Source organism: Helianthus annuus, chromosome 1 (genome assembly GCF_002127325.2).
Source record: "Helianthus annuus cultivar XRQ/B chromosome 1, HanXRQr2.0-SUNRISE, whole genome shotgun sequence".
NCBI classification, from domain to species: Eukaryota; Viridiplantae; Streptophyta; class Magnoliopsida; order Asterales; family Asteraceae; genus Helianthus; species Helianthus annuus.
Window position 1 is genome coordinate 59,279,530 of NC_035433.2, and position 72,089 is coordinate 59,351,618.

Below are 72,089 nucleotides of genomic sequence, written 5' to 3' on the forward strand. Positions count from 1 at the left end.
TCATCCAGGAATTGCCCCAAACAGAGATGTCTGAATACTAGAATGGTGACTGCTGTAGTAGAACTCAACCAAAGGTAAATATCCCTTAAATTTTACTAAAGTCAATCACGTACGTTCTTGCAGCATGTCTTCGTGAGTCAGGATGGTTCGTTACTCTGTCTGGTTATCCTACAAGGATAAGTAATGCTCATGTCTAGATATGAGCCAAGGGTGTTGTGTATTGCCTGTCGTAGATCAGGTATGGATCGAAATCAGAGGTAACAGGAGTTGGCACTTCGTGCTTAAAAGCCGTCTCTCTCAAAGGAATATTCACTAGCTGTGACGACTCGTCAGTTTCCTTGATTGAAAGAAAGTGTGCTAGTAACGTGAGACAATCAACGATCACCCAGGTGATATTGTTTCCGTTCCGAGTTGTAAGTAGACTAGCGACAGAATCCCTGGCAGTCTGTTCTCATTTTCATATGGGTGTTGCTAGTTGCTGACACAACCCAGAGGGTTTCTAACATTTCACCTTGACTTTCGCACAAGTCAAACTTCGTTCACGCACATTGCTATGTGGGCCTTCACGCCCGGTTGCCAGTACCAGATTTATAGATCCTAATATCTCTTATCAAAATCCAGACGACTAGAATAACGAGACTGGTGCGCTTTGCTCAACACAAGCTCCCTACAGTTGCCGTATGGTGGGATCCATATTCGCTCCATGAAGTAGCGAATATCGTCCAACTTGCCAAAAGTTGCTCCCCCATGCCTCGCATGGACCCAACGTGAAAGTTTTCCTCCTTCAGTTCTCTAGTTTGAACAGAGCGAGTCTGATCAGGTAAGTTAGAGTCGATAGCGAGTTGCAAAGCTTGTGCACGTTCAGGTTTTCATAGTCGTATTCCACTCAGAAGTTCCATCCAACGATGCCATTTACTGATTTAGCTCTTTCGAAACCAGAGTACACGGAAGGCCCTTGTGATCGGTCTAAGTAACGCATTTGGTACCGTCCAAGTAATGCCTCCAGCATACATCCAAAGACCACAGTTTCCATCGCAGATTGTGTGTCGTGCAATTCTCCTAGTAAGTCTATTACGTAAGCTATCGCCTTCTCGTGTTGCATCGGCATGTAACTGGGACTCTGATTCGAACCATCATGATATACCCCTAAATCACCCGCACCCTCGGGTAGAGACAATGCTTAGTGTATTGCAGAGTTGGGATTCGAAAGCTGAAACGAGGTCCTCCTGTTTTGTCTCCCACGAACACAGCACCCTGCGGTGATAAAGAGATTTAAGCTGCGCGATCTTCGAAAATCCTGTGATGAATCTACGATAGCATCTAGTGAGACCAAGAAATTGTTGTATCCTCGAAGGGATCTTTGGTGTCAATCAGTTCCAAACCAACACGGGTCTTAGCGAGCTCCACGTGTATTCCCACTTCGTTGATTATATGACCAAAAAGGTATCCCTCGCATCCAGAAGTTACATTTATCAAGACTTCGTGTGGTGTGGCTCCTCCTTCAGGAGCCCTCAAATAAGATACAAAGCTGCCCATGTTGTTCCTTTCTCCTGGAAATGATTCAACATGTTGTCAATAAGCATGGTCGATTCATGTGATCCATACAGCTGCTGGTGTGATGATTAGCTCGAAGGTCTTGGAATACAACGTCGAAATGGCCGCATTGCGCTTGGTATGTCGTTGCAGGCACATTCTCCCCTTAGATTACCTTCTGACAATAGCTCGTTTGTTATTCAATCCTCGAATGGAAGCTCGACCCCCGTAACTGGTCGTCAGGTTGTCAATATATGGTCGTGGCAAATGGTTCTCAACTGTCGCCTTATTGAGTTCTTGAAAATCAGTACACATACGAAAAGGCTTATCTTCACGGATATAACTTGGGCTCCCCAACGCGAAAAGCTAGGTCTGACAAAACTCCGGTTCAACAATTCCTGAAGTTGATTAGGCAGTTCCTACAACCTTCCTGGTGTGACCGTAGACACTTCCGGGCCTACACAGCTGAAACGAAATGGTGCTAACCCTCGCATCACTCTGACGCTTTAGAATAGATAACGATTCTCCATTAGGGAGAAAGATACACGATTTTTTTTTTCACAGGGTATATCTTCGCGATCTCGAGATAACCAATCCACACTAACTACTGCATCAAAACCATCAAGAATAGTGGAAGGAAGGTCGATGTTGAACACTTGTCCCACAAGGTCGAGTTTGCATCCCAACGAACATAGAAGGTTTCCATTGACTTGCCATTAGTTGGCCCCACAACAGGTTTGGTTTCAAGAAGCATTAGCGTTAAACAGAACGTAACTGAGACGATTAGTTACCCAAAAGCATACAAGCTACCATGCCGTTATTATGCCTGGCGTCACCTACGCCAATCCTAAATGCCCTTCCGTCAGCATCAATTTCAATGTTGTTATTGTCGTCGTTCCCTTAGTTGTTGTCGTCTTGATTTAACAACGGCCAATCCATGTCGTAGGCACCTTCATTTCCATACTATAGGTTATGATTACGAGTGCCTTGATGTTGCCGTGACTATTGCCTCTATTGTTGTTGTTCAAAACGGATCCCTACGATCTCTCACCGACAGGGTCCATTATACCACATTCCGTGTCGCATCCTAAGGCACTGCTCATTGCGCTGGCAGTTATACATTCCTTTCTATAGTCAATTGTCGTCGTGTATGACCCGTTTGGTTCGTAAGAGTTGACTCCCATAAGTTGCAAACTAGGGGAAATGATTCGATTGAAGCCAATTCGCTGGTGTTCGTTGCCGGTAATCAAGGTCGTCCAAACACTGAGGTCGGTAAAGTACTACGCTCATTCCCCTGTCCATCGATGTTGCAAGTTGCTTGAGTACTACACGGTTTGTTTGCGAGAGTGTTGTAGAAGTGATCACGCTTCGAGATTTAAGACGTCAATACATGAGTTCCAGTAAACAGAGAGGAGTGAGGAAGGTATAGACCAATCATTGATGTTGCAACATCCACTCAGGGACGTTTGTACAAGCACCTAACATTCTACACAGTTCGCTAGGCGTTCAGATGGGTGTTCAGGTAATACTCGATAGCATCGAGATTCGAAAGGTTTCAGAGGGAAATGAAAAGATCACATTCAAGTAGGAGACAATCACTGCTATAACTCCTATAGACTGTTGTGCTTCACATCAAACAATAACGGAACGAAACCCCTTTTTCACTTGTTAAGCCTCACTGGGACTCACATGCACCCCACATTATTATTATGTGTGCACCCATAATAATATTGCGATTTGCATGCTCATCTCAGTTCCTCCTAACTCATGTCAAATGGTTCCTCAAACTCGAGTGCCAAACAGAGGTTATCAAAACAATAAGATCACAGAAATCCCAAGACTATGACAGACTACCAATGCATCATAATGTAAGCAAGCAATTCATATAACCATGCTATAGTGACAAGTGTGTGTCCGTAGGCTACATCTTAAACAAATGTGTACTAGCCATGTAATGTATGCTACAAGTGAGGGAAACGAACCTTGCAATCTGGAGCTGAGTGTCATGGTCGTATTCAAGTATTCAGAACTGTTCGGTTATAGTCTGGTTTTATAAGGAAAACGTTTTTTTTTTTTAAAACCAAGTTCACTATAACCAGTGGCTCTAATATTTGTCATTCCACAATCAGAGCCTTAACATCTAAAACACAACACAAAACCCACATACATGATGTTTTAGAAATCTTCATCATATTATTTGTGGGTTTTTGGTGTGTTTTATGGTTGATATTATGGTGTTTTATGACTTTTTACACTTTTTAGGAAATTTGGACTTTCTGGCCAACTCCTATCCTATATATATATATATATATATATATATATATATATATGTAATATTAAGGTTCTATACACTTTTTTAATATATATTGTCACACCCCCCAAATACCACATGCGGAAACCCCCGCGAGGCGTGTGACGTACCAGGATCCAAGCCACCAATCACATTGAACTCATAAATGTATTTAAATAAAACTTTCATTCATTAGCATAAAATGTTACAAATGTTACATGACATTCATTGTATACAGCGGAAGCAAAACTCATTTGTTAAGTATTTCATAAACCATGCGTACATAAACCATTAAGCTTGTATTGAGATCCCATGTATCTCGACCCATGACCACTCCAGCATCCCAGATAGCAAGTCCCAACGATATAAACCTACAAACCTGCAAGCATGCAGACAAGTGTGTCAGACGACGCTGGTGAGTTCAAAGTTTTGTTAACGCGTTTAGATACCAGTTACCAGATTAAAACGGTTCACAGATTCGATGATTTGATTTGATGTTGTTATTAACTCAATTACCGTATGTGGCGACTAGATGTGAATGCCCAACCCCAATGCCTCCATTTAGGCATTGGTCATGAGGTCAAGGTATCAAACAACCTTGAATAGATGTAAGGGGTCTTATATGTACACGATGAGAATGCCCAACCCCAATGCCTCTAACTAGGCATTGGTCATGAAGTCCAGGTAATTAGTTCACGTCCGTCCTTTCGGCCCGGTGTGAGGGTGCCAAACCTAATAGCGCTACCAACTAAATACCTCGTTGCTTCTTCAGCAACACGGTAGATGTATGGGGTCTTACATGATTTATACTGTGTTCAATAACCAACATCCCAAATAAACAGTTTACCCAGTGTTCCCTTTAGAAACGTTTACCAGATGTCCCAAACCACCAGGACGCATGCTTAGAAAAGTGCAGTGAACTCACCTTTGGTTTGCTCGGTACGATTAAAGTATGTATCCCCAGTTGGTCAATTAACCCCTATTGTGGTTACCAAAACAGTGAGTTTCGTGCAAACATAACACATGTGTTCTATGCATTCATTACACAGGTTGAAATCAAGCAAAACATATTTCATTACGCAAGTCACAGTAAGTATTCGTGTCCCACTTCCAATCATAACATAAGTACATATCACAACATGGCACACGTCAAGTGGTTCAGTTCCCGTTTAAGCATACATGCAAATTGTAGCCAACAATCACGCAGCACAAGTATTCGTATCATTAAACACGTATTCATAACATAGTGAGTGTTTGATCATAGGTAATTAACATTATCACATTGGCACCATTAATATTATCAAATCAGATTTCAATGTAGATAAGTCAACATGCTACCCCTAATAACAAGTAACAGTTCACATCTCATTTAAATGAATATGCACATAATCATAACTCATGACATCCCACATTTACTTTAGTTACCAAATCTTGTGTCGACATTTCATATGGTCTGCCATCACATGGCAGCCCTTTTCGAAGTTCCAACATGACCCAGCCCAACTAATGTTGGACCCAAAAATAAGGTGCGGCCCCAAATCAAGTTGTGAAGCCCAGTTGAGGTGTGATGTTGGGCCACCGGTGCGATCTTCATGCAATTGCAGTTCATTCTTTGCACAATTTCTTTTCAGTTATTCCTCCCCATGATTATTACATATTAGTTTTACCAATTACCATTTAATTCCCTATTTGATCGCAACCAATACAACCATCACACCCACCATATCATATAATACGGATCTAAAGAAAAGATGGCAATCTCTTAAGCACATATAACAGTTCATCGATTATCAAATATCAATTATCAACATGGTATATCCTAATCATTCTAACTGTATCGCAATCACAAGAACTATGCTTTTCTTTCTTTTCTCGTTTGATCGATCTATGAACATTAAGCATATAATCACTAAGAGTCGAGACGAATTCGCTTAGGGAGCATCATTATCATTAACGAAAACACTAACAGGAAGGAACCTCTCGTAACATTTCATTCTATAAAACCATCTTAACGATTTCATGGTGTGCATGACCAGGTTGTACCTGGTGCTTCGACAGTTGTACATTAAAGGAAAAACCGAGCATGATTCATCAATCCTTCTCTATTACATCATTATCTTGTTAACTCATTATTTAAACATGTTTTCGACTACCCAGAAGCATCACGTGAACAAGGTAAGCATCAACATGCATAGCAATTTATTTCAACATGGTTTAATCCATCAGTTACACATCCGTAGGTAACTTAACATTATATAGCCAATCTACATGTAACTTAGCATCATACTAATATACTATCGGTTAACAAGATTTACCCATGATTTGATCTTACTCGACACTCATGTAACTCAACACATAATCACGTAAATGAAGAAAAGAACGATGATACTAACCAGACGATTAAGACGTGAAGGTATAGGTGGTTAACACACAAGAAGTGGTAGTGACGATCTCCTACTGTTGCCGTTCACCATCAATTAGGGTTTGAAGTGTTTTATGTTGCCAAACAAGGTGAAAACCGCGTACATGCATATATGCGTTCAAGTATTCAGTTACAAGGGTTGGGCTTAGTTATTTAGGGCTTAGCTTAGTTAGTTTGGGCTTAGGGAAAGTGGGCTAAGAACAGGATTGAGGGGTGTGCGGTCAGACGGGTTTTACGGCTCCGAACACTAGTGGGTGGTTGAACATACATATACACTAAACATGTATCATTTAATATGTTAACAACTCACAATCATATAATCAAATAATCATAGCAGTTCAATGTAATTAAACAAGTTAACGGGCTTGCGCGGCGTAGACATAGTAACGACGTATAGTAAAACACGAGATTGGACAATGCTAATCTTGGGAGCACGAGTTGTCACATATATCTTAGGGGACAATTTTTTTGATCTTCCTGGATTTTCAGGGATTCTCAAGGACAAATCTGTTTAATGAGAAAGGAAAAGTGGTTTTTAATGGTGGACCCCATCCCTAGTTGGTGAGAGAAGGATACGTTTAGTAAGGGACAAAGGGTGGCTCACAAGAAAAAATAGGGATAAATTTGGTTTTAATTTATTATCTTTATATATATATATAAACGGGATCAGGAGAAAACGCTCTAAAGTGCGAGAACAGTGTGAACGCATCCTGATTGAACACCTGGCGCGGGATATAATCAGGGTGTGAGAGGCTTTTTTGTCTTTTCAATCTTCTTTTTTTCCCAATTTCGTGTGTCACATGCTGCTTCATTTTTTGGCGTCTAAGAGTATTTTGGCGTTAATTAAACTCATTAACTACTTGCCGTTTTATTGTTTTTTTATCTGTCTCGTTGAATTAATTGTTTTTGTGTAATATAGATAATTTTTTGGTGTTATGGCGTTTCCCAGGTCAATTTTTTGGCGTTCGTGGCGTTGTTAATAATTCATTACCATTCATTAATATTTCATAAGATTACAATAATACGAAATCAAAATAAACTAACAGTCTTCTGTGGATGGGATTACATCAGAGTTGTACCCATCACTTTGTTCCTCACTTTCTTCAGATTCATCATCATATTTTAGATTGGCGTATAACGCCATCATCTCGTCTCTTCGTTGCTGCAGCCTATACTTGAATATCATTGCAACCCTGGATCTTGAATCGTTCGAAGGTGCTAAATCACAGAGTTGTTCAAGGAGATATAGCCTCTCTGTCTTCAACATTTCCTCCATCGGCAATGAATATTTCACCCCGTATTGATAAGTTACTTCAACCGTTCCTGCTTCTTTATGCACCACCCAACTGCTAACTGTTGGTAGAGGAGTATCGTCAATATCATCATCATCATCTTCTTCTGCCTGAAATTTTCTCTCAAATCTTCTTATTACCGTTCGAGTTCTTTCACAATCATTGGCCATTGGAACCCCAAGGGCCAGAATATCCCTCTGAACCCCTTCAAACATACCAAGTATGGCTTTGATTGTCCTGACCTTCACCCTTCTCCTATCAGAGAACTTTAGGATGAAACGTCTCTCCGACCTTTCAAACCTCCATGCAATAACCTTAGCCATTTTTTAAGTTTTTGGCGTTTTGGACAATATGTGGTGTTTTAGACAATGTTTAGCGTGTTAAGTTGTGTTCTCATGTTCTACTTTTATAATGACTTTTTTTTCCCGCGCATGACAGGTAATTATGGTGTTTTGAAAAGATAAATAAATTCAATTCCCCATGTATTGGCTTTTAATATAATAAATGTTAGTAATTGTGTTTCTGTTGCTTCATTTTATTGTTTGCAGTTACTATGTTTTGTTTCAGTTTCATTTGTTTGTGGTTGTAACACGTCCCATCTTTACGGGTGTAATTATGATGTTTTGTATTTCCAGTGGTGTTTAGATAAAGATGGCACTTTGTTGTATTATCTTGCACATTGTTTTATACTTTTTTTAGATTTATTATAATAGTACTTCTCAAAAGTAATTTTATTATAGTTTCGTAGTTTGGGCATTCTATGGCATGATGGCGTTTCACAAGCATTTGCCCGTTTGGCGTTTTATTATATTTTTTAGAGAATTAATGTATATTTTGTTCTTAGCTGAAAATTACATAACAAACAAAAAAAAGAAAATTAAAAAAACAAATGGAAGCAATTTATGATCCAAATCTTCACTGCCATCAGTCTCTTTCTTCTTTTGAAACTATAAGAACTGCCACAAATAAATGGCGTTTTGGGTTTGCGTGGTTTTTTTTGTTGTTCGTGTGTTGAAGTGTCTTTGTGGATGTTGGAGACATAGATTGACGTCGTGTGGGTGGATGCTATCTGCTCATAATCTTCATTATCATCATGGAGTCCAAAATGGCATTTACACTGGGATCGGTCTCATCTCCTCATCCAAACCTTCTTCAAGAACAAAAAAGACAAAATGACATATCGGTGTCATCAGTCTCTTTTTCTTGAAATTTGTTGTAACACCTCGTAAAATCACGACCAATATATCGACACGTGTCATGGACTTTAAACATGTTATAAACCCGGATCATGTTAAAAAGGATATATGAAGAAATTAAAAGCGTCAACATGTTAATTATTACCTCTAAGTGACCTTTTAACGTTTTTCAACTTTTGTAAAATATAATTACATTCCTATAAAAATCTGATTAAGATTTCATGGGTATCCGGTTAAAACATGTAATGAATAATTCAATATTCAAATCCAAGAATTTGGAATCCCATGTACAAAATCGACAATTTCATTCAATAACCTCTTTTTACAAAACTCCAAGACAACCAATGCATGGCAATGCATTCTTAGCAATGCAGACCTGATCTTATGGGTCTTCCCTGCTGATGATGACCAGAGATTCGAGATATGATAGGTTGCATGGTCAAATGTTAAAAGTTCCCAAAATTTTGTCTCTGATTGAACGCTTACGGACTGCAAAGCTCTTGCCTTACGGTCCGTAAGACGGCTTAACTAGGCGATAAAAATTTGAATTACGGATACGGACCGTAAGGGCTTTAGCTTACGGTCCGTAAAGACTGTATCTGGGCAGAATAATGGACAGCTGCAGGTTAAGCCAGTTCTACGGCCTTTGTAAGCTAGTTTTTCGATTCTATGCAACTGGTTTTAACCGCCTAGGGACACTTGGGGACATATGGTAATAGCCTAGGGACACATGCTTTGATCTTAGGACTTGCAAAACACTATATAAAGGCCATGGCTTGAGTTCTTTATTTGCACACTTGAAATATTTTCACTTCAAACTCATCTCTGGAACTTCCTGGAGCTCAAGCAAGTGTTCTTAAGTTCCTAATTTCGTGCTAAGAGTCTTTGTAAGCATTCTTAGCTTCTCTAGTTCAAGTTTTATTAGCTTAATGACCAAAAGTCAAAGTCGTCGTAATTAAGCTTTAACTTGTGATTAATCACTAATGGTCCAGTCATTTTCAAATTAAAAGTGGCTATGAGTTGGAAATTAGGTGGGTAATAAGTCCTTAAAAGGGCACCCTCTGATTTCCACTCTAACTTGGTCAATTGTCGGGTCAAACTTAATATTAAAAAGTCAACAGAAAGCTATTTTTCAAATAAATTCATAATTAGCAATGTAGAAGCTATGTAACCTTTTTTAACACTAAAATAACTTGGTAAATGATGTAAGAACATGTCTAAGCATGTTCAACCCGGCAATTCTGAGTTTAGGCACGGTTCGGAACCGAAAGTCGCAAAAGTAGACTTTTGCTTTGACTTTCAGTTCTGACCCGATTTAGCTTAGTTTAGATATGCCTTAAGGTTCCTTTGGAACCATGTTATAAGTTAGTAAAACCCTCTAAGTTTATACTACATGGTTCCTTGTTTATCCGATTCATTTGCATGTTTCCGTTATATGCTTAAAAGTTGACTATTATGCCCTTTTGATATTAAAACGAGATTTTTGAAAATGTGAGAGGTCAGAAACCTTTGTTACTGATTTATAAACATGTCCTTAAATTTTCACATCAGTTCGTAGTCTAAATTGAGAGTTATGCTCAATATCGTAAAGTAAAGCCTTTTTATTAATTAAACGGCATTTTCGACATAAAACATATTTAAACCCAAATTTTGACACCAAACCTTTTACCCACTGATGTAATATAACCTGAAAATCGCTTAAAACCGACTTGTTTTTACGCGTTTTCAACGCATAGTATGGATTAAAACTATTTTGACATATAACACTTAATACCTACTGATGTTTTAAGTAAATTTTTATACTTTAACAGTAAGCAAAAGTTTTGAACTCAGATTTCCAAATTGACCTTTAAAGCCTATGTGAAATTACTAAAATGCCCCTACGGTGCATAGTTTGGTTATATAATGATAAATTTCAAATATATGCAATATCCTACTGATATGACTTGCAAGAATAAATATTTTTACTGATCATTTCAGACCAGAACCTCAGATTGATATTTAATCTCTTTTATAACCTTTAAAATGACCAAAATACCCCTACAAGGCTTAATTTGAGTTTAAATCCCTTTTGGGCATAATGGAAGGTATACTACTGATATCACAACATATTTAAGGCATATTAACTTAGGAAACCTGTTCATGACTCATTTGTTTACCCGTTATGCATTTTTCGCGTTCGGTGCGGTGTATGTAACTAGTTTGCATAAATTAACCAAAACGGGTCAAACCTTTTCATTTTTATCTCAAAATCCAGAATGTGTTTAGTTTACCCAAATTATACAAATCTTCAAACTTGTCGGGTCTAAATCACATTCTAATCTAGTCTTCGCTTAATCTTGCGTTTTGAACCATATACCTTTCTTTAAAACTAACCGGTCTAAGTTTAAACTTAAGTAAGACCCGCTGGGAATCTAATAGGTTATTAAAACCTTCGTTCCAGATTTAGGATCCCAGTAAAAGATATTTGCACTTGCCGATTTATATATATATTTTCTCAGGTAGATACTTTTAACTTATTTTCCCTTATATGGGCTTGGGGTATGGTATATAAATACCGCTTGGTCGGGTATTGAATTTTTAATCATATGAAGGTTAAATCATTGAAATAACCCGTTTAATCTATTTTGTTTGTTCTAAGCCTTTGGGGGTTAATGACCATGTCCTGGAGGCTGGATATCCTCGGCTCATTCATTGAAATGGCCACGACTTAAGGACGGGGTGTAGGCATACACCTGCCGGTGCGTATGTAAAATTAATGTACCCGTCTGTTCGAGAATAACTCGTCGTGGGATATATTATGTGGTGTGTCCATTAATCTTTAACCCGGTATTCAGCCTGGGCTACTGAACGTATAACAAACATTTAATTCTTTTACAAGTTTATTTTTAAATAAATATCCCAAGTTATAAAAGATTATTTGTGCCTTGTGCATTAAAAACCAATTTTCTTAAACTCTTTTCAAAATGAGTCGGTTAATTGTATTTACCAGTGTAAACTGACGTATTTTCCAAAAGGTTAAGTGCATGTACTAGGCGGAATAGGCTGGCTACTCCTAAGTGAATTAAATAAAGAGTTATGCAAGCTTTATCACTTAAAAATCTGTTGAACAATATTTCCTTGTTTTGATCCGCCTGTGGATCCTTTTACATTCCGTTTGTAATACTTATGATACTTTCATTCGGTTCGTAATATATTTTACTTTTAGACTTCCGCTGTGCATTGAACTGTGATTATTGACTGTGATGATATCAACTACGTCACGATACTCCCCACCGGGCCCACCGGTAATACGTGGAAATACCGGGGTGTGACATTTGTCCATCTCATTCAACAAAATCTTACTCCCCTCACCTAACAAACGAATTAGTGAAACTTCAGGCAGACCATTACTGAGTATCCAAGAAATGATGCTTGCCATCGTTGGTTTTTCTAACTTTTTGGCGTTTTAGAGTGAGTGGTATTTTGGAACCATTTTGTTGTTTGTGTGTTTTTGGTGTGATCAACAGAAGAAACGTCTTTATAGGATGTTGGGTAAATTACACTTTTCGTCCTTTATGTTTGTAGCGGGTTGCAATGGATGACCTTTAACTTCAATAATTACAGTCACAATCCTTTATTTGAAAAGCCCGTTGCATGTTTTGTCCTTTACCCCAAACCAGGTTAGCATTTTAAGTTAACTCTGATCATGTGCTTAGCACGTGAGGGAATTTATGTCCTTTACCCCTAATTGCTCCCACCTTATAAACCCCCCTATTTCACCCTCTTCCCAAACTAGGGTTCCAAACTTCAAACCTGGTATCCAAGCCCACAACCATCACCACCGTATCCCAGCAACCACAACCATCAAATCCGTCCACCAAGTCCCACCGACACTGTCCACCAAGCCAACCACCTACACCTACCACAACCGTCACCGTTGCAGTCCCTACATCAAAACCGTTCTCTCAAGATCCGCCTGCGATTTCCCCTCTTGATCCTTCCAAATTCGCAGATTTGTTTGTGCTTTCCCGTCAAATGATGGCATCCAACGGTGGCTCTCTCCCCCCGGACTAAAACCATGTACCAGATAACCTTATCCTTTTGTCACCACCATACACTGTCAACCACCATACACCATCAACCCCACCACCATAAACCACAGTCCCCATACACTGTTACCAAAACTCTTTCTACTGAAAAATTATACGTAAAACAACAAATATAATTATACAAATTTTGTTACCTTTCCATTCGAACAACAAAAATCTAAAACAAAACAAATAGATCGAATTGTACAACAAAACCTTTCTATTGAAAAAGCTTCACCAATCTCTCTCTTTGTATATCTCGCAATTTAGGGGTTTCTACTAACAAGATTTCACCAATCTCTCTCTATATATCTCTCTCTATAAGGTAATTTAGTTTTTTAGTTTTCTTTATTCCTTTTAAATCAATGTCTTTTTAACTAGATAGGTAAAATGTCTAAATTGCCCTCATGTGCAGTGCACATGATCAGACTAAACTGATAAATTTAACCTGGTTAGTGTTAAAGGACGTACAGTGTAATGGTTTTTACAAATAAAGGATTGTAACTGTTATTATTAAAGTTAATGGGCATCCATTGCAATCTGATACAAACATAAAGGACGAAAAATGTAATTTACCCTAGGATGTTTTTGGCACGTAGTTTAGGCGGGATATTATTATAACAATCAATGCAATTAACAGTATCCGGTTTTGCTCAGCTTTTCCCATCTTTCAGGCTTGGCGTTTATATTTTATGGTGTTTTATATTTTATGGCGTATTTGTAGGACAAAACCTTAACAAAAACACAGTAAAAACGAGTCAGTATTAAAATTGGCGTTTTGCATTTACATGGCGCTTTATATTTCAATGGCGTTTTACGTATGAAAGGATGTTTTTACCATTTTACCCTTAATGAAGCACGTTCTATTAATAAAACCGATGTATTTACGATAACGCCACAACATCAATCTAGCCCATAGATTGTTTTGATTTGACGATCCATAACCGTTCTCACACTTTTCACCATTTTCCCCTAAATCCTGTCCCTTTATATATATATATATATATATATATATATATATATATAAAGGGTTAGGATTTAGAGAAAACGGTGAAAAGTGTGAGAACGGTGAGAACGCTTATGAATCGTCCGATCAAAACAATCTATGGACTAGATTGGCGCAGTGGCTTTTTTGTAAATAACACGAATTCTATTGAGTGGACGCCCTTCATTAAGGGTAAAAAGGTCTTTATACTTCTATACCAAAACGCCAAAGTAATGAATAAAACGCCATTACTGGCCAAAACGCATCCCTATATAAACAAAACATTCTCATACATAAGAACACAGCTCCCCCAACCTGAAAACGCTATATTTTCTACTATATAACATTCATCTTACAACGCCAAAAATTCCAAAACTTCAAACACACCTACTCAAAAAACACCATATTTTACTATATAATCATCTTAGAAAACGCCAAATCTCTCAAATATCAAAAATTTCCAAAAATGGACGTTTCTTTCAGATACACTATTTCCTCAGTAAAACGCCAAAAATGCCAAAAATCGTTTCTTGTATATTCAATATTGTTCTACGCGAAGTTTCGGAGAATGCGTTCTTTCCTGAGATGCTGTGACTCAAATAACATTTTGCTGAATGAGATGGACAAAACTTCAAGAAAAAGATACTGGTGTCAGACTTATGTCAGTTTTTGTGTTTTGTTATTGGTGAATAATATAATGGCATAAATAGACGAATGACACTGATGAGTGGTTTGAAGATACATATTCAAACAAAAAAATCATGTCATATTGTCTTTCCAAACGGCCACAAAAACACAAGCATGACAAAGCCAAACCATCAGTGAACATGTTTCAAAGAAGAAAGAGACTGATGACAGTGAAGATTTGGAAGATGAATTGTTTCTATTTTCAGTTTTTTAATTTTCCCTTTCTGTTGTTTGTTATGTATTTTTCGACTAAGAATAAAAAAGTTTAATAAAAATCCAAAAAGTCATAAAGATTGGGAAACGACATAATGCAGTAAATGCCATAATGCAGTAAAATGCCAAAAACTCCCAACCTATAATAAAAGTAATTTGGAGAAGTATTATTAAAAGCTAAAAATGAAAAAAAAACGCCAAAAACTACTTAAAGTCATTAAAAAACGCCAAAGTTGGAAGATGGAATGTCTATGACCATAAAAGCTCATAAAAAGCTGAATAAAAACAGTAAAAAATACACATAGTAACTGAAAAGACGACTACTTTATTAATATCATTTATTATAAATAAAAATCCCGCCTAAACTACGCGCCAAAAACATTCTATAAGAGAGACGTCTCTACACAATCAATTGATCACACCACCAAAAATAAACGCCATCTTTCCAAGAAACCATTCACTTTAAAACGCCAACAAAGATACTTAAAAAAGCCACAGATGCGGAACCTCATTTCTTCTATATTGAGTATTGTTTTGAATGAAGTTTCACTGAATGGATTCTACTCTGAGGTGGGTATATCTATAAGCTTTTGCTGAATGAGATGGACAAATATTCATGAAAAAACAAAGTAAAAGACACTTTTACCCCTTAATGAAGGCAGACATTATGTAGGAAAATAAGGATCTACATAAGGTATTCAAAACAGGTTCAAAACGCCAAAAAGGTTAAAGTTGAAGAGGCTGATGACAGTGAAGATTTGGAAGAGAAATTAGATTATATTTTTTATTTTTTTTCAATTTCTATTGTTTGTTATCTAATTCTCTGATTTTATTATCTAATTCTCTACTTACAAAAAAAATTAATATAAAACGCCAAAAACACCAAAACGCCTGATAGTGTGAAAACTGAGAGAACGGATGCTAGCAAAGCACGATGTTGCTATAAAATGCCAAAAACGCCAAACAAGGTATTACTGAAAAATCAACACTAATTCACAGATGAAATTGAACGAAACAGTAATTGCTAAACAGTAAAATGAAAAGACGGTAACATTATTGCCAAACATTTATTATATTAAAAGCCACTACATGGAAAACTGAATTTATTTACCTTTTCAAAACGTCATAATTGTCTGTCACATTATAGACCTGTATCCTACTTGATATAATAAACATCAAGAAAATTACTGATGTTTTTTACATCATAGACATGCATCCTGATTTAAAAACAATAAAAACGCCAAAACTGTAGGATCGTTTGCTGACCCGATGAGTCGATCAGAAGAGCACTTAGACTAGTTCAGAGGCGGAATTCATTGAATTAGTCTTCGTAAAGCTTGATTTCACTATGTAACTGTCTCCTTTATTGATCCGCTAACAAGTTACAAGAATGTGGAGACAAACGGACAGAGCTTCGCCTTTTCACACACACATACGTAATCTGGAACTATATGGATCGCTCATTAGGACCACTTATATAGAAGTTATGGGCCGCTCATATGGACATGTCCATATGAGCGATCCACATGACTACCATATAAGCGGTTCACTATGATGACCACATAAGCTGTCCATCATCATGCACTAAAAGCGGTCCTAAACCTAAATGGACTAATGAGCGGTCTAATTACTTTAATTCTATACAAACTTTCTCACTCTCCTATTCCTATACAATTAGCTCTGCCGTAAGACTCGAACTAAGATGTAGTCGACAGACAACTGCACCAACAGACTCCCCCTTGAATGTTGACGGAATCTTCAGTGAGAGTCTTCAATCATTTCTAGCTCTTCACTCTTGTTCGGTCTTCTTCAGGAACTCTGCCTGGAATTAACTCTTTTCTTCAGGAATTTCCTCCTGGAATCATATGCCTGGATCATTCTCTGGCTCTAACTCTCATCAGACTCCCCCTATCATCATGCTGGGATCTCTGTCTGGAAATCGTTATCACCATTGAAATCAACTCCTGGCTTTCTCTGTTTAAGCTCTTCTCTGGTTCTGATGTATCTCCTGGCTATTCGTAGCAACAGGATCAGAAACCTGCAAAACTTAACCACACTATCACAAACTAATACAATTTGCAATTCAACTTAATGAATCAGCAAATCATATAAGAAAAATTATGAAGATCAAACTGTTGATTAACATTAACTATAGTCATCAAGTTAATGAACCACTTTTGCATTTCAAATCTTCACAATTTAACACTCTCTCCCAAACCACAATAAATGTGATTCAATTTAATGAACCAACTAAGCATTGATAATTTTTTCACTTAAACCCTGATTCACAAATTTGAAACATTTCAATTTCTGATTCAACCTAATGAATCATTTTAAACATTTCAAACGTATTAACCAACCTGTACGTTCATCAAGTTTAGCCTTTGAGATTTTGAAACTCAGCTCTTCACCATCAGTTGTCGAAAATATTTTTGGTTTTTTGAAAATATAAAACATAAATGCAAAAACAGAAATTTAAATGCAGAAAATGAAATATGTACAAACATATTTTTGTGAGTTTGTGCAAGAGGATCATATCAGATTTTGAGACATAACACAAGCACCGTTAAGCTTTTAATCGTTTTAAGTTCTAAACAATTCACGTTGATTGACGATATTGTTGTCCACTTAAGCTCAATCTAAAAACTTTCGAAATGCTTACCGATACGTTAAGGTATATTAATTATGCACTAAATTCTTATGGACCCCACGATCTCAGCATATCCCCTCATCATGCAATACACTAACTCAAGTAATGCCTTTAAACTTTCATCAACTGTGATTTGTGCGAAAACAAAGCAGAATGTTTAAACATTAACAATCAGGTCGATACTTCCGTATACGCAGAGAAAGTCCAATGTTTAAACAAAATAAGAAAAATAAAACAAGTTGAAGTTGTTTAGGCTTTAACCACCAGGTCGATACTTCCGTATACGCAGAGGAGGTCCAAAGCTTAAACGAAACACCAAAGAAAATAAAGCAGAACGTTTAGGCAACAACATCCAGGTCGATACTCCCGTATACGCAGAGGATGTCCGATGCTTAAACAAAATAAAGAAATCAAACAAGTTTAAATCTTTGCAAAAAGAAATGCACAATCACAGCGACTTTTCAGCAAAGTTGTGAAAGTTCACAAACTTAACCAGTTTTTATGCTTTTTGGCATTCAGCGATTACCGAGTAGGCACACAGTCAAGAAGGACAAAACTAAGTACTATGCTTTCAACCATGTTTCCCACTAGAACTAGGCTTTTACATTTAAGTTTGTATCGTTATCGCAAATCTACTAATCTAGCTGAGCCTATCATCACATCTTTAGTGAAATCGTTTATCATCTTTTGCATTACATTTCTTTAGCGTGCTGTGATAGTCCAACTGATTTACTATCATTTCCTCCTTTTTTGCAACAAAACTCATTTTTACAATTTTTCAATGTTTTTGACATTTTCAAATTTTCTAATTTTTTTAAAATTTTACTCCCCCTAAAATCAAAATATGTCTCAATTTTGATTTTCTGGGAAAATTTGAAACAAACTGTACAAAAATGACAACATGATGAGAATCACTTCAATTCTCTATCCACCTGGCATAAACAATCAGAACTCCCCCTCACAACAAACTATTTTCCCATAATGATTTCAAAACACTTAAGTTTGTTTTAATCAGAATGGTTTTTCTGGAAAAATTAGTTTGTGTAACAATCATTTGTAGATTCGGGGTTATCTCATCATCTTGTTTTTCTTTTGCCCATATATAGTAAATCAAGTACAACTTAATGTCCCTGATTTACCATTTGCAATCAAGCCATAAAAATAATCACTTGTAGGAATGTTACGTCTACATCACCATTTTACCAATCAGGATGCCGATTCCTGCTTCGCACTTACCAACCTGGAAGCTCCGGCGTTGACCTTCAACCTGTAAAATTTTTACAATATTAATCACTTTCAAATCATCCTAATTAATCATGAAAGATGCCGATTCCTGATCCACGATATAAACTTGGGATCTCCGGCAAGTCAGGTTTTTTCATTTAAACAGTTTCACCCAAGCCTGACTGTTCTTGGATGATTTTGAATTCTTGCTCAACAATGGTGGGAAATTTGCATCATCCATTGTTAAACCTGAATTCTCCTTTTTTACCTCAACCAATGGCTCCTCTGGTTTTACCATACCAGAATCATTGCCTGAATGTGGCTTGTCTGACTTTGACCTGTCAGATTCATCGCCGACACGTGGCTCCTTTGTTTCCGAAGAAACAGATTCATCGCCAGGAAGTAAAAACTTCACTTTCTTCTTTTTCTTCTCCTCTTTTGTCCCCAGATTTGTATCTAATGAATTCTTTTTGCTTGTCTTTGCAACTGAGGGAGTTGATTCATCAGAACTTTTATTCTTTCAGTCCGGTGAACCCGAGGACAAAATTCTCTCTAAATACTCTCTTGCCTTCTTTCTCTTCTTTCTTAGTCTGTCTTTTTGCCCCTGTGAAAGCTTTACTTTCATTTCTTGCTTTGACTTATCTTGAACTTTAGGTTTCAGAACCTTCTATTCCTGGGGCTTGACTTTGACTGGAATTGTTGCCAATTTCTGAGACTTAGCCCTCAATCTTTCACTTGATCTCCTCGGGCAATCTCTGGCAATGTGACCTTTGATGTTGCAGTTATAGCACCTTCTGGTCTCATAACTCCAATACTGGCAGTTAACAGCAATATGCCCTTGATAGCCGCAGCTGTAGCATACCCTGTTATCGTACCTATCACCATTGTTGTACCAAACATTTAAGTCGTAACATTGTTTGGCCTGGTGATATTCTCTCCTCCAATTTGCTGGATTTGGCTTTGACGCACTGTGGTCCGACCTGCACCACTTATTATCAACAATTTTAGAATTTTCATTTTTTACTTTTTCTAATTTTTTCTTTTGATTGGACGATCGACCCGATGAACTTTTATTATCTTTTTGTTTCTGTTCCACTTTCTTCTTCAAAGGTTTCTGTTTAGAACATTCACCTTTTTCAGTCGATTGTAGAACAGTTTTCTGAAATTTTTCTTTCAAATTTAAAAACAATTTTTGTTTTTCTTTTTTAACATTTTCATCATCAGGTGTCTCATCACAATCTTCAACTTTGACAGTGTCAAAGTTTGTGACATTGTCACTTATTGGAACTGAGTTGATTGGTTTTGGACAAGGAATATTTATCTTGTCAGGTGAAGTCACAAAACCGATCAACTTCTTTTCAAGTTCATCTATCTTGATCCTCGAATTCTTAGCTTCTTCCTCAAGCTTAGATATTCTCTCAAGATGAGACTTGATTGAATTTTCATTTTCATTTTTCAAAATTTCAAGAACAGACTTTTCATTCGTCAGAACTTTTATCTGTTCCTGAAGCTTTGATTCATTTGCTTTCAGATTTTTATTTTCCAATTTTATCCAGAAATCTTCATTTTCCGATGATTTCTGTTTGTTTTCAAAACTATTTATATTATCTTTCAAAACTTTGTTTTCTGAAGTCAAACTGCTCAAACCATCCAACAGTTTGTCATTATCAGCTTTCAACATCTCACTATTTTCCTTCAGAATACGAATCTGTTTATCATCAGTCTGTTTCTCATTTCTCAACTTCTCGATCTCCAGTGCCAAACTCTCCGCATCTTTGACAAGTTTGTCATTGTCGGTCTTCAAGTTGTCACATTTGAAACACACTGAGGCAGAACTTGAAGAGTCATTCTTCACAGATTCTTTTTCTGTTTTCTGTCCTTCAGCTTTCTTTAACTCAGCAATTCTTTTGTCTTTCTCATCACATTCTTTGCAAGATTCGAAGCATTTCTCGCAAGGCTTAGCAACTTCAATTACTTTTTCAACTATTTTTTCAACTTCCACTAGTTTCTCTATTTCAACAATTTTCTCCACTACTTTTTCTACATCTTCAGTTTTCACCTTTTCATCAGCCAGTGACTTAGCTGCATCAAGCTCTCTCTGTAAACGAGCAATCTTTTTCTGATTCAGCATCTCAACTTTATCTGCATAGAAAAAACTAAAACTGTCAGGATCAGTGCTTTTTCTGCATTTGTTAAGATACTCTTCTTCATCATCCGTATCAACATCACTTCCGAGATCTGGAAATATCGGAATTCTTTTCATGTTTCCAAATCAGCGAACTGAATGAGCAGACCGAAACTCAATCTACCGAAAGAACGATCCAGATTACTCAATCAAATAAGCGGTCCAGACAAGTTTGTCGAATAAGCGGTCCAAACAAACTGTCCAATAAGCGGTTCAAATCACTAATCCAAATAAGCGGCCCGGTTGTGTCCAAATAAGCGAATTCAACCGTTTGTATGAGCGATCCAGACTGTTTGAATTAGCGGTCCAAGCTGTTCGTTCGAGTGGTCTGAGCTTGTTCGTTAGAGCGGTTTGAGCTTGTTCGTTCGAGCGGTTCCAAGTTGTTCGGATGAGCAGTTTCAACTGTTCGTTCGAGCGGTTCCAACTGTTCAAATAAGCGGTCCAGAAGTGATTGTTCGTTCGAGCGGTTTAACTAATATCCTTTTGGAGCGGTCCAAGTCAAACAATCGGATAAGCGGTTCCTGATGTACAGATTAGCGATCCAAAGATGTCTGAATGGGCGGTCCAAGGTCATTCGAACGAACGGTCCACAATCAATTCCAATTTTAACCCACTTAAACTTCGAGTTTTGATTTGAAACTTTCCAGGGTTTGTCACAGTACTATTGCGCACAATCCCTGAGATTTTGAATGATTTTTGACCGTGAAATCTCTTCGAATCAGATAAGAAGGTGTAGAAGTGAGAATATCGAGTGAAAATCGAGCTAAACAGCAAGAACTCTTCCTCCTGAGTGAGCTCTGATACCACATGTAGGATCGTTTGCTGACCCGATGAGTCGATCAGAAGAGCACTTAGACTAGTTCAGAGGCGGAATTCATTGAATTAGTCTTCGTAAAGCTTGATTTCACTATTTAACTGTCTCCTTTATTGATCCGCTAACAAGTTACAAGAATGTGGAGACAAACGGACAGAGCTTCGCCTTTTCACACACACATACGTAATCTGGAACTATATGGATCGCTCATTAGGACCACTTATATAGAAGTTATGGGCCGCTCATATGGACATGTCCATATGAGCGATCCACATTACTACCATATAAGCGGTTCACTATGATGACCACATAAGCTGTCCATCATCATGCACTAAAAGCGGTCCTAAACCTAAATGGACTAATGAGCGGTCCAATTACTTTAATTCTATACAAACTTTCTCACTCTCCTATTCCTATACAATTAGCTCTGCCGTAAGACTCGAACTAAGATGTAGTCGACAGACAACTGCACCAACAAAAACATACTTAAAACGCCAAAAAATTTACTATGATCCTGATCTACAAACAATAAAACGCCGTGTATTTATTAAACGCCAAAAACATGGAGACGGGATGTGACACGCGTTTAAAAAAAGAAATATGAAAGGACAAAAAAGCCCCTCCGCCCTTCTCTATGCCGCGTGACACGTGTTGGGCCAGGATGCGTTCTTACTGTTCTCACACTTTTGAGCGTTTTCTCCTGATCCCGTTTCTATATATATATATATATATATATATATATATATATATATATATATATATATAGGGTAAGGTTATTGTAAAAAAAAGTTAAAAGTGTGAGAAGTGTCAGAAATATTGTGGAGATGACATGTGTCCTCAATCTAAATTAATTCAAAAGGGTAAAGAAGTAATTTTATCATTGATTCAATTAATTCAAAACCTTCCATAACCGCCACCTTATTTATAGAAACATGGTTTTTTAAAAAAGATCTCTATAAAAACACTACGAATAACACTGCAACCACCATTCAGCACGTATATAACACCATTCAATAATTATATAACACCATTCAATAAGTATATAACACCATTCAATAAGTATATAACACCATTTTAAAGATCTCTATAAAAACACTACGAATAACACTACAAAATCTTCATTCAGCACATATATAACACCATTCAATAATTATATAACACCATTAAATAAGTATATAACACAATTCAATGATTATATACACCATTCAATAAGTATATAACACCATTCAATAAGTATATAACACTATTAAAGACACTACCTCCATTTCCAAAATGTGTTCTTAGTATAATGTTCATAGTATGGTTATTCTACATGGTGTTTTAAACCTGCATGAATGGTGTTTTACATCTGCATGCTAGTAGATGTTCCAGATTCCATATGCTAAAACACCATGGTGTTTTAAAACCTACATTCCAGTAGATAAAAAAACACCACGCTTTCTAGTATGTGTTTAAAACACCACGCTTTGAATCACAATACAATTAAAACACCACTGTATGAACATAGACAAAACATCATGGACTAAACATGATTGAAACATCATGTATAAATTAATATATCTAATTTATTAATTTATACATAAATATAGATAAATACGTAGTACAAAAAAATATTTGTCTTATATTATTATTATTTTATTTAGTTATCTTTACTTTCATATGTGACATAAAGTTTTTAGTTTTTAATCATTGCGGATCAACCAAATTCGGTTATATACTTGTAGACCTAGATTGTCTAATCTAACATAACTATTTGTTTGCGAATAACTACACATCGGTATCTCTTAATTTAGCAATATTATTATTTTATTAATAATATATTAGATTAATAACAAATTTTTATTATTATTATTATATAACACATGTTGTCACAGCCCCGACCCTACCCTGGGAGCGGGAGCCGCGAGCCAGTCAGATGGTATCGGTGTTTATTAATTACGTAGCGGAAAAATTTTTATCAGGATCGTAGTTACGAAATGATTTCAGAGTTTGTAAAATACCGAACTTTTAATATTAAACAAATGGGCTAAAACCCATATTTCATTCAATTGTTTTTATAGGGATAAACCCAAGTAAATAAAATATAATTTTCTTCTTTTATTATAGCCACTTTATTTATGCCTTCAGTGCTCCATAGCTGGCTTCTACTATCCTTACATCAAGTTACCTGAAACGTGTTTTGAAAACATTTTATCAGTAATAAATACTGGCGAGTTCATTCCATTTTTATAAAAATACATTGTTATACTTTACAACATAAAAGGTTTTTATATTTGTTTATATTTACCCAACTCAATCAGTATTTGTCACATGGTGGCAGTTTCGATGTGACAGTGGTCATATCACTCATTGTCTCACTTTCGTCCAATAGTGAATTTATCAAGTAATAGATATAGTATATCTTACTATTATATTGGTCACTAGGAGATTCCTGTGACGGTGGTCAAATCACTGTTGATCATTCTTTCAACTAGTGACTCGGGTTATATTACTGTTGATCATTCTCTCAACTAGTAACTCTGGTCATATCACTGTTGATCATTCTTTCAACTAGTGACTCGGGTCATATTACTGTTGATCATTCTCTCAACTAGTAATTCTGGTCATAACACTGTTGATCATTCTCTCAACTAGTGCCTTTGGTTATGTCACTGTTGATCATTCTCTCAACTAGTGACTCTGGACTTAGTAGTGTCCCGTGATATTACTTTGTCAAATATATTTTCTATGGCATAAAACCACTTAACCCAGAAAATGATATATTTCATTTTCTGTCAAACTAATAGCTATAACTTTATCAAATATAATATATTAATTAAATAATTGTTTTATTATTCTTTAATATATTAACGTAACTAAGATTAAAATATAATCTTAGTATATTAAAAGTAGAATATATTATTTTTGACATATTTTATTATGATATATATCTATGTCAAATATAACATGTAATAATTTAGTATATTACATATTATATTATATTTGTAGAAAATATATGTTGTTCAATAGTCTAGTAAAATATATTTAATTCTTTTTCTTTTTCATTATATATATATATATATATATATATATATATATATAAATGAGATGTGATGTGGGCTAGGTGGCATTTGAATTTGGCCATTTTTGCTGATGTGGCAACTTATTGTCTTCAGTTTAGGAGGCAAATCATATTGGACACGGGATCCGAATAGAATTCGGTTCGACCACATGATCCAAATGGATCCTTTATATCCTAATTTCATTCCATCAGAACTCTTCATCTATTCTCTCTAAACCCTAGCCGACAACATCATCTCCTTCTTCATTCGTCTTATTGAATCCTCTTCTTCAATCGTCGTCTGTAAATCAAACCATCAGGTAATCTTTATTTTTGTTTAGTTGCTCTTCTCGATTGGAAGAGATTTTTTTTATTTTCTAGGCAACTTTATCTTCTGGTATCACCCAATATCCTTCATCATCATGTTCATTCCTTCAAGAATCTTTCATCAAAATCCAAAATATGCTTCTTTTGTTCCTTTGATTGATCTTGATAATCACAGGTATGTTGTTCAATCATTCAGTAAGACAAACCCTAATTACACAATCAATAGCACCCTTCAATCTTTCCTTTATCTCTCTTCTTTGCAAATCTATGTTCTAAATTTCATTCATCTATGATTTTTAGTGTTAATCTCTTCACTTTTCAATCAAGTATTTAAAGATTTTATAATCGAATCTTTGTTGATTTGGGGATTTTTGTTTGGTTTTGGATTCGTAGCAATGATTTACTATGAAGAATGCTCGATCGCGGAATCCTTTTGAATCTGTTCAACAATGGTAAGTTTGTTTGTTATGATTCTTATTTTTTTTTATTTTGGTATTTAGAATACTGTTGATTCATGTATGGATTTAAAAGGATTAGGGGAAATTATCCCATTAGAATTCAAGTTTTAGCTTCTTTTCCAACTTGTGAACTGTTTGTTTGAAGCTTTAGTGTGAATTAGAGCTTTCGCTATCCATTTAGATCATATGATTTACGTTTTGTTCATGATTTACCATGTTATGAATCTGATTTTATTTTTTTATTTTTTGTGAGTAATCGATACACCCAATCGCCACTAAATGGGATCCACTAAAATAAAATGTTTCATGGTCAAATTGCATAGTCGATTGTTGATTGTCTTGTGTTTTTAAAACCATAAGTTGAATGAATTTTTACATGATTAAATTGGCTTAAACTTCGGAACACCTTCTTGTCAACTGTGATTTGGCCAGGTCCGTGTGGTGGGATGTTATTGCCTGGTTGGACGTCCCGGCTCCGAGCAGTTTCATCAACGTTGCTCAAATGTTGGGTCACTGTACCAGTTTGGGTGGGAATTATAAAAAGAAGAGGATGATTTAAGCCATATTTCTGCGGGTTTCGTGGAGAATCTGGAAAACTCGCAATGATAAGGTTTTCCACAAAAAGCATAGCTCGGCGCTTCAATCATGTAGGGGGTCAAGAATGATGGTTTTTGGTGGATGCAAAAGATGGGCCGGTCTCTCGGCTGAATTGGGATAATTGGTGTTGTTTGAAAATCTACACTTTGGGTAGCAGGTTATGTTTTTGTTATGTTTCTGTTGTTATATCCCAATTTCCCTAAGCATCTTGCTATGGGTTCTGCTTTGTTTTTGGAGTTAACAAAATGTTCTTCTTTAGCTGGCTAAAAAAAGTAAATGTGTCTTTGATAATCCATAATCTAGAGCCAGGTCTATGATTAGATTAAAGTGAGCATTATTTTTAGCTAATTATATTTTTTTTTCTTGTGATTTTTAGGTAAGAATCAATGGCATCATAGCAGAGGAAATCAAATGTGTGCAGGAACCTATAGATCAGGTGTGTAGTTAAGTATTCAAAATAAAATAGTCATTTCATTTTACGTTTCTCACGAATTCAATTTTGAGATTAGGGTTAATTTTTTGTTCAGATTACGTTATTTTACAAATCAATTCAGATTAGGGTTGTTTTTTAGACATCGATTTGTTTTTTCCTATCAAAAACGTTAACTACCACATAATAGTCAACTTTGTTAGTTGATTATTATTATTATTATTATTATTATTATTATTATTATTATTATTATTATTATTATTATTTTAGTTTTTAATAATAATAATTAAGAAAGGGCAACAAAGAACTAATATGATATTCGTTTTAGAGTTAATCCAAATGTGCATGCGGAACTAATGCCATGATCTGGTCAAAATGAAATATCATATTAAAAACTCTTTTTTTTAACTTATATAAATCAATTTATTTTGTAAGGAATATCATACAACCCTATTACATATTTAGTCTTCTTTTATTTTATATTTGTTAACAATTCCAGTTGCACTATTTGGTAAAAACCTCTGAATCCAATGTGCTTAAGATCTATAGTTTAGTTCTGAAATGATTTTGTAGGTTCTTGGGCAAGCAAAGGTTAGCATCATATACAAGCTCTTGGCTAAGCAAAGGGTGGGTAAAAAGAAACTGCAGTTGGTTGGTTCGGTTGTCATGCTTTTGGCTTGACGAAGTTTCAGGACCTTTATCTCTCATTTCCACCTTTGGCGCATATATTGATAAGCTGATGCGTAGCAATGCTTCATTAATCATATTGCATCTAAAGGATTTTGGTGTTGGGTAAGCTTATTATAGAATCTATTATAAATGCGCATGTTTTTTGAAAATGATTTTATTATTGTTTCGAGGCACAACATAATAAATGACAATAGATGGGGTTGGGGTGCAGGTGAATGGTCTGAGTTTGAGGTAAAATTGGTTTGTGAAGATCTGCGAGCTGCAATGATTTATGAATGGGTCTGCAACACATATCAATTAAGGCCACATGTTTTATGTTTGAAATTCACAAGCATGTGGATGCTATGTCGCTTTACGAAGAGTAAAAACATGTCTTCAAGTTTTTGGGAAATAGGTTCGCTCTGTTTGATCAACAATTTGCTAATATAGTTCATACAACTCTTTTTTAAAACATACATTATAAAGCAATTGGTTTCTTGTGCAATTAACAAAAGTTCCTGCCATCGTTTGTGTCTACTGAGCTTCAAAAGCTCAGTTTTTCGTTCGTGCGTGAATCGTGAAGTGCACTCACTATTGAACTTAGTGCCGGCTTAGGCCAGTTTATGTATAAAAGTGTAGCTATTCATGTATTATCTGATGGGTGCACAATATTATTTACATTTACATGAGTTTTTATGTAAAATTGTAGGAGAAACATTCTTTGAAGGTTTGTTGACTAACGGTTGGCTATTAACATTAGTAAATTTTCATTTGAGTATGTTGTTTTTTGAATAATATGTGGTTTAAATATAATTTAATATTTTATTTATCTTAATTTGGATTTATGGAGTTATACTTATCAAAGAAAGTACTAAAGTGCTATGAAGAGTAAGGTATATTTGATAATAATCTGTCAATTTTTTTTTTTTTTTGCGTTTCTTAATTATATGATTGTAACTTTTTTTCACTATTGTCATGGCCTAATCAGGGGGAGTCAACGATTATAAATATTGATTGGCTACCAAGCTATTCACAACTTGGAGGTGCTCTTGAAACTTTCGGTTTTTTATTTCATTCACCTACAAAAGATTCTTCTGACACTGAAATGTTTTTTGGAGGTTATTTCGGTAAGTCTACATTTAAGTAGGATTTATTAATGGTTGATTACTCAAAACCTTGGTTTCAATGATAACAAAATTTTGAGGTTTTTTTTTTTGTTGAAGGTATTAAACATATTAATAATTTATAAGGAGTGACAAATTTTAATGGGTCAACTTCATATAATTCTTCAGGTAGAAAAATGGACTGGTCGCTGATGAAACGAGTTTTTTTTTCATACTTGTGAGCTGCGAGTCCAACACTTTACATCCTTTTTTTTAAATTTTTTTTAAATAATCAACAAATTCAAATAACATGACCATCCAAACGCTTTAGTGGTAATATAATAAATCTCTTTTCTCTAAATGGTACATTTAGAATGTTGAAGTGTTTTGAGTACACTTTAGGCAGTTTTCACATGTTTGACCTGTTAATCCGTTTATGAATTCGTTTTGAGCTATATTCAAAATTCCAACCAAAATCAACCCATTATAAGTTTTATGGGTCTGAATTGCCACTTCTTATCTTTTAATGCTAAGCTCATTCTTTTATTCATTAGCAAGAAAGTGACGATCATCTATAGAATACTAGGCGTTTTCCTTGATTTTGATTGCCAGTTGTCGGTGGTCCGTTATCTTTTAGATCGTTGCTTGGTCAGCGTTTATATTAGGTAAATTTAGCCATTTTTTCCAAAATTGTTAGCTTTGGTGATACAGTGTTGACCCAGTTATCACAATGTCATTAGTGTTGAAGATGGTTACGGGAGAGAGATTTGTTGCAACGTTTTGAGACCGAAGTCTCACAACAGGAGGCTCAGGGAGAAAGCATGAAACATGTATTTACAGTGGTTAGCCAACTTTCCTATATCTCAAATGGGTTACAACATGGGTCGGGCAGGGGGTTGTCTAAAGTGTTTAATGATCCATAAAAGATTCTTAGTAAGGTAATTAATTTTAGGTGTTATGTCGTTTTTTTAGGGTTTTGAAATCGTAGAGAGGTTTAAGATATTTGGATTGTGGTTAGGATTTTGTTATAAATTTGTTGTTAAATTGAGTTCGGAATTAGTTAGAGCTGAAAGTTAAGCAAGTTTAAAGTGGGAAAAGTTATATCTTGTGTTGCTAATTAAGCAAAATGAAGACATTTTGATGATAATTTAGGGGAGTTCGTAGGGTTGTGAATTTCTGACACGAACCGAAAACACGACACGAACCTAACACGAAATTTGCGGGTTTAGGTTTAGTCTAAATGGGTTCGGGTCAATTTTAGGTTAAAATCGCAAACCCGATTAGGTTAACGTGTTGGGTTAGGGTCAACCCGGTCGGGCTGACCCGTTTAACACATTTTTATTATATTATATATTTTTTACAATATATTTTATGTCATAAATTAAATGGGGTGTGTGTTTTATGCCATAATTATAATATAAAAAGAAAATTAACATAAGATTTTATAATTTAAACATTGTTGTGTTATATACATCTGTGTTTTTTAAACAAATTTTAGTTTAAATATATTAATTTCAGAAAAATAAAAAAATTCCGGTTGAACGGGGTCGTGTTCGGGTCAACCCACAAAACTTCGGGTCGTGTTCGGGTTCATATGTATGATATGATTTTCAGGTTTGGGTTTGTGTAAAATTTCTGGGTACGGATCGGGTTGAACCCGCCAACCCGCGAACACGACCCGTTTAGCACTGTTCGTTATTCCATTTTAATTGATTAAACAGAATTGATTTTGGTATATATTTTTAACTACTCTCTTTCTAACTTTATATCTTATTACATGTTTCGTTTAATGAATAGGGCAAAAAGGATGATAAAAAGCTTACCTTAGTGTCAAAGTAGGTGAGTATAGATCAAGAGTAAATCCATTCACACCAGATCTAGTGCTTGACAGAAGCTGAAAAAGAATAGCATATCAAAGTAGGCCCTTTTGGTTTCTTGTGTTGTGCATTTCTGTTAGCCCTACTATGAAACAACAAATGTGAAATGCGGTATATAAATAAATCTTATTGTGATTTTTTCGTATTCTTTTTTTCAGTTCAATGTAATTTAATATTTACGCGAGTGATGGATCGTTTTTTTTTATTTCAAAGTTTACGTCAACAATGTTAAATAATGTAATTTACTTTAATATTTGTGATTTTCATGTACTCATTTATCTATAATTTTTTATTTCAATTCGGGTCGGGTTTAACCCGTTAACCCGCAAACACGACCCGTTTAACATCCCTCGGTTTGGTGGTTCATCTGTGTTTGTGTTAAAGTGCAGGTCCCATAGACGTTTACCTCGGTATTGCATATGTTATCTTATTGCTTGTCGTTGGACGTGGAATGGAAAAAGCGGATGGTTTACGCGATACTCCTGCTTACCTGCTTACCTGTTGGAAGATCTGGACCAAACTTGGCTTGTCTGATGTGGTACTGCCACTTTATGTTCCTTTTGTTTTCCTTTGGTTGGGACTGTGCTTTTTGTTTGGTTGTATTGTTCCCTTAGCAACTTGCTGAGGCATTTATGATTTGGTATAAACAAGTCATTTTGAGGGTTGAACTACATCGTTTTGATGTCAGTTTTCTAAATTCTATCCATAACTCAAGTATACTATATAAATCCATTGTAGTGATTTCAAATATATTTGACCATATAGTGTCTTTATTTTATATGTTGGGCAGTTGGAAATGCCACAATTTTTTTAGCAATTAAAGGATATTCGGACTTGGGGAATACCATTTTTGCACAACTTTGTCGTCCACATCATTATGTGCTCAACTCCACTTAAAAGACTAAAACATACGTGAATGGTCAAGAACCACGCGACACTTGATCATTGTTGTTAGTCACTCGCCTCTTTTCTTAGGAACCACATCGATACCTAGGTTAACATAGCCCAATCTTATGTATTTTTTTATGACACAAATTGTTTTTTTGCTTGGTGTTTACTACCATGGACCTTTATATGGTTTGGTGTATGTTATAGATTGTCCTGCATTTTAGAGATAAAATAACCAATCTACTCTCCGACCTTTATATTTCTAACTTTTTTATAATTTAATTATTTTAATAAGTTTACGAAGTAAAAAATATACATTAATTATTCATGTATTCGAATAATAATCTGAAAAGCATATATGTTCATTTCAAACCATTACATTGCCTATAAATACAACCGCAATCTTTGCTATCACCACCATGTCGCACCCATCTTATGCGGCTCTGTGTCATCCTTCCACCACATGCCCTTTAAACAACAAACATAAAATTTGCATGTTATCCGATTCTTTTCCTTCCAACCACTCCTAAAAAATTGTGTTTGTTAGCTCTTTTATAGGAGACTAGGAGTTGATATTTGATGTTATTCGTAAGCCAATATTGAAATCCAATGTGATTGTGCATATCAAAATTATCGTGTTTGTGTGTTTCAAAGGTTGGTGACGGTTTTTTTTTTAGTTTTTGGTACATGTTAAGTGTTATAATAAAGAACGCACACAACATTAATAAAGTTCTAATAATCTATTATAATAAATAAAAGTTTTTTATTGTGTCGTGGGTCATTCAGTGAGGCAAGTTTCTGCCTCCGGTTCTTGCCCAAAGTTTCTGACTCTACTCGCAACCCTAATGACTACAACTTTCAATTCAAAACAATTATAAAACAAGTTTCTGACATAGTTCGATTAATATAAAGTAAATTTTCCTACCCGCGAAGTTCGCGGGTGATAACCTAGTTTATATATAATTTTATTCATCATGTCCATTTGCTTTGACAAACTTGGCCTAGCTAGGTGTCCCAAACCAACCGCATAACTTTGCCCATTCCATATATCTTATATAAATTTATAAGATATATTAAATATTTTAATATCGTACTGTAAAAATAATATTAGTTATAGGCTATGGCTATTGGGGCATAATTCCCCCGTGCTTGTGGTCATGCTACTATTGGCTAACTTTTTGGCCAATAGTAACGAGGGTCAAGTAATGTATAAAAACCCCACATAGTGGCAACTATTGTAGAATATAAAAACTTAATCACTGTAAGTATAACGAATAAACATTTAAGATTTTGGAAAAGCATTTTTAAATATAACTGTATCGCAAAAATGTGATAAAAGAAGAATGACTCACTTTGTAACTTTAGGGTTCAACTAGAAAGCCTCCTGGTAGAATCTTGGGTATAACTTCTGAGCTATTTTAAAAATATATAATGCACTCGTGTTAAGTATAGTACCCCTAATTCAACCTTATCCCTATGTCATGAGACCGAACCCCAAGGAACTTAGTCGGGCAGAGCCTTGACATGCGTTATGGGGCTCCAGATCAATCGGAAAGGGTAGCGGTGATCGGGAGTTAAAACACTTAAAACGAGCCAGAGTTTTGTTATTGTTGGAGTGTAAATAATATATATATATATATAGCGAGAGTAGCGAGATAGAGAAAGAAAAGAAATGATATGAGAATGGAAAGCTCAAAATTCTATATTTATAGTAAAACAATTACTTGGAGAAGACGTTCATTTGATGCCTATTTGATCAGATCCTTCCACGTATTAATTTAATGTCCACTCATGTATTATTAAACATCTTATGTTCACTACAACACACACCTACACAATGATTCATTTCAAATGTTAAATTTATTCTTATTTTATTATATATATATATATATATATATATATATATTATAATTAGTTTAACTGCTTCACTCCTTTGGCGCTTATAATTTCTAAAATATGACGTTTTATAAAATGATAAATATGTCATTAGAAAGAGAATAATCTAATCTACATTTTGAACCAAGTTTCATTAAAAACGGAGTAAGTTCAAATACAATGTATTTTTATAATTAAATTATTAGACGGTCACTAGGCCCATCTAGATACTTCATATTTCTAACAGTCAACTTACCCGTAATCTACCTGTCTAATAATATAAGTTTTTATATACTTTTATTTTAATAGAAAGGTCACCCATATACAGGCCAATTAATTAATATAACATTCCAACCAACTATATATATATAAAATAGTTTTTAAAACTATATGGGTCGAATAATTATATTAAAAATAAAACTAGTTACTAGTGGTTAATAAATTTAAACAATCTATAATTCTTATATGATAAAAAAATTGGATATGTTACATCCTCCCCACGTTGTTTTAAATCTCGTCCTCGAGATTTGGGTTACGATGTCTTCTTAAAGTTATGTCACGTCTTAGTTAATAAAAATAGTATTAAAGTAAATGACACAGAATCAAGACATATTCAAATTTTGTGAATACGAGTTTTACAATAAATAGGACTCAATGGTTCAACTGAATTAGTTTCAAAAATCGATGTCAGTTGAATGAGATGAAATGATATGATTTTCAAGGTGACTAGGTTCAAGCCAAAAGAGATATATGATCAATAGATATCTAAATTGAATGTTTACAAGTTGTAAATGACTTTAGAAACAATAGAATTTATTGTCAAAGGAAACTTACTTTGATTGTCAACTGAGGAAGATTTAGAATCAACAAGCTCAAATGAAATAGAAGCAAGAAAATGATTTGTCAAATATCAAATCATGACATGAGAAAAATCAATGTGTTGACATTATTGAAGTTGCAAGGATACACCGAAATACAACAGAGTTTAGTGTATCATTGTTTTAATACACAATTGCATTAAGACTATTTTCAATGATGAGTCAAACGAAAGACATACGTGGTTTTGAATGATTCATACGATTATGATTAGCCCAAGCTACAAGTTTGTACCGACGCCACAAGGTGTCGTAGTGATTGAAATAGTTCAATAATTACGGTGACCGAACAAATTCACCGTGTTCGTGATCAACTGAAAGCTTTAATGAAGTAAATTTGGATATTCATTTCAAATAGGATTTTCAATTGATGATGAAAGACCAAATGAATATCATAGAAATTTTTTTTTTGATTAATGATGAAAGAATCTTTAGAGGTACACCGGAATATAATACGAATTTGTGTACTCTTATCTTAACACATAATTGTATTAAGACTGTTTAAGAAATAAACCAACAGAAATTAAATAAATCCGTACATCAGGTGTGAAAATGAGATTAGCTCAAGCTTCAAATTAAAGAAAACACCACCACAAGGTGTCGTAACCAATTAAATGATTCAATGAAAGTGAAGACCAAACAAGTCTATTATGGCTTTGAATAGATGAAGTACTTGGCAAGATGCATTTATTTATAAACTTTTGATTTATACTAGGGTCAAATAATAACTTAAATTCGATATTACATATCAGCGATTACGTCTGGAATCATTTCTGCTTCTTGCATAGTAAGTATGAATGCTCGCGCCCTCCTCTTAGCTCCGTCTGTTGTTTTTGCCTTGTTGTCAGGTGATTTAGTCAGTTTCGGGCAATATGATTTGATGTGTCCCGTCTCTCCGCAATTGTAACAAATATTAGTCTTCCTTCTACACTCTTCCTCTATATGCCCGGTCATCTTGCAGAAATCACAGTAGGGCGTTCTCCTAAAACTGCATCTTCTTGAATGATTTTTGTTACAGCTTCTGCAGGTAGGTTGCTCCAATGACGGTTCAGTTCCTTTCTTCTTGAATTCTTGGGAAATTTTCTGGGCTAACTCCTTCTTCTTGTTTTCTTCTCTTGTACGGATTAGTCCATCTGTCAGGATGTTGGCTAGTTCAACTGTTTCTTCAATAGTCTGTGGTCTAGCGGCCTTGACCATGTCTCGGATTTCGCTAACTAATCCCCAAATATAACGAGAAATTAGTACGGGTTCTGGCGAAGCCAGAGTTGGTACCATTCTTGCGTATTCGAAGAACGTTGTTGTATATTCACGACAATTTACATCGATCATTTTATGATTTAGGAACTCGTTAGCCATTCGTTCCTTTTCATAAGGGGGACAAAATTTCCTTTCTGTCGTTTCCCTGAATTTTTCCCAGTTCATTGCATAAGCCATGTCACTTCCTTTTGCCTGAAGAGTTGCATTCCACCATTCTAAGGCTTCTTCCTTAAAGAGGTTGGACGCATACATCACCTTATCTTCTTCAGCACATTTGCTTATTTTAAGAACAACTTCCGTCTTTTCCAACCATCGTAGAGCAGCCGTGGCACCTTCGCTGCTTGCGAACTCAGTTGGTTTACAGGCTAGAAATTCTTTGTAGGTACACCCGAGAGTCATCGCCTTCATTTTCTTGGGAAATGGGGTTTTGATAATATCATCATTGCCTCCATTGACACTATGGCTAAAACTGTCGTCACGGGTATGCTTACTACTCACAGTTTTGGTGGGTTCTACGGGGTTTTTAACAACTTTAATTATTAAAGGTAAAACATTAGCTATTCTTTGGGCTATTAGATTTTCTATAGCATTTTTATCCAAAGGATTTTCATTATTAGTATGAACTTCTGGATTATGTGATACTTCATTCGACATCTGAATTATAAACATTTTCAATTATTAATATCACAGAATAATTAAAACAAAACAATACTTCCAGGAATCATATATATATATATTTAAATCTACAAAAATAACACATATGTTATTTAGTATTAATTTCCTAACTTTATTGTTTTTAAGTTTAGGTATTAAAAGGAACAACTAAATAACTTAAACCAGTGGCTCTGATACCACCTTCTGTCACAGCCCCCGACCCTACCCTGGGAGCGGGAGCCGCGAGCCAGTCAGATGATTTCAGAGTTTGTAAAACACCGAACTTTTAATATTAAACAAATGGGCTAAAACCCATATTTCATTCAATTGTTTTTATAGGGATAAACCCAAATAAATAAAATATAATTTTCTTCTTTTATTATAGCCACTTTATTTAAGCCTTCAGTGCTCCATAGCTAGCTTCTATTATCCTTACATCAAGTTACCTGAAACATGTTTGAAAACATTTTATCAGTAATTCCATTTTTATAAAAATATATTGTTATACTTTACAGCATAAAAGGTTTTTATATTTATTTATATTTACCCAACTCAATCAGTATTTTTCACATGGTGGCAGTTTCGATGTGACAGTGGTCATATCACTCATTGGCTCACTTTCGTCCAATAGTGAATTTATCAAGTAATAGATATAGTATATCTTACTATTATATTGGTCACTAGGCGATTCCTGTGACGGTGGTCAAATCACTGTTGATCATTATTTCAACTAGTGACTTGGGTCATATTACTGTTGATCATTCTCTCAACTAGTAACTCTGGTCATATCACTGTTGATCATTCTTTCAACTAATGACTCGGGTCATATTACTGTTGATCATTCTCTCAACTAGTAATTCTGGTCATAACACTATTGATCATTCTCTCAACTAGTGCCTTTGGTCATGTCACTGTTGATTATTCTCTCAACTAGTGACTCTAGACTTAGTAGTGTCCCGTGATATTACTTTGTCAAATATATTTTCTATGGCACAAAACCACTTAATCCAGAAAATGAATTATATCATTTTCTGTCAAACTAATAGCTATAACTTTATCAAATATAATATATTAATTAAATAATTGTGATATTATTCTTTAATATATTAATGTAACTAATATTAAAATATAATCTTAGTATATTAAAAGTAGAATATATTATTTTTGACATATTTTATTATGATATATATCTATGTCAAATATAACAAGTAATAATTTAGTATATTACATATTATATTATATTTGTAGAAAATATATGATGTTCAATAGTCTAGTAAAATATATTTAAGTCTTTTTCTTTTTCATTATTTATATATAAGTTTATTTATCATGTCAATTTGCTTTGACAAACTTGGCCTAGCTAAGTGTCCCAAACCAACCGCATAACTTTGCCCATTCCATATATCTTATATAAATTTATAAGATATATTCAATATTTTAATATAGTACTGTAAAAATAATATTAGTTATAGGCTATGGCTACTGGGGCATAATTCCCCCGTGCTTGTGGTCATGCTACTATTGGCTAACTTTTTGACCAATAGTAACGAGGGTCAAGTAATGTATAAAACCCCACATAGTGGCAACTATTGTAGAATATAAAAACTTAATCACTGTAAGTATAACGAATAAACATTTAGGATTTTGGAAAAACATTTTTAAATATAACTGTATCGCAAAAATGTGATAAAAGAAGAATGACTCACTTTGTAACTTTAGGGTTCAACTAGAAAGCCTCCTGGTAGAATCTTGGGTATAACTTCTGAGCTATTTTAAAAATATATAATGCACTCGTGTTAAGTATAGTACCCCTAATTCAACCTTATCTCTATGTCACCAGACCGAACCCTAACGAACTTAGTCGGGCAGAGCCTTGACATGCGTTATGAGGCTCCAGATCAATCGGAACGGGTAGCTGTGATCGGGAGTTAAAACACTTAAAACAAGCCAGAGTTTTGTTATTATTGGAGTGTAAATAAAAGAATTATATATATATATATATATATATATATATATATATATATATATATATATATATATATAGTGAGAGTAACCAGATAGAGAAAGAAAAGAAATGATATGAGAATGGAAAGCTCAAAATTCTATATTTATAGTGAAACAATTACTTGGAAAAGACGTTCATTTGATGCCTATTTGATTAGATCCTTCCACATATTAATTTAATGTCCACCTATTATTATTATTATACATATTAATTAATTCAATTCAATTCAAATTCAATTCAAACTCTCTATGTATGAATAGTAAAACAAATATTATATTCAAAATTTTTTTAATTTTTTATTTCAACCCTTATGTTTTAAATAATATACATTGCTAACCCATTAATTTTTATTTCATTTGATTTTATTTCGATAACTTACGTTCATCATCTTTTTTTAAAGCTGAACACGTGATCGTGTTTAATAGTTTTTTTATCAATATCTATCTATAAAGTTTGTTGAAAAAAGAGTTTTATTCAAGACAGTGCAGTGATGAACCAAACCAATATCGGCACTGGTATTGTTTGTTATTATTGGAACCAATATCGGTATTCGCTTTTGTGATTTTATTTGACATCAGTAGCTGTATTGTTATTATCGAAATCGGTACCGGTTTTCGTTTTAATGGTTTTTAGTGTAAAACGCATTTATTTGTACATATCACTGACTTTGAACCGAATGCCGGTACCATAGTGATACCGTTACAAACCGAGCCGTATCGACCAAATTCCCGCCACATCACGTGCGGAATATATAAATTTAGAACTATGATGAATAGTAACATAAGTTTTTATGTTATTATTTTAAAAAAAATATGTTCCAGTTTCACCCATTATGCTTTTAATAATATACATTTTTAACCAATTTAATTTTTTATTTAATTTGATTTTTCCTGAATAACTCGTGTTCAATATCCTTTTTAAAATGAATTGAATATGCAACTATGTTTAATATATTTTTTTTCACCGCGTTCATGTATGAACTTTGTTGAAAAAGAGTTTTATTCAAAATAGTACACTGACAAATCTAACCTATGCTGACATCGATACCCGTATTGTTATTATCAGAAGAACAGGAACCGGCCTTCGTTTTTATGGTTTTTATCGACATTGGTACTGGTGTTGTTATTAACGGAACCGGCATTCATTTTTATACTTTTCGATGTAAAACATATTCTTTTCCATGAATATCATTACTTTAAACCAAATGTTGATACCATACTGATACCATCACAGATCAACTGAGTTTCCGCCGCAACGCGCGAAAAAATCTTGCTAGTGTATTATTAAACATCTTATGTTCACTACAACACACACGTACACAATGATTCATTTCAAATGTTAAATTTATTATTATTTTATTATTTAAATATATATATATATATATATATTATAATTAATTTAACTGCTTCACTCCTTTGGCACTTATAATTTCTAAAATATGACGTTTTATAAAATGATAAATATGTCATTAGAAAGAGAATAATCTCATTTACATTTTGAACCAAGTTTCATGAAAAACAGAGTAAGTCCAAATACAATGTATTTTTATAATTAAATTATTAGACGGTCACTAGGCCCATCTAGATACTTCATATTTCTAACAGTCAACTTACCCGTAATCTAACTGTCTAATAATATAAGTTTTTATATACTTTTATTTTAATAGAAAGGTCACCCATATACAGGCCAATTAATTAGTATAACATTCCAACCAACTATATATATATATATATATATATATATATATATATATATATATAAAATAGCTTTTAAAACTATATGGGTCGAATAATTATATTAAAAATAAAACTAGTTACTAGTGGTTAATAAATTTAAACAATCTATAATTCTTATATGATAAAAAAAAATTGGATATGTTACACATGTGGTGTCCGATAAAAAAATACTTTATTGCGAATATAACTCTGTATTCAACGAATATTATACCACCACGTCAATAAACCTATAAAAATATGGTATATAGCTTTAAAATTAAATTATTAATATGGTATAATAATAATATGTATATATATTTGTTTTTGTGTATATATTAATATGATATAATAATAATAATAATAATAATAATAATAATAATAATAATAATAATAATAAGAATAATAATAAAGGAGAGAATGCCACATGTCATTAAGATAAATTTAAGGAGAGAATGTTATGTGTCATTAACTTGACTAGCGGTAAGACCCGTGTGCAAACACGGGTCGCTTCTTAGAAAAACATGCATAACACATTTTGATAGAAAGTATAGATAAATATATAGATATTGTATCAAAACATGTTATCTATTATAGCTAAAAGAATGCAGAAACGTCGACACAATCAACCTACTGTACTTCGATTGCGTGTGCATTAAAATACGAACAACAATCAGACAGTATTGCTAGACGGTATTGCTGAATCTTTCCGCTTTGACCCACTACTCTTCCAATGTTCTTGTCGCCACAAGTTCAAAATTAAAATTCATAATTAGATAATAAGGTAGATGCAGGACTTGCAGATGACTAACCCTCATACGCTCCAGATGATGTTCCTGTTACATCACCTTCTTCAACTCATCCTCTTGTTTACATTTTTCTAACCGTGTTTTCATTTTCAACACAACATAACTCATAAATATATACACACAAAAAAGAATCATAAATTCAATAAAAAAACATAGCTAATTTAACCGACCTTAACTCTCTTCCTCACGTATTGCCGCTTGGCGAGCAAGCTCTAGTCTATCTATTTTGTTGATCTTCCAGCTCAGCAGCATCACAGTGAACTTTTGCAGCCTCAAGCAAATGCTTGCAATATCCGACATGAGTTTCAACCAAATCTACAAGCAATTACAAAACAGATAAACAATTAAACAATAAATAAGCAACTAAAAGATCTGATTCTAATCATCAATCGAACAACTATTAAAAAAATATCCAAACAAAAACACAAAATTTTCATAAAATAACAGTAAATCAATTTGACGTCGTATCAAACAAGCAGATCTAAACCTGACACCTCACATTACTCTACGATCTAAACCCTAGGCAAACACGCACTATTTCACACAAAACTATCAAGTTAAACGCAAAATCACACATATTCGATCGTATATACTATAAACAGATACATAAAAATAGAAATTACTTGATTAAACTCACCTGTTCCGTTAAAACACACTCGCGAGCAGCGAATTCGCACTGATATCAACAAATCTGGTAACCGCTATAGAATCATCCTTCCTATTTCCACCTCCAGTCATGATTAATCACTAATGGTCCAGTCATTTTCAAGGTAAAAGTGGCTATGAGTTGGAAATTATGTGGGTAATAAGTCCTTAAAAGGGCACCATCTGATTTCCACTCTAACTTGGTCAATTGTCAGGTCAAACTTAATATTAAAAAGTCAACAGAAAGCTATTTTGCAAATAAATTCATAATTAGCAATGTAGAAGCTATGGAACCTGTTTTAACACTAAAATAACTTGGTAAATGACGTAAGAACATGTCTAAGCTTGTTCAACCTGGTAATTCTAAGCTTAGGCTCGGTTCGGAACCAAAAGTCGTAAAAGTAGACTTTTGCTTTGACTTTCAGTTCTGACCCGATTTAGCTTAGTTTAGATATGCCTTAAGGTTCCTTTAGAACCATATTATAAGCTAGTAAAACCTTTGGAGGTTATACTACATATTTCCTTGTTTATCCGATTCATTTGCATGTTTCCGTTATATGCTTAAAATTTGACTATTATGCCCTTTCGATATTAAAATGAGATTTTTGAAAATGTGAGAGGACAAAAACCTTTGTTACTGATTTATAAACATGTCCTTAAATTTTCACATCAGTTCGTAGTCTAAATTGAGAGTTATGCTCAATATCGTAAAGTACATCCTTTTTATTAATTAAACGGCATTTTCGACATAAAACCTATTTAAGCCCAAATTTTGACACCAAACCTTTTACCCACTGATGTAATATAATATTTTGGGATTTTTGAAGATTTTTATTTATTTTTAAACTGATCATAACATGGGGTTCTTGCCTTGATTCGGTAATTGTCAGTTATACCATTTTTGCTAATAAAATGAGTTTTACATAGCTTTTTGTTACCAAACCTTTTGCTACTGATTTTATATGTTAAATAAAATATTTTAAGCCTTTTGGACTGATAAAAATCTCAGCTTTCTTTATAAAACCTGAAAATCGCTTAAAACCGACTTTTTTACGCGTTTTAAACGCATAGTATGGATTAAAACTATTTTTGACATATAAGACTTAATACCTACTGATGTTTTAAGTAAATTTTTATACTTTAACAATAAGCAAAAGTTTTGAACTCAGATTTCCAAATTGACCTTTAAAACCTATGTGAAATTACCAAAATGCCCCTACGGTGCATAGTTTGGTTATATAATGATAAATTTCACATATATGCAATACCCTACTGATATGACTTGCAAGAATAAATATTTTTACTGATCATTTCAGACCAGAACCTCAGATTAATATTTAATCTCTTTTATAACCTTTAAAATGACCAAAATACCCCTACGGGGCTTAATTTGAGTTTAAATCCGTTTTGGGCATAATGGAAGGTAATCTATTAATATCACAACATATTTAAGGCATATTAACTTAGGAAACCTATTCATGACTCACTTGTTTACCCGTTATGAATTTTTCGCGTTCGGTGCGGTTTATGTAACTAGTTTGCATAAATTAACCAAAACGGGTCACACCTTTTCATTTTTATCTCAAAATCCAGAATGTGTTTAGTTTACCCATATTATACAAGTCTTCAAACTTTTTGGGTATAAATCACATTCTTCGCTTAATCTTGCATTTTGAACCGTATACCTTTCTTTAAAACTAACCGGTCTAAGTTTAAACTTAAGTAAGACCCGTTAGGAATCTAATAGGTTATTAAAACCTTCGTTCCAGATTTAGGAGCCCAGTAAAAGATATTTGCACTTGCCGATGTATATATATATTTGCTCAGGTAAATACTTTTAACTTATTTTCCCTTATACGGGCTTGGGGTTCGGTATATAAATACCGCTTGGTCGGGTATTGAATTTTTAATCATATGAAGGTTAAATCATTGAAATAACCCGTTTAATCTGTTTTGTTTGTTCTAAGCCTTTGGGGGGTTAATGATCATGTCCTGGATATTCTCGGCTCATTCATTGAAATGGCCACGACTTAAGCACGAGGTGTAGGCATACACCTGCCGGTGCGTATGTAAAATTAATGTACCCGCCTGTTCGAGAATAACTCGCCGTGTGATATATTATGTGGTGTGTCTATTAATCTTTAACTCGGTATTCAACCCAGGCTACTGAACGTATAACAAACATTTAATTCTTTTACAAGTTTATTTTTAAATAAATATCCCAAGTTATAAAAGATTATTTGTGCCTTGTGCATTAAAAACCAATTTTCTTAAACTCTTTTCAAAATGAGTTGGTTAATTGTATTTACAAGTGTAAACTGACGTATTTTCCAAAAGGTTAAGTGCAGGTACTAGGCGGAATAGGCTGGCTACTCCTAAGTGAATTAAATAAAGAGTTATGCAAGCTTTGTCACTTAAAAATCTGTTGAACAACATTTCCTTGTTTTGATCCGCCTGTGGATCCTTTTACATTCCGTTTGTAATACTTATGATACTTTCATTCGGTTTGTAATATATTTTACTTTTAGACTTCCGCTGTGCATTGAACTGTGATTATTGACTATGATGATATCAACTACGTCACGATACTTCTCACCGGGCCCACCGGTAATACGTGGAAAAATCGGGGTGTGACAGGTTGGTATCAGAGCCAACATTGAGGGAATTAAACACTAGCCTTTTGTGCTTAATCTCAGTGACACAGTTGCACATTCCTTGACTTCCGAGTCTAGGCAAAGGACTTAGGATTAATCCTAATCTTTTATTTTATCCTTTATTGTTTTTCTTGGTTGTCCTTTTGATTGTTTTGACAGGAACATTTCCGCCATGATTCAGAAGAGGAGGACGAGGCAAGGAGCCATTCACCAGCCATGATCTTGAAGCCTGGCCATCTCACCGGCGAACTCCTTCAGTGACAATGAGCACGAGTCCCCAAGAAGACTGGAGGACATACTTAGAGTCTGCGAGGCGTTCTGTCTCGCTAAGCTCCTCACCTTCGTACCATGATTCCTTCGGACTACATCAAGGCAACGAGTCCGATCATTCCCGCCATTCCTACTTACCATTGCAGTGGTCGGGTTCACATCGCGCCTTTGAAGACCCGACCCCGTACTTCCAGAGCCAGTTCAACCTGGCAAACCAGGTGCAAGGACCAGTGGATTTAAACCCATTGGGACCAGAAGATCACTACTCTGGTGACCAAGCTATGGATATGGATGATGACCCCGATCCGGAGATGCCACCGAGTGGGATGCCGACGCATCCCATTGAGATTTCGGACGTTTCACGGTTCGTCGTACCGAGGTCCAGACAGCTACGAAGCAAGGTTTGCTTCATACCCTTGGGAGTTTACTCCCCCCTTTTAACCCAGCACCTCAGCAACAGCAGGATCCCTCTGAGGATTCTCGTTTCCAGGCGGTTACTCCACCGCCGCCGCCAGAGCAGCAACCGCCTCCGGAGCCACCAAGGCGGAGAAGATCAGACGCACGGATGTCCGTGCGAGGGGGATTCCACTTCAGCACCCCTCAACACTCCAGTGGCAGCCACTACCCGCCACTATATGAAGACCCGCAGATGGGTGGGCCTTCGAACCCAGTTTCCGAGGTGGAATCTGCGCAAGTCGCACCACCACCATCACACATGGGTTATGATTACCCGATTCCTTCAAACGCCGGTGCAGCGGCGTATAACCCTTTTGAGCAGCCAGTCCATATTGGCTACAACTACTACAATGCCCCCGATGTTGACCCATACCTTGTAGCGGCAAACTACAATGCTCTTCATCCCGAGGGACCTTACAGAGCCCCCTATCAGACTGGGTACCCGGCCTATGGGTACCAATACCCGCCACCTCCTCAACATCCGTAACAGCAGCAACCACAGCCGCCGCAGATTCAACCACCGCAGCAGCAGGAGATTCTTCAAAGGCCAGGTGGAACGTGAGGTTCAAGAGGAGCGTAGAAGCCACCGGGGATTTCTTAAGGGTTTGGCAAGTTTAATCAAGGGGAAAAACAGAAGGGATCATTGAAATTCCTTATTTGTTTGTTTTGTATTTCTTTAATTTTCAATTAAGTCCCTGTGTGGACATCTATTTATGTACCTAGTCCCTGCGAGGACTTGTATTTTCGGTTTAGCCCCTGCGTGGGCAAGTTATTTCTGTTAAAGTCCCGTTTAGTGCAATTATGTACTCCTTTTTAATATTAGTGGAATGTTTTAATTAAATTTCATTTTGTCACTATGTGCATTAATATAAAATAAGAAATAAATAAAAATATATCATTTCTTTTGTAAGATCTGCCATTATATATTAAACAAAATCTTAAAGGCAAAACCTAGCCCATATGTCATTTCAAGACATGGCCATGATGGTAGTTCCTTATTAAGATTCAGATCCTTGTTAACATTTGAAAACATGTTAACATTCCTGGCAAATGTGATTCAATAAAATCATATAAGTCATCCTTATATTGGATTTTTCCAATTCCTATTCTCTATTTTATTTAATCATCCAATAATGATGAAATGCCTACGGGCCATATTTAATGTCCTTTGAGACTAAAGACAGTTGTAATCTACGACTCCCTGTCAAGAAAAGGTGATGAACTATGTTCAAACCTTAATGCCTTGATCCTAAAAGATCATGGCTTGAAATTTAAAATTGTCCTTGTGACTAAGCCTTTTGTATGCCACCCTATTATCCTTAATAATTTATAACTGGGATAAAATATAATAAAAATTTAAATGAATTAAAATAACCAATATGGTTTATAGTTACCATGGTTAATGAATTGCCATAAAAAGGGAATTCCATAATAGACTCCTGATGTGCGTGAAGTGTGTTATATTTTAGATGTATATTTAAGCCCTTTTTACACTTTTAGCCAAGTTTTAAATTTATAAAACACGATATTTACTAACACTAAACACACATATGGGCAAGTGCACCCATCGTGGACGTAGTATAGTGCTGGTAAGATACCGAGGTTGTCCAAGGACACAAGAGCTTTTAGTACCGGTTTATCCTCAACGTCTAATCAAATAAAAAAGAAGTTATAAAAGATTTTTAAACTAAGAAAATAAAAACTAACTAAATGCTGAAAATTAAAATAAAATAAAAACAGATAGACAAGATGAATCACTTGGATCCGACTCGTGTATTAGTATAACCTTTGATTATTTTCGCACTTTTGCACTTGTTTAAGAGATTATCTTAGTTATTGTAGTAGGCCCCTCTTTTGAAGGCGACGTTACCCTCAACCCAGTAGTTTGAGTCAGCAAGGATACAATCCTAAAGGGTTGGATTATTGGAAGATAATGAATTAAGTTATTAATGCAAATTATGGTAGGCCCCGCTTTTGGCGGTGACGTTACCCTCGGCTAAGTAGTCTGAGTCAGCAGGGATACAGTCCTAAATAGCCGGGTTATAGTATTAATAGTAGTTAACTTATGAGGGGGTCAAAGAGTTTGGATCCCCGCCATCCAATACCTATGGGCATTGAAGGAGATCCTACTAAATTTGACCCAGGTCCCTTGCAGGACCTCTAAACGCTGAACAAGGGCAAGACCCTTACCAAACCATTCCCTTAACCCTCGACCAGGTAGCCAACATACCTCTATATAGACCGTGGAGATATGAATGGTGAAAATATTTTATTTTATATAGACAGTAAAATAATGCCAAGACACCACAGACAAACGATAAGGAAAGATCACCTTCAACATAAGCAACTAGTTATTAAAGTCATTAATACAAAACCAAATAAAAAGTGCAAAAGATTAAAAATAAAAAGTATTATACTAAACACTTGTCTTCACCAAGTGATGTAAGAGACTTAGGCAAACATGGCCTTGATTGTCAAGAACTCTTACGATCAATCTTGGATCCCGAGACGACTCACACACTCTATGATGGACAATGGATGATGGTGGTGGATGATGGTGTTGTGATGGTGGTGGGTGGTGGATGAAGTGTGAGAGAGGTGGTGTGCCAAGGGATGAGTTGAAATGAAACCAAGCACTCCTATTTATAGGCTGAACAGAAGGCTGGGCACGGCCCCGTGTCCGCTGGACACGCCCCCGTGCCTGTCTGACACTCTCTCTCTTCATTAATTGTAATTCGCAATTACAATTAATGCGCCTGCTGTACTTTCGCCACGCCCCCGTGCTCACTGGACACGGCCCCGTGGTGGGCAATAGAAGCTTCTATAGGTTTGTCTTTTCTGCTGCTTCTTGGGCACGGCCCCGTGCTGGCTGAGCACGGGGCATGTTCAGTCTTCTGACTTCTCTTTTCTGTTTGGGAAGATGCCGTTGAGGGGTCGGGCAATCTACTTTTGTTCCTTTTCTTGTATTTATGTTAGATTTAGCTGTCTTTTTGCTTCTTTTGTGAATTTGAGCTCATTTTATCCTGAAAATACAAAAGGAAGACAAAAACACTCTTTTTCCAACATTAGTACTTAAAAAGGGTTAGTTTTATGCCTCAATTGATGTAATTTATATGTTGCATTTTACACACATCAAATACCCCCACACTTGAACTTTTGCTTGTCCTCAAGCAAAACTCTTTAATATGTGGCTCACACTCCCGAATGGAATGGGTAGAAGAGAAGGTTTTTGGCTTGTCATAGAGTGTCAGGAATCCAAGATCTTTTTGGGTTTTATTTTTATTTATTTACAATCCTATTTGTTATGATTTGTTTAGAACGTTTCATAGGAGAAATTACTAATTTGGGCATAACATGCCTTTTTTTAAAATTCCATTTATATACAAGTTCACATACCTCACGGGAGAAATCACTCACACTCGGCCGAAGGTGTATTTTTTAGTGAATCACTCGAGAGCAGCGTGGAACTTATTCCTACCATAAGCTTGCCAAGCAATCAATCCTCCTCCTTTTTAACTTGTTACCTTTGTAAATATCAAGAGGACTTTTTGGGTATAGGCTTTGGCTAAAGGTGGGTGAATGGGTTAGTAGAAAATGGCGAAAAGCGTAAAAAGCGTCGGTTTTCGCAAAACACTTTGTTTTAGTGACTTTTTATTTCGAAGTATTTCTCCAAACAAGCTTTTGTTTTAATAGCTTTGTTTGTTTATTTCTAACTTCATCATTTTTTTTTAGTCACACGAAAAACCGAGCTTGTTACTAAAATAAAGGGTGAAAATAAAAAGGGTTTTTGGTGGGTGAAAAGGTTTTAGGGTAAAGAAATGAAAGGTTTAGGCTCAAAGGGGTTAACTAGGGGGATTTTGGGTAGGTGGTAAAAAAAAATTGAAAAATAATGGTGTAGAAAGAAAAATGGTTAGTCCTAATGCCTCCATCATTTACTTACTTGGGTTTAAGTTGGTAAGGACCGGGAATGAATCGTCGTGGCAAGTTCTAGAGTCGTAAGAACCAAGCGGCTATTCACACAAGAAACGAAAAATGAGCATTTAGTCTAAAGATGTAAATTTGTATGCTCAATAAAGGCTCAAACTCACTTTTGTGGGAATGGGTTTTTATGTGATCAAGTATATATAATCGAATTTTAACCAAGCTTGTCATGCCGTTTCATAATTTTCTTATGTTGGTTCTTTTTATCACGATGCTATCGGTTGTAAATTTGTAAAAATATAACCTTTTTAGAACTTGTTATTCCCGAATTAAACCAAGACAAGTAAAAAAAACGAAAAGTTTTTGAAAAAAATTTGGGGTGATTAGCGGTTCCAATAGAGTTTTGTGTAAGGCTTGTTAATAGGACTTGCAAAATTTCAAAGTTTTAGCTTCCCCCCACACTTAAATTACACATTGTCCTCAATGTGTCCCAAAAATAAATTTTTAGGTTGATTGGATGTGTAATGTGGTGTTAAAAAGCAAAGATTTATGTTACTGGCAGTCTGGACACGGCCCCGTGTCCGCTGGCCACGACCCCGTGGTGAACTGCCAGTAACGAAAACTTACAGAAGGCGAACACGGGGGCGTGTTGGTTAGGCACGGCCTCGTGCCTGGCAAAATTTGCAGGACAGTAACCAAACAGCAGGCCTGGGAGGTGAACACGGGGGCGTGTCGGCTGGACACGTCCCCGTGTGGACAGTCTGTAAGCCTAAAAAAAACAGGTTTCTTCCCCCGGTTTCTCCATTTTGGGCGTATAAGTGCTAAGGTCTAGCACTCCAAGCCTCGGTTTGTACCTGTTTCATCACTTAATACCACACCAAGCAACACAAACATCCTACATTACCATAGTTAATTGTCTCAAGCATAAAGTAAAAGAAAAATAAAACGGAAAATAAAAGTAGTCAAGGAAAGTAAATTGTTCAACACTTGGCACGCGGGCCATAAACTGTTCGATAGAAAAAGGGACTTAAACCTGTGGGCTCGCCATCAACCCGCTTCTGTTCCTTCAAACCTCCTACTCCATGTCTTCATCGCTATCATCACCTCCATCCCCATGCCCTGCCATATACTCCCGGATGCTACCGATATCGTCTTGTATATCGTTGATGTTACGTTCAATAGCTCCGACCCGGTGGTATGTGTTGTTGGCGAGGTTGTAGGCGTTCCTGGTACACACGAGGTTTTCCTGCAAAAGATCATGTAAGCTTTGGAAGTTAGGAAAACCGCCTCCTTGTGAGGAGGATTGACCCGGATCACCATGGGGTTGGTACTGGTAGTGGGGAGGTGGTGCGTGAAGAACTAGGGCCTCCTGTGGGTTCCATGCATAGCCTTGTGCCCTTTGGAAGCTCACCGTCCCGTCTTCCGCTTCATAAAGTAAGTTCATGGCCCGGCAAATGTGGTAGTCAACTCGTCCCGACCATGGGCTTCTTTCAAAGGACCTCGGAATTCGCGTGAAATGCTTGAAAAGACGGTACACCCACCCCCCGAAGAAGATAGGTGTTGGAGCGCGAGCAAGGCGATTGAGATGCATGTTTCGTAACAGGAGATATGGAACATCGAGAGGCTTCCGGTTGTGGATACAGTGAAGGACAACCAAATCTTTCAACCCTACAACGCCACTACTGTCGTGACGTTGGTTAAGAGAGTAGGTGAGGAGCCTGTGAATGTAGCGGTAGAGCGGGTCCCTCAGCTTAGTACTCTTGGTGCTGCTAGGGTTGTAGATTCCTTCACCGATTTGAGCCCATGCGGCTTGACGTTCATTTTCATCCAAGTCTCGTAATCCCCCGGTATTTTCCTCATTTCCGGATTCCTCTTCCCCGTACAGTCCTATTATAGATCCAAACTGTGCCATGGAGATCGAGTACTTTGTCCCGCCACACCGAAATGCGACCCCTTCATTGTCGAACGGGTCATACTTTGAAGTAAAGGTGAAAGTACTGTAGAACTCCATGGTGCATTGATGCACCGATTGGAGCCGAGTGTTCAATGCAACTGCTAGTGGTCCCGTAACGATGTTGTTGAATCGGTCCAGTTGGTTCACCATGGTTAACAGGTCCGTGCATGCTCGCCTGGGGTACTCCTCGGGTCTCGTTTGAAGTATTTCGTATCTTGCCCTAGCATCGAGCTCGCTTGCATTGAACCTTGTGAACTTAGCCATCTGAAAGAACACACCAAAAATTAGCACGAAACAATGAGATTTTTAAAGAAACTACAAACAGTAGGCTGGACACGGCCCCGTGTTCAGTGGACACGGCCCCGTGTCCAGGCGTCTATAACCTAAAAACTTCATTTTTCGTCCCGGTCCCGAAAATCTGAAAACTTTTAGCCAAGTAGTTGCAGTTTCCCCCGAAAATGAAACCCTAAGTGTCGTTTTTCCCGAAACAACCCGTTTACCCTTCCAATTTCATCTTTTTCGGTTCAAAAACAAGGGTTTGAGGTTTTAGTGAGAAATCGAACAAATCTATCGACAATACAAGTGTATTTACTTCCTATTATATTAATCTAAACTAATACTAACAGATTGCATCAAAAATTTGAAGTTCGATCCAGATGAACTTGAAGAACCCTAGATTTTTCCCCAAATTTTTGATGTTTAACTACATGCAAGTAACTAATCTAACTACTAATGATGATAGAATCATACCTTGATGTTGTTAAATGTGGAGGTGACGTCGAAAATCTGTGGAAAATCGCCTTGAACCAGAGCGTTTTCGGCGAAACGGGGCGTGTGGAATGAGGTAACTGTTATGAAAAGAGGGTTTTATCCCGACAGTTGCCTCGACACGGCCTCGTGTCCAGTGGACACGGCCTCGTGCCGAGCAATTTTTTTTAACGTGCTCGTGTGCATGCCCCTTTTTCCGAAAAATGGTTAGAAGACTTACCGGTTTTTGATGTACACTCGCTTGTTCGTAACATGTTGGGTATGATGTGGATGCTTTTCATTCGTTAACCGTTTGAAGTGAGATCTCCTCTTCTTCATCCTCAATGGATCCTCGGTAGAGTTTTAGCCGTTGGTCATTGACTTTAAATGGTATCCCATTTCGAGCTTTAATTTCTACTTCACCGTGAGGAAAAACATGGGTGACGGAAAAAGGTCCTGACCACCTAGATTTTAGTTTACCAAGAAATAATCGAAGTCGTGAATTAAACAACAGAACTTGATCTCCCACCCGAAATTCATTAGACTTAATATTTTTATCATGTAAATTTTCATTCTTTCCTTATAAATTTCAGAGTTAGAGTATGCATAGTTCCTTAATTCGTCTAATTCATTCATTTGACAAAATCGGTTTTTTCCGGCAGTTTCTAAGTCTAAGTTTACATTTTTTATTGCCCAGTAGGCTCTGTGAGCTATTTCTACCGGCAAGTGACAGCTTTTTCCATAGACGAGCTTATACGGGGTTGTGCCTATAGTGGTTTTATAAGCAGTTCGAAAGGCCCATAAAGCATCGTCCAATTTGTCAGCCCATTCCTTTTTATTTAAACCTACGGTTTTTTCAAGTATTCGTTTTAAACCTCGGTTAGTCACTTTGGCTTGCCCATTTGTTTGAGGGTGATACGCTGTTGAGACCCGGTGATAGACCCCATACCTTGTTAATATTTTTTCGAGTTGATGATTGCAAAAATGGGTACCTCTATCACTTATCAAAGCTTTTGGTGTTCCAAAACGAGAAAATAATTTTTTCAGAAATTTTACCACTACTCTTCCATCATTTGTTGGAAGAGCTTCGGCCTCCGCCCATTTAGACAAGTAATCGACTTCCACAAGTATATATTTGTTTCCTTTTAACGGTGGGAAAGGTCCCATAAAATCGAGTCTCCACACATAAAAAATTTCACAAACGAGAATGCCGTTTTGAGGCATTTCGTTTTTGGAAGAAATATTACTTGATCTTTGGCAAGCATCACATGCCTTTACAAGGTTTTGTGCATCCTTGTAAATGGTTGGCCAATAAAATCCTGAATCAAATACCTTTCGTGCGGTACTAGCGGCACCATGATGTCCTCCGCATAGACCTTCATGACAATGACGGAGAATTCTTCGTGCTTCATTACCATGGACGCACCTTCGGATGAGCTGGTCGGCACACATTTTGAAAAGATAAGGGTCTTCCCAAAAGTAATGCCTTACATCAGCAAAGAATTTCTTTCTTTGGTGATGCGGCCATCCTTTGGTGACTCTACCGCTGGCTAGATAATTAGCATAGTCGGCATACCATGGTTCTTGTCTACTCTCCATCATCTCCAAGGACTCAGTGGGAAATTTTTCGTTGATTTGCTCGTCCCTGGTTGCCTCCAAAGCTGGGTCTTCTAGGCGTGAAAGATGATCTGCAGCAGAGTTCTCTGCTCCTCTTTTGTCCTTGATTTCGATGTCGAACTCTTGGAGGAGTAGAATCCATCTGATCAAACGGGGTTTTGCGTCTTGTTTCTTGAAGAGGTATCTGATAGCTGCATGGTCTGTATAGACTACAGTTTTAGAAAGAACAAGGTACGAACGGAATTTATCAAAAGCAAATACCACAGCTAGTAATTCTTTTTCTGTAGTTGTGTAATCTTCTTGTGCATCATTAAGCGTTTTACTAGCGTAATAAATTGGGTGGAAATGCTTTTCTTTTCTTTGCCCCAAGACTGCTCCAACGGCAAAGTCACTTGCATCACACATGATTTCGAAAGGGAATTTCCAATCGGGTGCTATCATGATAGGTGCATTGACTAGCATTTCCTTAAGGGTTAGAAATGCTTGATTGCATTCCTTGTCAAAGATGAAAGGTGCATCTTTTTCAAGTAATTTTGTTAGAGGTCTTGAAATTTTTGAAAAGTCTTTGATAAACCTTCTATAAAATCCGGCATGCCCTAAGAAACTTCTGATTGCTCTAACGGAGGATGGTGGAGGTAATCGAGAAATAGTTTCTATTTTTGCTCGATCAACTTCCATACATTCGCTTGAGATTTTGTGACCGAGTACTATTCCCTCCGTTACCATGAAATGGCATTTTTCCCAGTTAAGGGCGAGGTTAGTCTCCTCACATCGGGATAGCATTCGTTCGAGGTTATCGAGGCATTGGTCATATGAGTCTCCAAAGATAGAAAAGTCGTCCATGAAGACTTCCATTGTCTTTTCTATCATATCATGGAAAATGGCTACCATACAACGTTGGAATGTTGCAGGTGCATTACATAGACCGAATGGCATGCGTCGATAGGCGAAGGTTCCGTAGGGACATGTGAAAGTTGTTTTCTCTTGCTCTTCTGGTGCTATTGGTATTTGAAAGTAACCTGAAAAACCATCCAAGAAACAATAAAATTTATGACCGGATAGTCGTTCTAACATTTGATCAATGAAGGGCAAAGGAAAGTGGTCTTTCCTTGTTGCTTCATTTAATCGCCTATAGTCTATACAAACTCTCCATCCTGTGACGGTTCTTGTCGGTATGAATTCATTTTTCTCGTTAGTTATTACCGTCATACCTCCTTTCTTTGGGACTACTTGGACGGGACTTACCCATGGACTATCGGAGATAGGATAGATTAGTCCGGCGTCAAGTAGCTTGATGACTTCATTTTTAACCACTTCTTGTACATTGGGATTTACTCTTCGTTGTCGTTGAATTACTGTTTTGTAATCATCATTCATTAAAATTTTGTGCGTGCACATGGAAGGACTTATTCCCTTAATATCTACAAGCTTCCAAGCGATCGCGTTTTTGTGTTTTTTAAGAAGACTGACTAATTTCTCTTTTTCTATGCTACTTAATTTAGAAGAAATAATTACAGGTAAACTACCATCTTTGTCTAGAAAAGCATATTCCAAACCTTTAGGAAGTTCTTTGAGCTCAATGGGTGGGTCTTTAGAAGACACCTTATTTTGTGGCTCATTTAGATCAAGAACCTCAAAGGTTTGTTCTATGGCGATCTCTTCTTCAACAAAGTGGTCATCCTCTTCAATCGTATCGGGTGGTTCATCTTCATCTTCAATTAGGGGGTCATTATTGCCAAAAGGATATTTCATTGAACGCTCAAGATCTATGCTCCTTTTGAATGCCCCTAACTGAAGAGGTAGATTGTTGAATTTCCGTTTTTTCAAAGCTTTATGAGTTTGTACAAAAGGTTTTCCCAAGACTAGAGGAGCGTCATCAAGGATGACAAAGTCGATTGGGATTACCATTTGATTTGTTTGAACCAAAACATCCTCAACTACACCGATTGATTTTATTACTTTCCGATCGGATAGAAAAATGGGTATTTGAAGTGGAGAAAAATCACTAATACTTAATTTTTCAAAAATGTAGTTAGGCATTATGTTAACACAAAGATCTTTATCAATGGTGATATTACTAATAAATGAATTTTGAAAGAAACATGGAACCGGTGTAATGTTAATTTCAAAAGGATCTTCTTTTATTAGCGAGGTTTGATCACTAGTTAACTTAACACTTACCATTTCTTTGATTTTAGCACTAGTGTTTAACTCTTTTAAAAACTTTGCATGAGGGGTTACTAAACAATGATTTTCGAAAGTAGGTGACAAGAGATCAATTTCTTCAAAATTAGACTCTTCTTGTAATTTAACATTACCGCCCTCACCTTTTTCGTTGTTTAACTCATGTGTCGGTTTTTCACTTTCTTGTTCTTCCATTTTTACATTTTCAACTATCTCTACGTTTTTATTACAATTTAATTCTTCTCTTGCGCGGGATTCCTCTTCCCTTGCGCGAGATTCTTTTATGCAACGTTCGATAGTTTTAATGTGTTCTAATATCCTATTGGTTACTTCGGTGAGAGAAAAAGAATTGGGATCCTCAAAGCTTGAATCCGGTTGTTCGATCCTTGGATCCTCATAATACTCATATGAAGTAGATGGTTCACACCATTGTTCTTCATTGTAAGTATATGATGGATAAGGGTCGAAACTTTGTTCTTTATAGTACCCATATGAGGTGGGTTGTTCACGCCATGGTTCCTCATAATAAGTGTATGAAGGTGGTGGCTCATATCTTGAATCTTCAAAGTATGAGTATGAAGGTTCATACCTTGGTTCATCAAAATATGAGTATGAGGGAGAAGGTTCATACCTTTGGTCTTCATAGGATGTGTATGAAGTTGATGGCTCGTACCTGGGCTCCTCATAATGGGTGTATGAATTGGATGGTTGATATGAGTTACTATATTGAACCGAGTGTGTGTTACGAAAATTAGTGCAATAATTACCCCTATAATCATCCTCATCATAGGTGTAGTTGTAACCTCCTGAGTATTGATCCATAAGAATCACTCAACAGACCACAACTGAGTCTCGGGACCAGAAAACAAAAACAAAGACGGAAACAGAAGCTGGACACGGCCCCGTGTTGGGTGAACACGGCCCCGTGGTCAGGATCTGTATCTGGGCGTTTTAATTAAAGTTACTGGTCACGTTGAGCACGGGAGCGTGTTCAGTGAGCACGACCCCGTGTTCAGACTCTGTATCTGGGTATCTAACTAAAAATGTGCAGCACGGGGGTGTGTTCAGTGAGCACGGCCCCGTGTTCAGGCTACTGTAAATGCTAACTAAACTAAAATGCAGAAAAATGTGCGCGCGTTTTAAAAAGGTTTTGAAAAATAGATTAGGCCGTCGATTTTAAGCTTTCTTAAAATCCTTGTGTCCCCGGCAACGGCGCCAAAAACTTGATGTGCGTGAAGTGTGTTATATTTTAGATGTATATTTAAGCCCTTTTTACACTTTTAGCCAAGTTTTAAATTTATAAAACACGATATTTACTAACACTAAACACACATATGGGCAAGTGCACCCATCGTGGACGTAGTATAGTGTTGGTAAGATACCGAGGTCGTCCAAGGACACAAGAGCTTTTAGTACCGGTTTATCCTCAACGTCTAATCAAATAAAAAAGAAGTTATAAAAGATTTTTAAACTAAGAAAATAAAAACTAACTAAATGCTGAAAATTAAAATAAAATAAAAACAGATAGACAAGATGAATCACTTGGATCCGCCTCGTGTATTAGTATAACCTTTGATTATTTTCGCACTTTTTCACTTGTTTAAGAGATTATCTTAGTTATTGTAGTAGGCCCCTCTTTTGAAGGCGACGTTACCCTCAACCCAGTAGTTTGAGTCAGCAAGGATACAATCCTAAAGGGTTGGATTATTGGAAGATAATGAATTAAGTTATTAATGCAAATTATGGTAGGCCCCGCTTTTGGCGGTGACGTTACCCTCGGCTAAGTAGTCTGAGTCAGCAGGGATACAGTCCTAAATAGTCGGGTTATAGTATTAATAGTAGTTAACTTATGAGGGGGTCAAAGAGTTTGGATCCCCGCCATCCAATACCTATGGGCATTGAAGGAGATCCTACTAAATTTGACCCAGGTCCCTTGCAGGACCTCTAAACGCTGAACAAGGGCAAGACCCTTACCAAACCGTTCCCTTAACCCCCGACCAGGTAGCTAACATACCTCCATATAGACCGTGGAGATATGAATGGTGAAAATCTTTTATTTTATATAGACAGTCAAATAATGCCAAGACACCACGGACAAACGATAAGGAAAGATCACCTTCAACATAAGCAACTAGTTATTAAAGTCATTAATACAAAACCAAATAAAAAGTGCAAAAGATTAAAAATAAAAAGTATTATACTAAACACTTGTCTTCACCAAGTGATGTAAGAGACTTAGGCAAACATGGCCTTGATTGTCAAGAACTCTTACGATCAATCTTGGATCCCGAGACGACTCACACACTCTATGATGGACAATGGATGATGGTGGTGGATGATGGTGTTGTGATGGTGGTGGGTGGTGGATGAAGTGTGAGAGAGGTGGTGTGCCAAGGGATGAGTTGAAATGAAACCAAGCACTCCTATTTATAGGCTGAACAGAAGGCTGGGCACGGCCCCGTGTCCGCTGGACACGCCCCCGTGACTGTCTGACACTCTCTCTCTTCATTAATTGTAATTCGCAATTACAATTAATGCGCCTGCTGTACTTTCACCACGCCCCCGTGCTCACTGGACACGGCCCCGTGGTGGGTAATAGAAGCTTCTATAGGTTTGTCTTTTCTGCTCCTTCTAGGGCACGGCCCCGTGCTGGCTGAGCACGGGGCGTGTTCAGTCTTCTGACTTCTCTTTTCTGCTTGGGAAGATGTCGTTGAGGGGTCGGGCAATCTACTTTTGTTCCTTTTCTTGTATTTATGTTAGATTTAGCTGTCTTTTTGATTCTTTTGTGAATTTGAGCTCATTTTATCCTGAAAATACAAAAGGAAGACAAAAACACTCTTTTTCCAACATTAGTACTTAAAAAGGGTTAGTTTTATGCCTCAATTGATGTAATTTATATGTTGCATTTTACACACATCAACTCCTGAATAAATCTCTGTCAATATTTTATGTAGCAATCAAGCTAAATGGCTGGGTCTGATGAAGTCAACAGTCACCCGAGGGAGAATAACGACACTACCAGAATTAATGTAGCGGGTGCGGAATTGCAGGCATTAATAGATAATGTCGTTACATGAGCTCTTGACAGGCAGTTTAATGAATCTAGTGGTACCCGTGTCAGAACTCAGTCAGTACCACATTCAAAACCACCCTCAAAGACTCATACTCGCAAGAGTGAATCTCATCATTCATCGAACCAAAGGAGTATCCCGTCTAAAAAGGTTGAGCTCAAACAAGAACCACGTGTTAAGTCCTGTTCTTATAAGTATTTCGTCTCCTGCGAGCCTAGAGACTTCACAGGGGAGAAAGGAGCCATCGATCGTATGACTTGGCTCGATGAAATGGACACTGTGGTTGATATTAGTGGTTGTGCAGAGCAAGATATTGTGAAGTTTGTGTCACAATCATTTAATGGAGAAGCTCTAGCATGGTGGAGGTCATTGATACAGGCTACTGGGAAGATCCCGTTGTATAATCTGTCTTGGGATCAGTTTGTTGCTTTGATCAAAGAGATTTTCTGTCCTCAACATGAAGTTGAGAAGATTGACACCGACTTTTTGACACTTGTTATGAAGAACTTAGACTGTCAGGCTTATCTCACGAATTGTAACACCATGTCTCAATTGGTTCCTTACTTGGTGACACCGGAACCAAAACGTATACCCCGTTTCATTGGGGGTGTAGCCACGGAAATCAAAGCTAGTGTGAAAGCATCTCGACCTACTACCTTTAGATCTGTAGCTGATTTGTCATTATCTCTTACCCTTGATGCGGTCAGGCAGAGATCGCTTAGGCATTCTGATGAAGGGAAGAGGAAATGTGAGGATGATAACTCACACCGTTCAGATAAGAAGCGTAAAGGGAACTCAGATCACAAGAAGAGTTCAGGATTTAAGAAAGATGACCATCAGTCAGGTGAGAAGCCCAAATGCAAGACTTGCAAGAAACGTCATCTGGGAAAGTGCAGGTATGAATCGAATCCCAATCACAGCCTAGGGCTTATGGGATCTGCAAATCTAGTGAGCATAAGACATTGGATTGTAAGAAGATAAAGGATGCGACTTGTTACAGCTGTAACGAGAAAGGGCATATCAAGTCTAACTGCCCAAAGTATGCCAAGAAACCTGAAGAAGGAAAGAAGACCAATGCTCGGGTCTTTCAAATGAATGCTCAGGAGGCCATTCAAAACGACAACGTGATAACAGGTACCTTTCTTATCAATGATGTTTATGCAAGGGTGTTGTTTGATTCGGGAGCAGATAAGTCGTTTGTTGATGATAAGTTTTGTAAGTTATTAAAACTGCCTGTTAGAACCCTAAGCATAAAATATGAGGTAGAATTAGCCGATGGTACCATAGAAACTGCATCAATCGTGTTAGATGGATGTTTTATATCCATTAGGAACCACTCTTTTCCGTTGTCCTTGCTTTCTTTGAAGCTAGCTGGTTTCGACATAGTAATAGGCATGGATTGGTTGTCCTCTAATCAAGCTCAGATCGTTTGTGACAAGAAGCAAGTGGTTATCAAGACTCCTTATGGTGAGCCGTTAACAATTCAAGGAGATACTCAGTATGGATTGCCTAAGCAAGTGTCTATGCTTAAGTCATCAAGGTGTATGAAGAAAGGTTGTGTCATTTATATGGCACAAGTGACTATTGATGAACCAAAGCCCAAGGTTGAAGACATCCCTGTTATTTCTGAATATCCAGAAGTATTCCCTGAAGAACTACCTAGTTTACCACCAGATAGGCAAGTGGAGTTCAGAATCGACATTATTCCTGGAGCTGCACCAATTGAGAGAGCACCTTATCGGTTAGCACAACTAAAATGAAGGAGTTGAGAACTCAGTTAGATGATTTGTTGGCAAAAGGTTTCATTCGACCTAGCTCATCTCCTTGGGGAGCGCCGATTCTGTTTGTGAAGAAAAAGGATGGATCAATGCGTCTATGCATTGATTATCGCGAGCTAAACAAAGTTATAATCAAGAATAGGTATCCGTTACCCAAGATCGATGATTTGTTCGATCACCTTCAAGGAGCAAGTTATTTCTCCAAGATTGATTTGAGGTCAGGTTATCATCGACAAAAAGTCAGAGATGAAGATGTGCATAAGACTGCATTTAGAGCTCGTTATGGTCACTACGAGTTCTTGGTGATGCCTTTCGGGCTCACCAATGCACCAGCAACATTCTTAGATCTCATGAATCGTGTTTGTAAACCCTACTTGAACAAGTTTGTCATCGTCTTCATTGATGACATTCTTATTTATTCAAAGAACCAGAGTGATCATGAAAAGCACCTTCGATGTATTCTTAAACTTCTTCAGCAAGATAAGCTCTACGCCAAGTTTTCAAAATGTGAGTTTTGGCTTCGTGAAGTCCAATTTCTTGGACATGTGGTTAGCAAGCGCGGTATCCAGGTGGATCCCGCTAAGATTGAAGCTATCATGAATTGGCAAGAGCCGAAGACGCCCATAGAGATTCATAGCTTCTTGGGTCTGGCAGGATACTATAGGCGTTTCATTGAAAATTTCTCAAGGATTGCTGCACCCCTAACTTCATTGACTCACAAGAATATAAAGTTCGATTGGGGTCCTAAGCAACAGGAATCCTTTGACATCCTTAAACAAAAGTTAAGCAATGCGCCAGTATTGACATTGCCAGAAGGTATTGAAGAATTTGTGGTTTACTGCGACGCATCGCACACTGGCATGGAGTGTGTGCTTATGCAGAAGGGCAAAGTTATTGCTTATGCTTCCCGTCAATTAAAGGTGCACGAAAAGAATTACACCACCCACGACTTGGAATTGGGTGCTGTTGTGTTTGCACTAAAACTTTGAAGGCATTATTTATATGGTACCAAGTGTGTGATCTATTCTGATCACAAGAGCCTTCAGCATCTGTTTAACCAGAAGGATCTGAATATGAGACAGTGTCGATGGATGGAGACACTGAATTATTATGTTTGTGAAATCTGATACCATCCAGGTAAGGTGAATGTGGTCGCCGATGCCTTAAGCAGGAAGGAAAAGGTTAAGCCCATTAGGATCAATGCCAAGAGCATTGAATTGAGGAACAGCTTGAATGAAAGGTTGCTAGCCGCTCAGAAGGAAGCTGTATTAGAAGCCAACTATCCAAATGAAAAGTTGGGAGTAATTGCTGAACATTTATTATATGACAAGGATAGAATGCTAAGATTGAATGGACGAATATGGGTTCCAATTTATGGAGGACTTACAGACATAATTCTTCAAGAAGCCTGTAAATCCCGTAAATCGGATCTTTCAATGATATCAAACAACCCTATTGATTGTGCGGAATCCAATCAATGGGTGATTCAAGAAATCAAAACGAAAAGAACAAGAACACCGAAATAACCTTTAAACTTGCACACGATTCTATTACTTGAACAAGCAAAATCGTCTAGTACAAGCTCACAACCAATCGCCTCTCTCTCTAACTCTAGAGGAATTTTGTAACTGTGAAGTTCAAACCCTAAAACAAGTTAGAAACTTGTTTATATACTAACTTCAGCCCACTTCGCTACATGGGCTCCCCTTGGGCCTGCTTGGCCCACATGGCCTAAAACTTGGCCCAAGTGACCTATAAAGGTCCACAACCTAATATAAACTAACCCGGTAAAGCCCAGTTCGTAACCATAACCCGTTGTGTTAATTTGATGCGTCAGTCTCACACTTTAGGGCCTAACAATCTCCCCCTAGACTGATGCCATCAAATTGTCTTCATAACTTGAATTCAGCAACGTCTTCAACGAAATCTATGGTTTACGCTATGCTGCAGATGTTGTGGAAGTTCTTGACTTCAGAACTCTCAGCACTGGTTCTCTTTCTTTAGATTTTGTGGTTAGCTTCATATCAGGATCACGATCAGCATTTGCTTGAAAATCTTGTCAAAAAGAATGTGAGAGGAGGATTCTCAGCAGCTCTTTTCTTCTTCAATCTCTATCTTTCAAGCAGGTTCACGGTACTTCTTCAAATGTACTTTCATTGTCAGACGGTGTCTCGTATCCGGTTCTTCTGACTCAGGTACATCTTGTTGTTGTGATGCTTTAGGCTTCTTCAGCAGCTAACAGCATCTCAGTCTTCATCAACCCCTGTTCTTGATTGAAATCAAGTTCTGCACATGCTCACAAACTCATAAGCAAACATTTCTTATGCAACAGGGAGAGTACCATATGAACACTAGGTACAAAAAATCAAATTTCACAATTTAAATTCTTTTAACTTTTGATGATCAGTCAAATCTTCAAGAACGATTATATTTTTTTTTAATTTTAAGAAAAACAAATAAGCACTCTATTTTTGGATTTTTGATTTTATAGTTTTTTTTTATTTTTTTAATTTAAAAACTAAAAGCAAATAAAAACTCAAAATATAAACAACTACCATAATATACAATTACAATTGCAATGGGATCAAAATTCGTTCTCAGGCAGACTAAGGAACACTTTTCAGTACGAACCTAATCAAACTGGTCTATGCGATTGCCAATATGTTTGTCCACTTAAACTTTAATGCTCAACTTTCAATTTTCAACTTCGTGATATGCTTAAGGTAATATTATACTATTATACCTATGTGTCCCATTCCAAGGCATACCCCCGCGATCAAGGTAAGCACAACGATTCATCGTAGCAGGTGAGTATACTGATGACATCCTTTAAGATATCCTGACTGTGTCTAGGGCTGCATATAATATGTTTTGTTTTCTTAACAATGAACACCCAAATAAATACTAATCAAATCCCGGAAATATAAACAGCACACTCTATCATGCAAGTATCTTCCCTACCACATATTTCACAAGTCCAATCCAGATTTCTGAAATCTTAACTGGGAATAGGTTGAGAAGAGAACAGAATAGATCTTTTGTAGAGATGATATAATATAAAGATCAAATGAGTTTTTCTCAATTTGATATAGGTTTCTTGGGGTTTCTTTTGGGCACTTGAGGGCCTCTTTCGGGTGTATTAGATCTATAGCGCGACAACGTACAGCTATGTCAGCATGTATCTGGATGCAGCAGAAGCTGTCGTTGCCTAAGGCACCTCCAGGTCAGCATATATCTGGATGCAGAAGAGGAGGTACATGACTTTTTTTCAGAGAAGATTTCAGAATCAGATCAAAATTGTGTGTATCGGGACAACATACAGACATTCAAATAGAAATGAGCTAATTCCAAGTGACTTTCTTTCCTGGGGTCATGTACAATTTTAGTTCTGAACAGAAGGACAGCCAAGATATCCCCGGATGATTCAACAATATAAAGACTCAAAACCTCAGATGTTGGCTATCTATCAACGCAAGATTTAAGACCATAAAATCATACGCCGTTGGTATGTTACCCACATGGTACATATTTCGTTATGTTTATATCACTTAGTATCTTTTACCATTTTGAGCGTCAAGCCTATCGACATATCGCAGTAGATCCTAGTCTTTTCAGCTATGGCACCTTACATGTGTTAGTCAAACCCTTTAACACGAACATTTATTTCACTTCCCATATCATGCAATTTATCTTTTTGGCTTTTTCATTTTTCTAATGTTTTTGTATTTTTCTTATTTTCTCCCCCTAAAGCAATACATATATATACAGCAAACTCTTTTTGTATTTTTCTTTTCTGAGTTTTCTCCCCCTAAACTCTATATCTATCTATATGTCCTCTCCCCCCCAAATTTGTGCATAAATCTTGTATTTTTGCGCAAATTTACCATTTACTAGAGAAAGGACACTTTATATACAAAATAATGAACTAAGAAAGAGAGAAAATATTTTTGTTTTACCGTTCTATAATCAGATTGAAGACTAATCAAAATCATATCAAAGTACTGAATTTAAACGGTACCTTTGCTGATCTTATCTTACTTCTCTTATCTCCTCCAAAGGAAACATATCATATGTAAAAAAAATTTGAACTTTTTGCAACAGTGAAATGTTACCCGTTTTTTATCTCTGGAACAACCGCTATCAACATTCCAGAGATTGTCAACAGCTCCTCCTTGGTTGTTCCTGAAAAGTAAGGAGATTAGTAAGACATTGGTACCCAGGCCATCGTGGTCCTGGGTTTACCTGAAGCATCAAAATAAGACACTTCCTTTAGACACAAGTCCCCTTTCGTTTCAAGAATTGGAGATGTAGCTGCTTTTTGTTTTGCTCTCCAAATTTGTTTAGGCTTTTCTAGTTTCTTAGATGCCTTTGGCAAAACAGTTGGCTTATTAACCTTGTTATTTTTCGAAATTTGTGTAGGTTTCAAAGCTTGTTTTCTTTTTGCTTTAGCAGCATTCCAATCCCCATCAGAAGGTTTAACCTTGGGATTCACATTCTTCATTGCCTTAGGTGAAGATACCTTCATTGGCTTAGAATGGTAGTTGTCCTTTGGTGTAACCCTTTGATTTTGCATATAGTAGGGTACGTAGGGACGATGTGTGCAATTTCGAGCAATGTGACCAGCAATGCCGCAATTGAAGCATGTTTGTCTCTTCATGTAGAAAGCATTCTGATCAGCTGGATTTGCTCTTGTAGGCCATGAAGGACGAACCGGTCCTTTCTGTGCTTGTTTGTGTTGCACATTTCCTGCAAACGAGGATGAATTGGGATGTCTGTACTTGTCGTTTGCAGGGGCCTTCTGTAGTGGAGATTTCTTCTGAGTTTTCCTGTTTTGTGTCGACTGCAAGTCTTGCTCAGAAATCTCACCAGTCTTTCTGAAACCCTTGTTAGCACAGTCAAATCCATATTTCTCACATTTGCCATTACTGACTGGCTTAACAAAAGAATTTTTCACATCACGGGCCTTTTGAGGACTATTGCTGCCCGTTGAGGACTGTGGAGAGCCTGCTTGTCTTTGACGTTTAGGCTTCTTCTTTCCGCGTCCTTTACTTGCTTGCTTCGGCTCTTGTTGCTTGATCTGAACCTTTTCATCACTAACAAAAGGTTCAGATTGTTCAGCTTGCGCACTTGGAGCCTTGTTCACGTCAGTCTTCTCTTCATCAGCTTTGGTAGGATCCGAGAGTTCTGGTTTATCAGATGTCACACCATAAACTTCAGCAGAATCATTAGACGAGTTATCAGCACATGAACCATTTGTGTTCAAGAATGGTTCACTGGCAGCTTTGTTTTTGAAAGAAGTCTCCAGATCCGTTTGAGAGTGTGTTTCAGTGGTCCCACGGGATACATTATCAGGGACATTTACAGAAACAGTTTCAGAAGAATAATCAGAACATTGTTGATCTTCACTCTCACTTTCATTTGTTTGTTCAGCTTCAGTTGCTGTTGAACAAGAAACATCACAATTATTATCAACTGAAAAAGAACCAAATAACGACTTAAAAAAGTTTGGTCCAAAAACAGATTCAGAAGTTGTTTCATTTATTGAGTTTTTAGAAAAAAACTGAATTTGAATATGGTTCATTCCCAAACATATCTCCCCATCTTACTTCAGGTACTTCATCTGCACATGATGAAGAAGCGTTAGGATCAAAAGTACCCTTGGACACAAAACAAATTGGTTGAACCACCTGTTTTTCAGCAGGTCTGACATCAACTGATGACTTATTGTTGTTGGGACCATATGTCATTTTGCTTTCATTCATTAACTCCTCATCAGTCATGGGCAAGTAAGTATAATTGTCATTATACGGAGGAGGAGCCTGATTATAACCCAATCCCAACCCTTTCCTTTTATGGTATGCTAGCTGTTGATCACACAGGTTTTTGACTAATTTGCTAGAGGAATCAAACTTTTTAATATTTAGCTCATTTATTTGATATTTATCTTTGATATCCTCCAGTTCTTTAGTCACAACACATAGTTTTTCTTTAACCATGAAAAGTTGGGTCGTAGCTACACTAACATCATCCTTAAGTTGAATGATGTCCTTTCGCTGAGCTTCGATTTTCTCCTTAAAAAGTTTTTCATTATTAGCCAAAGTGAAATTTTTTCTTCTCATGTCATTATATTCTTCGATTAGCTCAGCATTGTGTATTCTATATGCCTCAACCCTTTCTCAGCACTCAGGAGTGCAAAAGACAGAAAGTATCTCTTCACGTGTAATTTCTTGAGCCGCGGGTTTGTGAAACATAAACGCCATAATTTCAATTTCAATGGGTGGCTGATACTTTTGTTCTTCTAATCAAAACATAAAACCAAACGAGAACTCGTGTACTCGCTAACTCAAACCCCTTGAACCCGCTATCTGAACCGCACCTCAAAACCTGTCAAAACCGTTATCACAAACAAACAAACCTCCCTTTTATTATTATTATTATTATTATTATTATTATTATTATTATTATTATTATTATTATTATTATTATTATATTTCTTTTTTTTTAATTATGCCCGCTATGCTATATGGAACAGACTGTTGGGCTATCAAGAAGTCACAAGCGCGCAAGATGGAGGTAGCAGAGATGAGGATGCTGAGGTGGATGTGTGGACACACGAGGTTAGATCGGATAAGAAATGAGGTTTTTAGGGAAAGATTAGGAGTGGCTAGTATATCGGACAAGATTAAGGAGGGGAGATTGAGATGGTTTGGGCATGTGAAGCGGAGGCAAACGACGACACCAGTTAGAGTAGTGGAAACTCTTACTGTGGAGGGGAGGAGAGGAAGAGGCAGACCCAAACTGACTTGGGATGAGCAGATTAGGCATGATTTACTAGAGTTGCATCTTTCTGAGGACATGGTCCAAGATAGGACTTCGTGGAGGCGTAGGATTAGGGTTAAGGAATTCTAGAGGATATTGCAGTAAGGACTTAGGTGTTTTTAGAGGTGTAGGTCTTTCTTATTCTTAAATTGACTTTACCGGTAATTGCCTTTTGGTGTTTATGTCCAAATGATGTTGTATGCTATTATACATGATTTGCATTATATTGTGTCACTCTGATCACTTTCTTGGTATTGGTGGCTTCCTATTTACATTATATTATGTCCAAATGATGTTGTATGCTATTTCTATATTGTTTGACTTGGTGTGTTGGCATGTTGTTCGTTTTGGAGCCGAGGGTCTCTCCGGAAGCAGCCTCTCTATCCCTAGGGATAGAGGCAAGGTCTGTCTACATCCCACCCTCCCCAGACCCTATAAGTAGCTTTGCTATTTGTGGGATTTACTGGGTATGGTTGTTGTTATTGTTGTTTTTTTTAATTAGAAAATAATTTTTTTATTATTAAGTAAATACTTATTATTATATTATTATTATTATTAAGAAAGCAATGATTATATAATAATTACTTATGATTAATATTACAATAACTATAAACAATAAAAAAAACCTAAAGGTAATTATGAACGTTGTCTTCTTCGTTACACAAAAACGGTCACCGGAAAGTTGGACGTTGATGAGGATGATGAAGGTGACCGGAGTCGATGCAATGGTGGTGATGGACAACGAAGGTGGAGACGTGATGGTGTCGGGATGAAGTTTCAGTTTGTGGTTGGAGATAATTGATGGTGGACGAGAGTGGTTTCGAGTCGAAGGTAACCGATGAAGTTGATGATGATGAACAGTGGTGTAAGGTGAAAGGATCTCTGGGTGAACGATGATGTTGATGGAGTCGGAATGGTGGTCGGAAAAGATGAACTTTCAATTCAGAACAAGGCGGTGACTCGGAACCTCAACTCGATATCGGAAACTCAAAACCTTGAAGCAGATGATCTATAACAACAGACGATATATGCGGCGGAGGATGGTGGAGGTTGATGGTGCACGGGGTAGTGGTGATCGACGGAGTCGTAGGTGCTCGTCGAAGAAGATGATGAACAGTGGAACTCGAAACCAGCTTGTTTTGATGACTCGGAACCGAAACTCGAAATCGTTGGACAAGGTTGCGACTCAAAACAAGAAACCTGTATGTGTCGGAATCGAAATTTAAAACCTATGTCGAAACGATGATTGCGACTGGTATACGTGGTGACTCGAAACCGTGACTCGAAACAGTTTTTGCGACTCAGATGATGATTGACTTGAGACCTCAGTTGAAATCTGATGAAACACCGAATAACACGAGGTTTATCGATGTGGTTGTTTTGTCTATGGGGTTCAGCCTCTTTCCTTACTCGTTTCAATGGATGGAGATCTGCAAAACAGTAAACACCGTCAGTCTCGTTAAGAGGGGGAGAAAGGGGATTTCCCTCTTAACCAGGCTTCAGCATGAGAATAAGTACTGTTCTGAGAGAAATAAACAGTGTGTGTATAGAGTGAGTATGGAGAGTAAAGATCCTGAACCTGAATGATGAAGGGTCCTATTTATAGCCGGAGGGTGAAGAAGGAAGGAGCAGCTGTGCCAGCTGTAGGCGCGTGCTAGCTGTCCGACCAAGGGGAATATCCTCTTGGTCTGCTCTGTCACGGCAGGTGTAGTGGTACACGTGGCGTTCTTACGTTTGCCCACGCTGGAGACCTCGTACTGGTGTTGTCAGCTCTGCTCCCTGATTTGTCGCAGGCCTATGTGGCGTTCTGCGAGTGGTGACACGTGTTGTCCTTTATGTCGGATAGAGCATCTTTGGTGCCAGCTGTAAGTCTTCCAGAAGTTTCTAGAAGCTTCTGGATTGCTTCGCTGATGTGGACGCCTTGTATGCTCAAAAGTGGTGTGGTCCCTGCCATGTAGGCAGGGAATTGGGACCATACCTCTTCAAGTCCCCCCAGTCTAGTGTGCCTTCTAGTTGAGTTGATCGTCTAGGAGGGATTCTGGACTTATGAGAGTAGTGGTTCTTTTTTTTTTTTTTTTTTTTTTTTTTTTTTTTTTTTGCAGCGCGTGGCTTTTGGTGATCTGAAAGAAAAAATTGAACCAAACCGTCTTGCCGCGCATGGTTGTTGGTGCTTTATAAAAATTGAGCCAAGTGGACGCATGGCGCATGGGTCTTGGCATTTTGTAAAAATTGAGCCAAGTGGACGCATGGCGCATGGGTCTTGGCATTTTGTAAAAAATGAGCCAAGTGGACGCACGGCGCATGGGTCTTGGCATTTTGTAAAAAAAAATGAGCCAAGTGGACGCATGGCGCATGGGTCTTGGTATTTTGTAAAACATGAGCCAAGTGGACGCGCGGCGCATGGGTCTTGTCACTTGATAGAAATTGAGCCGAGTGGACGCACGGCGCATGGGTCTTGGGACTTTGTAAAAAATGAGCCAAGTGGACGCGCGGCGCATGGGTCTTGGCACTTTGTAAAAAATGAGCCAAGAGGACGCGCGGCGCATGGGTCTTGGCTCCTTGTCGTTTCCTTCTGATCGAAGCTTGGTAGTTATGGGGAAGTGTTTGATGTGACTATCAGACATCCCTGTCTTATCGGAGATGAACAGTTGCTTTGTCAGTTACTTTCTGTCATGTCAGCCGGCCTTGTCGCCCATGCTTCCCGAAAAAAGAGCCGACGTCTTCTCTCTCTTCTGACGTGTCACTCCTTTATTGGTTGCTTTTCCTGTGCTCTGACGATCCACTACCCATCGCATTAAATGCGATGAGTATAAATAGGAGGTGGTTACTCGTTCTTCTTCACTTTTTCAAATTTCAAGTGTGTTTTCCTTCTATCCTCTCCCTTCATTCTCCATTGTTTCAATAGTTTTCTTTGATTTCCTATTTCCGACTTCTTTGTATTTACACCATGTCTGGTACGAATCCTACCCAACGGAAGAGAAAATATAAGGGGAGGGCTCCTCCTGGTCCTGACCAGGCGGTCATTGGGTGGAAGGAGGAGGAGTTCAATAATCTGGTTAGGGGTATGGGTTTCCGTCCCGAGTGGGGAGCCCAGTACCCTCCTGTCGGTTCTACAGCCTTGGACGCCCCTCCGGGCCATATCACTTTGTATGCTACGTTTTTTCGGGAAGGTAGTTTCAGATTACCTATTACGAAGTTTACTGCTGCCGTGTTGAGGGGTTATGGGCTTCATATTTCACAAATTAATGCTATTGGGCTTCCACGCATTACTCATTTTGAGTATGTCTGTAGGGCTTATCGCATTGAGCCTACGTTTCAGATCTTTAATGTGTTTTATAGTGTTACCTATGCCAGCGGTTTCTATTCGTTTCAAGCACGGATGGATGTTGCTCCGGTGTGCTCTGTGCCATTGAAGAGTCTTCATGACTGGAAGCAGAAATTCTTCTACATCCGTCGTGGTGTAATTCCGATAGATATGCCTTATCGGCAGGTGAGCCAAGGGATTCCAAGGGTAGACGTGTGGAGGATTATGGTGCCCAGGATTGGTATAAGAAGATAAACCACAAGGCGACTGCTATTTCCCAGCTGGAGGAGATGGCCTTGGTTGGTGCTGGGATGAGTTTGTTGTGGGTGCCCAAGAATCCATTGGGTCAACCCGTATACAGCTATCAGGGCAAATGTATGTTTCTTTCGTAAGTTACCGCTGAGTTATTCTCCCTTATGTTTGTTATGCTTTCTTATCTTCTTGCCTTTTTGCAGTTGGTTACAGCTTGTTAAATGTCTTGGACCCTAAGGTGGCGGGTGCCATGGTTGAAGCTATTCAAGCGGATGGGAACCCGACATGGCTAGACCAAATCCGGGGTCGTTTTTTGCATCCAACTGATGAGAGTTTGAGTAGATATGCCAGCGAAGTTCTAGGTGAAGATGTTTGGAATGACCATGTCGACCCGGGTCGAGAGGAAGTCATTGTCCTTTCAAGTGGAAGTTCTGACCAAAACCTTGATGGTCTAACCTCTCGTCGCGCGCGTGCAGGTACCGCGCTGGGTGATGCTGTCGAACCCGTGCATGAGGTTGTTGGTGATGATGATGCAGAAGTGCCCGTTGATCCTTCTTCTCAGTTAGAGTCAAGGAAGAAAACAAGAACTAATAAGTCTGGGAGGAAGGAGGGGAAGGCTGAGGGTAAAGCTGCTGGTTCTTCTCGTAAGCAACCCTCTACTCTTCCTTGTCTAGATTATGTGGTAGTTTCTGACACATTGTCTGGCCTAGGGGTTGGTGAGAGAAGTCAGGAATCGGATCCTGATGACAGTGCTACCTTGACTGAGCACATGAAGAAGAAAGCCCTCGAGGATCACAAGCGTAAGCTTGATGAGCAATCTGCTGCTCTTCTTGCTGCTAAAAAAGCGAAGCTGCATAAGGAGGCCCCCCCAGCGCCTTCTGAATCTGAGGTTGATCTTGGTGTTTTTAGTGGAGGTCGTGGTAATCTTTTGGAGGAGATATTTGCTGCGTCTGCCCCTCCTACTAGTAATTGGCCATTAGTTGTATGTTTCTTTCGTTTTCTTCAAGTTGTTTTTAATTCTTGTTTCATGACAGCAGTCAAGATTGGCAAGAAACCTCGTATGGTGGATATTTCTCACATCACGCCGCCCACTTCCCCTCCATCAAGGACGGTTGGTCTGACCCCTCCTCGTGATGATATTGAGGCAGACAAAAGGGGTGGAGAAGGGGTTGCTGAAGATGTGGGTGAAGGTGGTGGTGATGCTGGAGTTGTTGGTGGTGATGGTGGAGCTGATAAAGGTAAGGGTGTGGAAGTGGAGGTGGAATCTAGTGAAACTACTCCACACCAAACCATTTATATTAAGCGTCCTTCTGGTGGAGGTGGGGCTACTTCTGGTGTGGTGCGCAGCCCACAATTTGAGCATGACCCTGCTGATTCTTGGGGTAATCCTGCTTGCGACGACTTACCACACGCCCCTCGCTGGAACCTTACTCAGGGTTCCAGGATGGATGATGTGAATAACTGCCATGAATTTTTTGCTATGTCTCTTCCCCCTGCTGAGAGGATGTTCCAGAAAAACCGCAATCGATTTGCCTTGTTGGACGACCATGTTCGTGCCGGGGTTAATTACTTTGCCACTTCTCAGGAAATTCTTCGTGAATGGCGGTCGATGGGAGAGGAGACGCTCGAGTTTGAGGAGTCGAAGAGGTTGTTTGCTGAGGAGAAGGAGAGATTTAACGCGGAGAAGAAAGGTTTGCAGTGGAGGGTATTTGATGCTGAACAGAAGCTTGAAGAGCAAAAACAGTTGAATGTTCAGAAACAGAAAGATTGGGAAGCCGCGTGTGAGCGTACGAATGTTGAGATGCAAACTCAGCATGATGCGATTGTTCGTTTGTCTGGTGAGAAAACGCAACTTGCTGATAAGGCTCATCAAGCACGCCTTGCTGCTGAGAGGAAAGAGAAAGAATACGTTGATCGTATTGATAAGTTAGAGGTGCTCGCGCAGCAGAAGGCGACTGAGTGTGAGGCTGCACAGCGCCTTCTTGCTGAGAAGACGGCTGAGTGCCAAGCTTCTGAGCTTCTTGCTAAAGAGACGTCTGCGGACACCAGATGGTTGCTTTCTCGTGGTGTACCCTTGGTAATTTCTTTTGCTCTTTCGTGTTCTTTTATTTTTGTGATCTTTTATTTGGTTGTCTTGTTTTATGCAGCTTGCTGACCGTATTCTGAATTCGACTGAACTTGCCACGTACATGTTCGAATTGGGCGGAGCGGGTTATAATAGCGGTCGTAAGTTTGGATATGCTGAAGGCAAGGCTGCAGCTATCAACAAAGAGAAAGATT

The 72,089-nt window shown here is 37.3% G+C and overlaps 1 protein-coding gene and 2 long non-coding RNA genes across 4 annotated transcripts; 2 read left to right on the top strand and 1 right to left on the bottom strand.

Annotated features, from left to right (window-relative positions):
* The first annotated feature begins 24,835 nt into the window (after positions 1–24,835).
* LOC118481286 lies at positions 24,836–30,110 on the top strand. Of its 2 annotated transcripts, none has more exons than XR_004865228.1 (9): positions 24,836–24,921; positions 25,322–25,380; positions 25,819–26,133; positions 26,360–26,419; positions 26,987–27,205; positions 27,315–27,497; positions 28,071–28,209; positions 28,926–29,027; positions 29,983–30,110. It is a non-coding gene; the product is annotated as an uncharacterized LOC118481286 (long non-coding RNA). The 2 variants fall into 2 exon arrangements; XR_004865234.1 differs by lacking the exon at positions 24,836–24,921 and adding an exon at positions 24,962–25,103.
* Positions 30,111–31,245: 1,135 nt separating this feature from the next.
* Positions 31,246–32,624, bottom strand: LOC110866921. The gene is made up of 2 exons (XR_002551442.2): positions 32,303–32,624; positions 31,246–31,476 (listed from the first exon to the last, which is right to left on the bottom strand). It is a non-coding gene; the product is annotated as an uncharacterized LOC110866921 (long non-coding RNA).
* Positions 32,625–43,699: 11,075 nt separating this feature from the next.
* On the top strand, positions 43,700–44,649 carry LOC110892598 (leucine-rich repeat extensin-like protein 5). Its single transcript, XM_022139777.1, has 2 exons — positions 43,700–44,107; positions 44,197–44,649. The coding sequence occupies exons 1-2, from the start codon at positions 43,700–43,702 to the stop codon at positions 44,647–44,649; spliced, it is 861 nt and encodes a 286-aa protein (XP_021995469.1).
* The last annotated feature ends 27,440 nt before the right edge of the window (positions 44,650–72,089 follow it).

Bases quoted from the DNA above. Each gene is read 5' to 3' on its own strand.
- LOC110892598 (XM_022139777.1), top strand. From the start codon at position 43,700: ATGAGCACGAGTCCCCAAGAAGACTGGAGGACATACTTAGAGTCTGCG. The intron at 44,108-44,196 runs GTTTGCTTCATA...TCTCGTTTCCAG, and splicing joins CCAGACAGCTACGAAGCAAG to GCGGTTACTCCACCGCCGCC.